This window comes from Staurois parvus, unplaced genomic scaffold (assembly GCF_062004578.1).
Source record: "Staurois parvus isolate SC_StPar_1 unplaced genomic scaffold, SC_StPar_1.0 ptg000308l, whole genome shotgun sequence".
Classification (NCBI taxonomy): domain Eukaryota; kingdom Metazoa; phylum Chordata; class Amphibia; order Anura; family Ranidae; genus Staurois; species Staurois parvus.
In genome coordinates, this window is record NW_028318104.1 from 1,330,344 (window position 1) to 1,401,256 (window position 70,913).

General features: G+C 45.9%; 1 protein-coding gene across 2 annotated transcripts; it reads left to right on the forward strand.

Moving 5' to 3' along the window:
- The first annotated feature begins 29,587 nt into the window (after positions 1–29,587).
- On the forward strand, positions 29,588–55,072 carry LOC149457653 (vomeronasal type-2 receptor 26-like). 2 transcript variants are annotated; one of them, XM_089683407.1, is made up of 3 exons: positions 29,588–29,632; positions 43,921–44,044; positions 53,674–55,072. In XM_089683407.1, exons 1-3 carry the CDS (start codon positions 29,603–29,605, stop codon positions 54,564–54,566), a joined length of 1,047 nt encoding a protein of 348 aa, XP_089539533.1. In that variant the 5' UTR covers positions 29,588–29,602; the 3' UTR covers positions 54,567–55,072. The 2 variants fall into 2 exon arrangements, with proteins under 2 accessions (XP_089539533.1, XP_089539532.1); XM_089683406.1 differs by lacking the exon at positions 29,588–29,632 and having other exon boundaries at positions 44,000–44,063.
- Positions 55,073–70,913: the final 15,841 nt, after the last annotated feature.

The following is a 70,913-nucleotide window of genomic DNA, read 5'->3' on the forward strand; positions in this document are numbered from 1 at the left end:
AGTATGGACCAGCGGGCTGACATTTGTATTACCCGGCAGGTTACCATCAGTATTAACCAGCGGGCTGACATTTGTATTACCCGGCAGGTTACCATCAGTATGGACCAGCGGGCTGACATTTGTATTACCCGGCAGGTTACCATCAGTATTAACCAGCGGGCTGACATTTGTATTACCCGGCAGGTTACCATCAGTATTAACCAGCGGGCTGACATTTGTATTACCCGGCAGGTTACCATCAGTATTAACCAGCGGGCTGACATTTGTATTACCCGGCAGGTTACCATCAGTATTAACCAGCGGGCTGACATTTGTATTACCCGGCAGGTTACCATCAGTATTAACCAGCGGGCTGACATTTGTATTACCCGGCAGGTTACCATCAGTATTAACCAGCGGGCTGACATTTGTATTACCCGGCAGGTTACCATCAGTATTAACCAGCGGGCTGACATTTGTATTACCCGGCAGGCTACCATCAGTATTAACCAGCGGGCTGACATTTGTATTACCTGGCAGGCTGCCATCAGTATTAACCAGCGGGCTGACATTTGTATTACCTGGCAGGCTGCCATCAGTATTAACCAGCGGGCTGACATTTGTATTACCCGGCAGGCTGCCATCAGTATTAACCAGCGGGCTGACATTTGTATTACCCGGCAGGCTGCCATCAGTATTAACCAGCGGGCTGACATTTGTATTACCTGGCAGGTTACCATCAGTATTAACCAGCGGGCTGACATTTGTATTACCTGGCAGGCTGCCATCATTATTAACCAGCGGGCTGACATTTGTATTACCTGGCAGACTACCATCAGTATTAACCAGCGGGCTGACATTTGTATTACCTGGCAGGATACCATCAGTATGGACCAGCGGGCTGACATTTGTATTACCTGGCAGGATACCATCAGTATTAACCAGCGGGCTGACATTTGTATTACCTGGCAGGATACCATCAGTATGGACCAGCGGGCTGACATTTGTATTACCTGGCAGGCTGCCATCAGTATTAACCAGCGGGCTGACATTTGTATTACCTGGCAGGATACCATCAGTATGGACCAGCAGGCTGAAATTTGTATTACCCGGCAGGTTACCATCAGTATTAACCAGCGGGCTGACATTTGTATTACCCGGCAGGCTACCATCAGTATTAACCAGCGGGCTGACATTTGTATTACCTGGCAGGTTACCATCAGTATGGACCAGCGGGCTGACATTTGTATTACCCGGCAGGATACCATCAGTATTAACCAGCGGGCTGACATTTGTATTACCTGGCAGGATACCATCAGTATTAACCAGCGGGCTGACATTTGTATTACCTGGCAGGTTACCATCAGTATGGACCAGCGGGCTGACATTTGTATTACCTGGCAGGATATCATCAGTATTAACCAGCGGGCTGACATTTGTATTACCCGGCAGGCTGCCATCAGTATTAACCAGCGGGCTGACATTTGTATTACCCGGCAGGCTGCCATCAGTATTAACCAGCGGGCTGACATTTGTATTACCTGGCAGGTTACCATCAGTATTAACCAGCGGGCTGACATTTGTATTACCTGGAAGACTACCATCAGTATTAACCAGCGGGCTGAAATTTGTATTACCCGGCAGGATACCATCAGTATTAACCAGCGGGCTGACATTTGTATTTCCTGGAAGACTACCATCAGTATTAACCAGCGGGCTGACATTTGTATTACCCGGCAGACTACCATCAGTATTAACCAGCGGGCTGACATTTGTATTACCTGGCAGGTTACCATCAGTATGGACCAGCGGGCTGACATTTTTATTACCCGGCAGGTTACCATCAGTATGGACCAGCGGGCTGACATTTGTATTACCTGGCAGGTTACCATCAGTATTAACCAGCGGGCTGACATTTGTATTACCTGGCAGGCTGCCATCAGTATTAACCAGCGGGCTGACATTTGTATTACCTGGCAGGTTACCATCAGTATGGACCAGCGGGCTGACATTTTTATTACCCGGCAGGTTACCATCAGTATGGACCAGCGGGCTGACATTTGTATTCCCTGGCAGGCTGCCATCAGTATTAACCAGCGGGCTGACATTTGTATTACCTGGCAGGATACCATCAGTATTAACCAGCGGGCTGACATCTGAATTAGCTGGTGGGCTGACATCTGCACACACCGGCAAACCATCCCTTCCCTACACACTCCGGCAAGCTATCACCTGCATTCACCAGCAAGCCGGCCCCTGCACTGACCGGCAGGCTAATGTCCGCACTCACAGGCAAGCCGGCACCTGCACTGACTGGCAGGCTAATGTCCGCACTCACAGGCAATCCGGCCCCTGCACTGACTGGCAGGCTAATGTCCGCACTCACAGGCAAGCCGGCTCCTGCACTGACTGGCAGGTTAATGTCCGCACTCACAGGCAAGCCGACACCTGCACTGACCGGCAGGCTAATGTCCACACTCACAGGCAAGCCGGCCCCTGCACTGACCGGCAGGCTAATGTCCGCACTCACAGGCAAGCCGGCCCCTGCACTGACCGGCAGGCTAATGTCTGCACTCACAGTCAAGCCGGCCCCTGCACTGACCGGAAGGCTAATGTCCGCACTCACAGGCAAGCCGGCCCCTGCACTGACCGGCAGGCTAATGTCCGCACTCACAGGCAAGCCAGCCCCTGCACTGACCGGCAGGCTAATGTCCGCACTCACAGGCAAGCCAGCCCCTGCACTGACCGGCAGGCTAATGTCCGCACTCACAGGCAAGCCGGCCCCTGCACTGACCGGCAGGCTAATGTCCGCACTCACAGGCAAGCCGGCCCCTGCACTGACCGGCAGGCTAATGTCCGCACTCACAGGCAAGCTGACACCTGCACCCACCGGCAGGCTAATGTCCGCACTCACAGGCAAGCCGGCCCCTGTACCCACCGGCAGCCTGACATCTGCAATTACTGGCAAGCTGACTCCTGCACTAACCTATATGCTGACATCTGCCCCCACCTGCACCGCACACTGATCAGGTACATTACTAACAGTCCCTGCATGTGACTCTCCTGCCGGATTCCTTGGGAATCAGCTTGGCAGGCTTTGGGCAGGTATCCTCATCCTCCCCGGACTCCTCAGAAGTGAACACAAACTGCCTTCCACTGAGCGGGGACTCCATTTCTGCAACGAATTGTAAGCTGCCCGCTACTTCATTGGGATCCTCCTGGGTCCCCCCCTCCGGCTGTTTCTTCTGCTGCTGCTGATGAGCAGGGATGGATCCCTGCAACTCCTCCACGCTCGCTGGTCTCCTCCCTCCGGTACACTCCACTGCAGGGGATGACACACCAGGCGGATCAGATTGATCCCCGGACGAGGTCTCTCCTCCAGGCTGTCCCCTGGCCGCGGCTAATGACCGCTCCCGAGCAAGCCTGAAGCAGTCCTCATTCACATACTTTTTGCGGAGGATCCCGCTTGCCTGCTTCAGCGATGTGACAAGGGAGCTCTGCTGGCGGACAACAAGCTCCAGCGAGTCTAGCTCGGGTCTTATTGCCTGTCGCTTGTTGCTCCACACACGGTCATAACTGGCCTTCATCTTCCGTATCTTCAGCTTCAACCTTGTCAGTCTGTCTTCCTCCCTCCCGATACGGGCCACATGAGCTGACACTCATGATAAGAGGTGTACAACTCACCTCCTTTTGGCACATTTCCCAAGTCCTCGATAGCATTAGGACTGGTACTCTGCCCTGGGGGGGTCCCCCACCTGGGTCACGGACCGGCTCGGTCATCCAGCCGAGGGCTTAAACAATAAATCTAGCTTGGTTTTAGGCCTAGAAAGCTGCAGAGCCTCACTCTCTGCTTCACAAGCCGTCTGTGCATCAGCCACACCCACTTCCTCCTAACAAAGCTGTAGGATAGCTGGAGATATTTTATTGAAATAAAATATTGCAACCAGCTTACATTTTATACAAACATACAAAAAGAATACATAAATACATACAGTATTCAATTATCTGGAAACAAGCAAAAACAAAAACAGAATACATCTCCCTAAATCAGATATATACTATTAAAAAAAGGAAACTTTAGCCTTTATGGCTTTACTATCTGGGCAGGTAAGAAAGCATTAATAGAGGCCTTTATGACCTCCAGCCCAACAATATTTGTATATAAGGTCTACTTGACCTTCCATCAGAAAAATCAAACTAAAAATACATTAAAGATTAAACATAAAAACCAAGGCTTCTGCAGCCTCATGCATCTTCATATTTTGGTTATGGCCTTTATGGCCTCCTCCAACCATCAAAAAAATTACATAAAGCAGAAAACAAAAAGTAAAAAACATCACCAAGACCTTTATGGCCCACTTATCAGGCATTACATTTATCCTCCCCTTGCAGGGGAAGCAACTTCCACTGAATAACAGCAGCCTTTATGGCTTTAAAAACACGACTTATCTACACAACCAAAGCTAAGGAACCTAGACCTTCAGGTACACAGAGCCTTTCTTCAAAAAGACTTCTAACCAAAATCTAGGGGATTGAATGAAGAGGAAAAACAGGAAAGCAACCTCACCAAGAGATCAAAAGATTGCAGCTACAGGCCTGATGTTCCTCCACACCTCTATCCAGGCCTTTCGCCGCAACCTGTCTTTCTTTAGACCCCGAATCTCCCCTACCTCACCAAGGATGTCACACACCACCACCTGAACAGGAAGGACCTTCTGCCGCAGGGAAACATGACACCGTGCATTCCATGTGTAGTAACGGGTCACTAGACAAACTAGAAAAAGAGTGTTCAAATCAAAACCAGTATGACTTTCCAATGCCCCATACACCCACTCTGCGTAAGACATGCAGTGCAGGAAGGGGATGTCTAGAGCCCTCCCCACCTCTTTATACATGAAGGGACACTGAAGCAAGAAGTGGTCCATAGATTCCACCTCGCCCCCACACTCCGTCCTCGGACAACCACGGTCATCCAGAGAACGGTACTTCAGATTTCCCCTCACATAGAGCCTGCCATGGAATGCAAGCCAGGCCTGGTCCCTAAACTTCAAGGGAATCCTTTCCATATTTAACAAACGTAGCCCCTCCCAAAAATATGGCCTGGGCAATCCTTCAAGGCCAATGTTGCATGAAACGCAGAGGCCACGACCCTCTCCCTCAGGAGTCTCCCAGGGAGCGATCTGACCTCTTCCGTAGTCACACACCACCACCTCGGTATCTTCAAGCACGGAGCGACATAAGCCGGGAGCTTACCATGCCTGACTCTCAAGCTTCTCACTGGCCCGCCTCTCTCCCAACAGTTCAGAAAAGGCTTAAACCAGACTTGGAAAAGGCCTACACATGCAGGCGGTCTCTCTTTGAACATGCTACCAAGATTATGTTTAATAAACATCAGAGAGAAGAAAAAAAGTTGGGATGACCATACCTAGGCCACCCTCCCGCCTGGATTGATAAGTCACATCGCGCTTCACACGGTTCAGTCTGTTCCCCAATAATAGCTGGAAGAAGCAGCTGTAAACCCTCGTGTAGAGAGACTCTGGCAAGAGGCAAATGAAACTGACATATAAGAAAACAGGGACCAAGTAAGTCTTGATTAGGTCAACCCTTTCCCTTAGGGACAGCCGCCACCCCTTCCAGCATCTCACTTTAACATCAGCATCTGCCAACCTGGACTCCCAATTTTGTTTTGTTGTAGTCATCAGGGCTCAAAATTCATCATCAAATTCGATGCCTAGCACTTTTACCTCTGGGAAGACGTCCGGAAGCTCGAAGCCTTCACCTTCCCTGCCCATCCAGAAAACTTCACACTTGTCATGATTAATCTTGGAGCCGGATGCCTCCGCATACTGCTCCATCACCGAGACCACCTCCTGCGCCTCAACGGTCCCAGAGATGAATACAGATATGTCATCGGCATAAGCCACGACCCTCAAAGGTGGCTCACCAACAGTGCCCACTGGCACCCCGCCCAACACCCCGCCATCTAGCCTTCTAATGAAGGGGTCAATGGCAAAGGCATAGACCAGAGGGTTCAGTGGACACCCCTGGTGCACCCTCGAGCCGACCTCAAAGGGCCGCCCAATCCAACCATTGATCAACATGAAGCTCTCAGCCCCTCTGTACAAAGCCTGAAGCCATCCAAAGAACCTCCCTCCAGGCCATACCTGTCAAGGAGATGCCAGAAGTACTTGTGGTTGACCCAATCAAAAGCCTTAGATTGATCCAACGCCAGCAAGTACTTCCCACAGCCATCAGCCCTGCATCACTCCAGAGCCTCCTGGACAGCTAACACAGCTGAAAAGGTGCTCCTGCCCTGAACCGAGCAGTGCTGCTGCCATGAAAGTAACCCGTCTGCCACTGATGACAAGCGCCAGAAAAGGATCTTGGCCAGGATCTTTCTATCAACATTGAGCACGCTAATGGGGTGCCAATTCTCAGTCATTGTAGGGTCCTTACCTTTTGACAGCAAGATCACAGCTGACTTCCTCATGGAGGGAGGGAGTAAACCATCATCCAGACAGCAGTTAAGCACCTCCGCTAGGTGAGGTGCCAAGCTAGATTTGAAAGTCTTAAAAAACTCCACTGTCAACCCATCTGGCCCTGGTGTATTTTTAATGGCCAGACTGTCTATCACTTTGGCAACCTCTTCAGCTGTGATCTCACTTGTCAAACTTGTGGATGGGGTGTTATTCTCCAAACCTGGTGTAGAGTCCAGGAAGCTTGACAACCCTGCCCGGTCAAGGTGCTTCTCTTTCAAAAGATCCTCAAAAAAATCCCTTGAGACCTCCAAGATCCCTGACCTGGATTTCATCAGGGATCCTGTACTATCCCTCAGATCGCTGATCGTCTTAATTGCTATGCTTCGTTTACAATTCTGGTAAGGGTCGGGTGAATGGTACTTCCCGTAGTCCCTCTCCAGAACCAAAGAGGCATGCCGATCATACTGATACTTCTTCAAGAGAAGCTTAACCTCTGAGATTGTCCCAGAATCTCCACCCTCTGAGACAAGGCGGTCAAGCTTTCTCCGTAACTGCTGATAGGCAGTGTATTTATCTTGTTGTTTCCTCTTACCTAGGGCCTTGAAAAACCTGCCAATCTGCACTTTGGTAAGCTCCCACCACTCCGACTTACTGCTGCAGAAATCCAGGATGGTCTCCTGAGCCTGAAGAAACTTCTCAAAGGATCGTCTCACCTCTTCGTCCTGCAGCAGAACAGAATTCATCCTCTAGACACCCATTCCCTTCAGCGGCGTATCTGAGGCATTCAAAATCACAGTTAACAAAAGGTGGTCGGAAAACTCCACCGCCCGACACTCAAGTGCTGAGAAGGCAGAGTCCCCGTTTAAAAAAAACAATCTATTCTATTCTCACTTCTACCTCGCCTAAAAGTGAATCCCGTGCTTTCCGGGCTGCGCTTAATTAAGGCATCCTCCAGACCTGCCTCCCTAACTATCGCATTTAAAAAACTGCTGTCATACTCCAGCCTGTCATTGGAGCCCTTCCTGTCCTTAAGCCTAGTGACAGTATTAAAGGCATTTCCTATCCCACGTAGACTGGGGACCGTAGATGTTAATGAGCCTTAGCTCTTGCCCCTTCACAAGGACGTCCAAGACCATACACCTTCCAATCTCTACCTCAATGACCCGCCAACACGTTACCATGCCGGAAAAAAGTACCAGGGCACCGCACCCTCCTCCTCTGCATCCATCCTGGCCGACTCCTCAGCAATACTAGATAACGAGCATTTCAAAACCTTGCAACTTGAGGCGAAGTGCCCCTTGTTGCCACACCAGTGGCAGACTTCCTTCTGCCCGGAGTAAAAGACTATTAGTCTATCCTTCCCAAGGAAGGTCGAAGGGGGAGTGCGCATGCGCGGCCGGCGGGACGGACATGTCCCGATAAGGCTCCGTCTCCCCGTCGGGTGACAGTGCCTTTTGAGCAGCGGGTCCCGGCCCACAATATATCCTGGGGGGGACCCGATCCCCGAGGCAATCCATCCAGGGTCTGATCCGCCCTGGTTCGCGGCGGATCACCTGCTGCAGAGCGAGGATCTCTGGCAGGGGACTCGTGTCCCCGTGGTGAGCCGCACACAGGCCCACCCACCGCTGCCTACACTGTGCCCAGGCAGAGGAGAGGGAGAACAGGGGGGCTGAAATCACTATAACAGCCCCCCCCACAAACTACACAATGGTTAAGGGGGCACCTTGGCACCAGGTCCCCCCTTCCACCAAAACAATCAAGGAGGCCCTGGCAAAGGCCTCCACAAAGATGGCCACCGCCCCAACACGTGGAAGCAAACAAGCAGCAGGGGCATATGCAGCCCTGCAGGATCCGCAGCCCAGCCATCCCTGCACGTCTGAGGGTGAGTCTGACACTGAAACTGATGTCCCTGCACAAGCCCTGACGCCTGACCTTACATCCCCTGACCTGTTATCACGCTTTGAAAAAATGCTACACAAAGCTTTGAAGCACACCTCGGACCGCATCACTGCCACGCTATCTAGGGAAATCGGTGAACTAGGACAGCGCACCGCGGACCTAGAACAGAGGGTAGATGGTCTTGACACCTCGCTTCAGACACTTACGGATGACCTGGATCTCCTGCGTGACGAAAACGCTACATTATTGATAAGATTGGAGGACTTTGAAAACCGGGCACGGCGCTCAAACCTGCGTATCCGTGGCCTTCCGGAAACAATCGTCGATGTCCAATCAACGGTTACAGCTCTGTTCCAAGAGCTTGCCCCAGCTATCCCAATCGAGAGATTAGAATTGGATAGAGTCCACAGGGCATTAGCGTCACGACGCACAGATGGTCCTCCACGCGACATTATAGCCAAGCTCCACTTCTTCCGCACCAAAGAGCAACTCCTACAAGCTGCCCGTAACGCAGAATCTCTACAGTTCCAGGGACATACCTACCAATTATTCCAAGATCTATGCCCCACAACTATCGCCAAGCGCAGGGCTATGAAACCTCACCTACTAGTGCTCCAACAACACGCTATTCAGTATAGGTGGAGCTTCCCCTTCGCAGTGCGGTTCCGATACCAATCCCGAGATTACACCTGCAAGACTCCAGAAGATCTCCTAGACACCTTGCGGATCCTGCAACTACACTCCCCAGCGATGCCTTCGGAGAGCGCCAAGCGGAGGTCTGCATCCTGCTCACCGCGGAAATCCCTCCCCGCGCGTGCTACTGAAGGCCCACTCAATCTCCACAAATGAGGACGTTTTTTGTCTCCGGGTCTGTCTTCACAAGATACCATGGACTGAACTATATCCCACGATTATTCTTCTTTTTCCCTCATTTTGTTTTGGCTACATACACCAAACGGTGTACCCTCTTGACTGTCGTTGTGGTTACCCCTCTTTCTCCCTCTACCTGGTAATTCTCCCCCCCGGGCTTCATTCTAGCTTAATTTATATTTGGGAGCCTGGGCTTCGACGGCATGTGATGCCACAGCCCTTCCCCCATGATATCTCACTAGTACAGCTACTGCCGTCTGAACCTAGGATACCATGATTTTCTTTAATAAGTTTTTTTTTTTTATGCACCTGTTCTACCGGGACCTCGCCATCATTTATCAATCTCGTTGCTGTCATCCTTACGGTCCGTGTACCTGCACACTCCAACCTAGCCCCTGTGTTATTGGTTATTTCATAGCACTTGGGCTACTATTGTTCCCTAGCCCGCCCTGACTCGGTGTGTCCTTGGGAACCCACCCTCTAGGCCTTAAATGGCCTCTTATACCCTTTTTTTCCTGTTGCCTCTCACATACCGTACCCCTCCTCCCCTTCTCCAGCGTGACTCCATGACTCTGCACAACACACTCCGCAGCGTTCTCATCTCCCACAGTAACCATCATGCTCCACCCCCGGAGGTAGTGACATGCTACTCTAACCACTATGCACTTTTCCCATGGGCTCGTTAAATATCCTTACCCTGAATGTACAGGGCCTCAATATTCCACAGAAGCGTAATAAGGCCTTCCGAACCTTTGCTACACTCAAAGCACACGTGGTCTGTCTACAGGAAACACACTTCACTCCCAACTCTACTCCTAAGTTTTTCGGCCCCCGATTTCCTCAGGTCTATACAGCCTCTGCCTCCACCAAACGTAGGGGGGGTACTGATTGCCTTTCATCGCACAACACCTTTCACTCTACGTACCGAAATCAAAGATCCGGAGGGTCGTTACCTCCTGTTAGTAGGGCAACTCCTGGACGTAGATGTCACCATTGTTGCATACTATGCCCCAAACCAAGACCCTTTACCATTCCTTTCCCACATACTCTCGGTTATAGACCACCATAAACGCGGAACTTTAATTGCTAGCGGAGATTCTAACAGTGTAATATATCCCTTTCTCGACAAATCCCCTCAACCATCTCCTATCCCTGCCTCTAAACAAACCTTCCAAGCCATACTACACCGTTATTCTTTGATAGATACATGGCGAGAACTCAACCCGGCTAAACGCCAATACACCTTTTATTCTCATCCCCACCAGTCATTCTCCAGGATAGATCATATTTCCATTACCACCGCCTCTACCTCCCGACTCCTGACTTCTGAAATAATTCCAATCCCCTGGTCTGACCGTACTCACGGCCATGACCTCGCTAGCTCCATCCCCTGCTGAACCCTCCTGGATCATCAATGATAACTTGCTTGCAAACCCAGCTCACTGTCTAGAAATTGAAGCAGGCCTTAAAGACTATTTTTCTCTTAACCAATCGCCTGATATTTCTCCTCTCCTGTTATGGGAAGCACATAAACCGGTATTGCGAGGGTTTTGCATTAGCAAAGCATCCTTCTTAAATAAAACCAAACGGCGACAACGTCTCTCCCTGGAACAGGCCTACGATTGCTCCCACCCAGCTTTCCAGGCGGCTCCCACGCCTGCCAACCGTGAGGCCCTGGAGCGATCTAGATTGGCTCTAGATCTCATTCTCACAGATCAAGCGGAACTCTCACTCCGCAGATCTAGGCACAAATATTACACTAGGGCAAATAAACCCAATACATTCCTGGCCCTCTCACTCCGCAGGCTTGACCAGCTTACTAAACCTATCCGACTACGCACCTCTTCTGGCAACCTCAATAGCAACCCAGAACCCATTCTACAGACTTTCCAAAAACACCTGGCACAGCTTTACTCCTCTTCCACACCTTTTGACCCCGCACAAGCAGAGGCCCTTTCAACTTCCATTTCCTTCCCAAAACTTTCGGAGTGCCAATTAGTGGCACTTGAGCGACCCATCTCCCCAGCCGTAAACGCCCAGGACCAGATGGCTTCTCAGCCACTTATTATAAAAAATGTGCCCATCTCCTTACACCTATCCTCACTAATGCTTTTAATGCCTTACTGTCTGGCCAAACCTTCAACCATGAAACAGTACAAACGAACATATCAATGATCCCAAAGCCGAATTCTGATGACCCGCAGTGGTCCAATTATAGGCCAAGCTCTCTTCTCAACATTGACATCAAACTGTTAGCCAAGATCCTCTCTTCCCGTCTTAACCTGTGTATTGGCTCTCTAATACATAACGACCAAGTGGGCTTTATCCCAACTAGGCAAGCGGGGGATAATATTAGGCGCGCATCTCTATTGGCTGACTTAGCCAGGTCCCGTAATATCCCAGCCTGTTTCCTGTCCCTGGATATCAGGAAAGCATTCGATACAGTCTCATGGCCTTACCTCAGATATATATTGCATCGTTGGGGTTTCGGCCCACATTTTTTAACCTGGGTCTTCTCGCTGTATCGAGAGCCTTCGGCCAGAATTAGGTATCTGGGACATAGTTCAGCTCAGTTCCCAATCTCCAGGGGCACGAGACAGGGCTGCCCTCTGTCCCCTTTGCTCTTTGCCCTGGCTATAGAGCTTCTCGCCCTCTTAATCAAAGCTAATCCGGATATCAGGGGACTGGAGATAGGAGGCATGCATCATAAACTATGTCTCTTCGCGGATGACGTCTTGCTTTCTTACATCTCCACTGACCTCCTCTCCATCCCTACTCCGGCTTCTCAAAGCGTTTGGTTCGCTGTCTGGACTAGTAATAAATCCCCATAAATCAACAGCACTCAACATCTCTCTCCCCCGGTAGAGTTGACGCATCTAAAGCAGATTTTACCATTTCCTTGGTCACAGTGTCATATCCCTTTTTTGGGAATCAAACTGACCCCTAAGTTTTCAGACCTTTTATGCAGCTAACTATCTTTCGATGCTAAACCATCTTTCGGCCCTGTTGACCAAATGGTCTTCCCTACCTCTCGCATGGCTAGGCAGAATAGCAGTTATCAAAATGTCAATCCTCCCAAAAATCCTATATCTACTTAGAGTCCTCCCAGTCCCAGTCCCCCCTCACTACATCCGCACACTGCAGTGTCGCATTTTTTCCTATGTATGGGGCAAAACTCGCCCTCGTATACCTCGCTCCATCCTATACCGTTCTAAGCTCAATGGTGGTCTAGGTTTACCCGACATCAGCAAATACTATCAAGCAGCGCATTTAGCCCAATTACCTAAATATCATGCAACCTTTGAAATCCCACAATGGGTGGCACTAGAGTCGATAGAATGTGACCCCTTATCTACGGCTAACTTACTCTGGTTGAGGCCAATAGACCGCCGCTCTATAACCAACCCCATCACTTCTCACTTTTTATCCATGTGGGACAAGCTGAAAACCCGATATCCCCTTCAATCACTACATAATCCCCTGCTTTCGTTCCTGCGAAACCCAGCTTTTCCCCCGGCCTGGCAGACACCCCTTTTATTCAAAGCCTGGTCCTCTGCTAATTTGCTCCGCACACATAATTTCCTACAGAGGAATAAGTTTAAATCCTTTGCCTTGCTGCGGGAAACGCATAGCCTCCCAGCTTCCGAGATATTCAGATACTTGCAGCTACAACACTTTTACGCCCCCTTAGCTACAACAACTAATCGGCCAGAGGCCATGACTCTCTTCGAACGAGCATGCTACAAAGACCCTCACAGACGTGGGCTTATCTCTTGCTTATATTCACTCTTCACAACTTCGATCACCATGTCCCCCCCTCTGTATACCCATAAGTGGGAAGTGGATTTAGGCAAGAAACTTGACCCATCTGATTGGGATCGCATTTTGGCCGACACAAAATCTTCATCACAGAACATTGTAGCATTGGAAACAAATTATAAAGTTTTAACCCGCTGGTACTTGGTCCCAGCGAGAATCGCAAAATGTACCCCTAATTACTCTCCCAACTGTTTTAGAGGCTGCACAGACCTAGGAACACACTACCATATGTGGTGGAACTGCCCAGTAGCCCAAGTCTTTTGGGATGAAATTTTCACCATGATATCATACACTTAGCACTATCACTCTACGACCCGACCCAACAACAGCCCTACTCAATAGGTGCCCCCCTGGAGTTTCCAATTCACAATTCAAGCTCCTTATGCAAGTTACGACGGCAGCTAAACAAGTTATAGCTAAATCCTGGAAATCCCCCACCCTAAGTGTTGCGGCCGTCAAAACCAGAATAACACAAGCCATGATACATGCAAAGGTGGAAGCCACAATTCTAGACAAGATTCCTAAATTTTTACGCATATGGAGCCCCTGGGTAGAGGATTTCCTCCCGCCTAACTTCGATGAATTACTCCTTCTCCCTTGATTGGTATACTGTGCGCCAAGGCTACTGTCAGTAGCCCTTCATAGGCAGCACCTGAGGTCTGCTGCAAACTTGCTGAATGCTCATGGAGTCACCGTTGCTGTTCCTCTTTCCCTCCCCTATTTTCCACCCCCGTCTGATCCCCCTCCAAACTTTGACCTATTTCTTTTTTGCACCTGGGAGACAATACTCTGATTGGCAGGGACAATGATGTTATCTGTAGTCGACTTTTATATACCTGTTTCCGCTAGAACTATATAGACATTTGTAATGCGATCCTCATTAATTTTTTCTATGTCCTACTGCCACCTCAATGTCCAATGTACCCTAACAAAGTCTCCCTGTTTGTAACATTTGTAACATTATGGTTTATTGTTAATAAAATGTTTGAACAAGGAAGGTCGAAGATGGGAGATGCATTACCATGTTATGCTCCACCCGCAACCTTACGGTCGCCAACCGTCCCCCAGTCCAGATCCCACCATCATCCAAGATTTTATTAAAGGGGGCTAACACTTCCCCAAACCGCTTTAGCCATACTATAATGTCTGCCGAGGGGATTGACTCATTCCTGACCAGAATTGTAATGGTTTTGACAAGGGGCTGCCTAGAAACAACTTTTGGGGTAAGGCCCTCCCACCTGGGGGTCCCCTTCCACTCATTCTCATATTTTTGCCAGAACAAGTCTAGGCACTCCGGCTTCACAAATTATACGTCATATTCCCCGGTCCCTACCGGGGCTATAAAAGCAAATCTGTCAACTGCTTTGAAGTCCATATCAAGAATTCTGTCAACAACCTCCCTTCTATTTGGGGGGGGGCTTCCTCCTTCCCATTTTAGCTGGACAACATTTCTTCTTTTGATGGTTGGTGGTGATCCCCCTGCCTGACCTTCCGGTGGTCTTGCTACCCCCTGTCTATTTTTTAAAGCTGCTGCATAGCTCAGGGCTCCCTTGGCAACCGGGGCTGGGACTGGGCCTGGAGTTGGGGCTGAGACTGGGCTTTGAGCTGGGGCTTGGGCTGGGACTGTGCCTGTAGCTGGGGCTGATACGGGGCCTGTAGCTGGGCCTGAGGCTGGGCCTGTACCTGGGGCTGAGGCTGGGCCTGTACCTGGGGCTGAGGCTGGGCCTGTAGCTGGGGCTGAGGCTAGGCCTGTAGCTGGGGCTGAGACTGGGCCTGTAGCTGGGGCTGAGGCTGGGCCTGTAGCTGGGGCTGAGGCTGGGCCTGTAGCTGGGGCTGAGGCTGGGCCTGTAGCTGGGGATGAGACTGGGCCTGGAGCTGGGGCTGAGACTGGGCCTGGAGCTGGGGCTGAGACAGGGCTTGGAGCTGGGGCTGAGACAGGGCCTGGAGCTGGGGCTCAGACTGGGCCTGGAGCTGGGGCTGAGACTGGGCCTGGAGGTGGGGCTGAGACTGGGCCCGGAGGTGGGGCTGAGACTGGGTCCGGAGGTGGGGCTGAGACTGGGCCTGGAGCTGGGACTGGGCCTGGAGCTGGGACTGAGACTGGGCCTGGAGCTGGGGCTGAGACTGGGCCTGGAACTGGGGCTGAGACTGGGCCTTGAGCTGGGGCTGAGACAGGGCCTGGAGCTGGGGCTGAGACTGGGCCTGGAGCTGGGGCTGAGACTGGGCCTGGAGCTGGGGCTGAGACTGGGCCTTGACTTGGGGCTGAGACTGGGCCTTGAGCTGGGGCTGAAACTGAGTCTTGAGCTGGGGCTGAGACTGGGCCTTGAGCTGGGGCTGAGACTGGGCCTGGAGCTGGGGCTGAGACTGGGCCTGGAGCTGGGACTGAGACTGGGCCCGGAGCTGGGGCTGAGACTGGGCCCGGAGGTGGGGCTGAGACTGGGCCCGGAGGTGGGGCTGAGACTGGGCCCGGAGGTGGGGCTGAGACTGGGTCCGGAGGTGGGGCTGAGACTGGGCCTGGAGCTGGGACTGGGCCTGGAGCTGGGACTGAGACTGGGCCTGGAGCTGGGACTGAGACTGGGCATGGAGCTGGGGATGGGGCAATGCTGGCCGCAGCAGATACTGCACCAACCAAAGTGGCATCACATGAAGAACCCATATTATTCACATTTGCATTTGCTGCAGATATGTCACAAACAACCAAACAAATGTCGGACACTTCTCTGCCTCATCACCGGTGTCATCAGATGAAAACACAAACTGCCGTCCATGCAGGGGGGACTCTAATGTGGTCACAAATTCCAGGGCACCAACCTCCTGCTCCACCTGGGATCCCCAATCTAGCTGCTGTTGCTGAAAGGGGGATGGGTTCCAACTCACCCTCCGCTATCAAACATTCTCCAGCACGCTGAGAAGTAACTTTGCTTCCTTCCCCGACCTCACATGGGGGCCTGACAGGTCCCCGGATGACACCGCCTCTCCAATTTGGCCCCTCGCGGCCGCTAACGATCTGTTACGGGCCTGCCTGAAACGCTCCTCGTTCATGTATTTCTCCTGCATGAACCCGCTGGATGCTTTCAGGGTCTCCACTAGATCACATTGCTGGCTCCATACACTCCAGCTCAGGCTTCATAGCGGGGATATGATCACCATGTATAATACATAAGGGGGGATATGATCTCCATGTATAATACATAAGGGGGGATATGATCTCCATGTATAATACATAAGGGGGATATGATCTCCATGTATAATACATAAGGGGGATATGATCTCCATGTATAATACATAAGGGGGGATATGATCTCCATGTATAATACATAAGGGGGGAATATGATCTCCATGTATAATACATAAGGGGGGATATGATCTCCATGTATAATACATAAGGGGGGGATATGATCTCCATGTATAATACATAAGGGGGATATGATCTCCATGTATAATACATAAGGGGGGGATATGATCTCCATGTATAATACATAAGGGGGATATGATCTCCATGTATAATACATAAGGGGGGATATGATCTCCATGTATAATACATAATGGGGGGATATGATCTCCATGTATAATACATAAGGGAGATATGATCTCCATTTATAATACATAAGGGGGGGATATTATCTCCATGTATAATACATAAGGGGGGATATGATCTCCATTTATAATACATAAGGGGGGGATATTATCTCCATGTATAATACATAAGGGGGATATGATCTCCATGTATAATACATAAGGGGGGATATGATCTCCATGTATAATACATAAGGGGGATATGATCTCCATGTATAATACATAAGGAGGGATATGATCTCCATGTATAATACATAAGGGGGGATATGATCTCCATGTATAATACATAAGGGGGATATGATCTCCATGTATAATACATAAGGGGGGATATGATCTCCATGTATAATACATAAGGGGGGATATGATCTCCATGTATAATACATAAGGGGGGGATATGATCTCCATGTATAATACATAAGGGGGGGATATGATCTCCATGTATAATACATAAGGGGGGATATGATCTCCATGTATAATCCATAAGGGGGGGATATGATCTCCATGTATAATCCATAAGGGGGGATATGATCTCCATGTACAATACATCAGTGGTTCATATAGTGACACTGTACTAGTAATGGGGGGATCAGTGACCTATAGTGTGCGGGTATTCTAACACTGGCTGACCCTGGCTGGGAGGGGCGATAACTGACCCTGATATCATCTGATGTCACTAGTGGCAGGAATACAGTGATCAGTGAAAAATTCTATATACTGACACTGTACTAATGTCAGTGGCTGGGTGACGGGGGGATCAAAGGGTTTATGTACTAATCTACCATGTGTGTGTAAATTGTAGCGCTTTTCCTCACAGTGCGGTGTTCTCTCTTGTTTCCCTTGTCTGACGGGGGGGACAGTGGGGGCGCAGATACACCCCAAAATAGAAAGTGACGTAAGGATATGTCGCTTTGCCCAGACCCACCACTGGCCCGCAGATTGTAGGCAGGCAGTTGGCAAGTTGTTAAAAAAAAAAAAAAAAAACATAAAAAAATGTTTAATTCTCAATACAGTATTTTTTATATTATTTTTTTTTCATTTTTAAATGCAGTTGGTAACATTGTACTTCTCTGGGGGGGTGATCAGTGATCTTTTATTTTACACTTTGCTTTGCAGGAGCAATAACAATTATTGGGTCCCTCTAATGCTCTGCATAGCCAGGCAACACGCATTTTCTTTCACACTCTGCACACTGGAGTCAGAAAACATTCTTTGATCTTGGTTTTGTAATTTTATTTAGGGGTTTAGAACTCGGAGGGGTTGAGGGGTGTATGGGATGCCCAAGGGAACTGTGAACTTGAGGACAAACTCCTTAGAAACTATGTACATATGGGGACAAAAATAGTTTCTCCTTTAAGAGCATTCCAGCTCTCTCTTCAGCTTTCGAAAAAGGTGTCATTTGGGGGGGGGGGGGTTTAGTACTGTCCTGGAATTTTAGGGCCTCACGAATTGAGACAGGCAGTCAACTGGACTGATCATTTTCAATGCTACGAAGTATAGCTGGTAGACTGTTTCATTCCGACTTCCTCCAGATCAACTGTGGGTGTAGGATTAAAACATTCTTTTTTTTTTTACTTCCATGGTTGAACTGGATGGACTTTTGTCTTTTTTCTGCCAGACTAACTATGTAACTATGTAGCCTTAGAATGAGCAGTTCTGTAGGTGAATTAAGGGCTGAATGTGAGGGTGTAGAAGGTAAGTAGGCATTGTGTGCCGTCATCTACTTAGATCTCTAGGATATAAATTCTGGCAAGTACTTCTTTTTATTAGAACAGAAAAAACAAATATAGTTACATAGTTAGTCTGGTTGAAAAAAGACAAAAGTCCATCCTAATATGATAGAGATCTTTGTGTGTCATTTATATATTTTCTTTGTTTGAATAATAATAATAATACCATCCCATGAAAATATCTCCCAACGTATCATCCAGCTTAGTTATCGAGTCACTCACCCTCCCCGGAGTGATGGAAGAATGTATCCAACTTTATTCCGTATGACACCGGACAGTCGGGCCTATTATACGGCTGTTATACATTTCTTGAAGCATTTTGGGTGGAACTGGGTTGGAATAGTAACATCAATGGATGGCAGTGGTGTCGATGAGGCCCAAGAACTGAGCAGGATGATGAGCCAACACGGGATCTGCAAAGATTATATCTTTCAAATCACTTCAAATGCTAAAGATAATTATCGACAATTAAAGGATATTAATGAATCAACAGCTAAAGTCGTGGTAGTTTGTGGAACTTCCACAACGTACTTTTCTTTTTTTGCTGCTGTTATGCCCTCTGCTATAGAAAATATCACATTTATTTTCCCGCCGTCGTGGAGTAAAGTCTTAGATACCGGCTATGGTGATTTTATACCAATCAGCTGCAGCTTCATATTTCAGTGGCCACAAATGAAAAGCGTGAACTTCAATCATCGTGGTGTTGGTGTCAGCTTCTCCAGCTGCTTAACTGACCCAATACTGGAAGATATTTGGATTTCTTTGCTTCTGTGTCTTTCCCCAAATCCGGACAAAAATAACCTTTTTCATTTATATACTCAGCTCTCTCTCAGACCTTGTACAAATGTAAATGATATTTCTGAAGTATTTTTTAATTATACATCTATACCTTCCTATGCATACAGGGCTGTGTATGTTCTGGCCCACGCTCTACACGGAATGTACACCAAGAAAATACAATCTGAACAAACTGGATTCTAGCACAGAGTGAGTTGGATAATAAGTGCTTATGTTACTCGGGGGGCATATTTACCACAAGGTAAACAAGACATTTGCCTAGGGTGGCATTTTTTAGGGGGGGGGGGCAGCACTGGCCCTCAGAGGAGGGATATGGGGACCAGGTGGGATCTGAGAGAGGCTGTGGGCTGCTTGATGGTGTATGCAGAGTCCCATTGTCATTCCTGGGGATAGCCAGACCTGTGAAGGTGAGTGTCTTTTTTTTCTGTCGGGGGGTGTTAGTGGAAGGCTCTCTCGGGTGGGGTTGGATCAGGAGTGTTGTTGGTCACCGTCAGGCTCTCTCCATGGGGGGGATGTCTAGAGCTGTGTAGGAGCAGTTAAACACAGCAGTTGAACTAAAGCAGGAGAACTTAAGCAGCAGGAAGACACAACAACAGCAAGAAACTCTACTGCATGCTGGACAGACTTCAAGGAAACATCTTTTACATACCTGAGTCCCACTCCATGTACCTTTTTATATAATACACCCCTCTTCTCTTCATATTACTATCCTCTGTTTCCAAATCTCATTTCTTTACCCTCTGCTCCACCCCAAAACTTGTACATCTACCCCTCAATGCTATCATCTCCCTACTATTGCTTTCATCACCTCCCCAAAATGCCTCTTCCACTACTCCTTCTCATCTTCCTCTCCTCTGTTCCCAAAATCCATTCACTATATCCCTCTGCTCCTCCCAAACATTTGTATATTGTGCCCTCACTGCTTCCCTCACCCCTCTATGGCACCCACCACCTCCTCCTATTACTCCACTCTCCCACTGACCCAAACACCTCCACTAGTAGTTTCTCACGCTCCTGCACATCCCGCTCCCATGCCACCTTTCTCACCCTTCTCCTCCTCATAACCGCGGGGGACATCTCCCCGAATCCTGGCCCTCCACCACCTCCCTCACCCGCACAAAACCCTCCCGCCTCCACGTCCTGCCGCAACCCCTGCAACTTAGTATCTGTCCCCCGGCTCCCTAAAATCTCCCCCCCGTTTTCATGTGCACTCCTGAACGCCCGATCGGTGTGCAACAAGCTTACCGCAATCCACGACCTCTTTGTTTCCCCGCTCCCTCAACCTCCTGGCGATTATGGAAACCTGGATCCAGGCCACTGACTCTACATCCCCTGCTGCACTCTCCTACGGAGGTCTCACTTGGACCCACTCACCCAGGCCCAACGGTCGTAAAGGTGGTGGGGTTGGCCTGCTCCTGTCACCGCTGAGCACCTTCCGAGTCCTCCCAAACCCCCCTAACTATCCTTCTCCTCCTTCGAGGCCCACTGCGTCCGACTATTCTCCCCAACCCCCCTGAAGATTGCTATGATATACCGGCCTCCTGGATCCATACCCCGCTTCCTGGAAGACTTCTCCTCCTGGCTACCCTTCTTCCTCTCCTCTGAGCTACCCACTATCATCCTTGGGGATTTCAACATCCCTGTCAACCTCGACAACCCGGACACAGCCCGTCTCCTCCACTTAACCTCCTCCTTTGCACTTGCACAGTGCATACAATCCACCACCCACTCCGACGGTAATATCCTTGATCTTGTCTTCTCCAACCGCTGCGCTCCCCACAACCTCACTAACACCCCCTTCCCTCTCTCTGACCACAACCTGATTACCTTCTCTATCTCCTCATCCTCCAACGCCTACCCCTCCAACTGTCACACTTCTACCAGCCGTAACCTCCGCAACCTTAACCCTGCCTCCCTCCACTCCGCAGCTGATCAACTCCACGACCGCATCCTCCCCCTGTCCTGCCCCGACTTGGCCATGACTGCCTACAACAATGCGCTGTCAACAGCCCTTGACTCACTAGCGCCTTTAACCACACGCAACATCAGACCCCGACCGCTCCAGCCCTGGCAGACTGATCACACCAAAACCCTCAAATGACACAGTCGTGCCCTGGAGCGACTATGGCGCAAAACCAAATCCCAACAAGCCTTCACCCGATACAAATCTACCTTCCACGCCTACACCTCCTCCCTCCATACTGCCAAACAAGCCTACTTCCTGACCCTCATCAAGGCCCTCTCCTCCAATCCTCGCCGACTCTTCTCCACCTTCAACTCTCTACTCTCGCCACCCCCACCTCCACCCAGCACCTCACTCACTGCCCTTGAGATTGCCAATCACTTCAAAAACAAGATTGACACAATTCGCAAGGACATTGCCGCAACTCACATGCCTTCTCAACCCGCCCCCTCTCACACAGCTACCCCCTCATCCCCCCTCCCCCTCGACATAACCCACAGGGACTTCGTCGCTGCTCAAACTCCCTCCAACCCCCTTCCCCCTCACTCAGCTACCCCCTCTTCACCCCTCTCCCACGGCCCCACCACTGCTCTGACCTCCTCTCCCACCCCACCCTACATTCCTCATACTGAAGCTCCCCCAACACTCCGCACCTTTGACCTTACTACCATCGAAGAAGTCTCCAAGATCCTCTCTGATGCCCGCCTCACCACCTGCCCCCTCGACCCTATCCCCTCACAACTCCTACAACCTCCCTCCCCCTCCATCCTACGCTCCCTCACCCACATCTTCAATCTCTCCCTCTCCTCCGGCACTTTCCCTTCCCCTCTGAAACATGCACACATCACCCCCATACTTAAAAAGCCCTCCCTGGACCCCAATGACCCGAACAACCTCAGACCCATCTCCCTGCTCCCATTTACATCTAAACTCCTCGAGCGCCTAGTCTACGTCCGCCTATGCTCTCACCTCAACGACAACAACCTCCTCGATCCCCTACAGTCCGGCTTCCGTCCCCTACACTCCACCGAAACTGCCTTACTCAAACTCTCCAACGACCTGCTAACCGCCAAAGCTAATGGTCACTATTCAGTGCTCCTACTCCTTGACCTCTCTGCGGCCTTTGACACAATCGACCACCCCCTCCTACTCAAAAAACTACACTCCCTCGGCCTCAGAGATTCTGCTCTCTCCTGGCTCTCATCCTACCTGTCACAACGCTCTTTCAGCGTTACCTATAATGCCACCACCTCCCTCTCACTCCCCCTCTCTGTTGGGGTCCCTCAAGGCTCTGTCCTCGGGCCCCTTCTCTTCTCCATCTACACCTCCTCCCTTGGCCAACTCATACACTCTCACGGCTTCAACTACCACCTCTATGCTGACGACACACAAATCTATCTCTCAACCCCCCACCTCACCCCCTCGGTCTCAGCCCGAATCACACACCTGCTGAGCGACATATCAGACTGGATGTCGCTCCACTTCCTTAAACTGAACCTCTCCAAAACCGAATTTCTTGTCTTCCCTCCAGCCCGGACACCACCCCCCATTGACTTCTCCATCATGTCCAACAACGGCACCATCAAACCCGCCCCGCAGGCCAGAATACTTGGTGTCATTTTGGACTCCAACCTATCCTTCCAGCCCCAAGTCCACTCTTTAACAAACTCGTGCAGACTCCACCTCCGCAACATCGCCAAAATCCGCACGTTCCTAACTCCAGAAACCACTAAACAGCTCATCCACTCCCTCATCATATCACGACTCGACTACTGCAACTCCCTCCTCACTGGCCTGCCTCGCCGCTGGCTATCCCCACTTCAGTCCATCCTGAATACGGCTGCCAGACTCATTCACCTTTCCAACCGCTCTGTCTCTGCCACCCCCCTCTGCCAATCCCTCCACTGGCTTCCGATTGCACAACAGATCAAATTCAAAATCCTAACGCTGACGTACAAAACTGTCCACCATACTGCCCCAAACTACATCACTGACCTAATATCCAAGTACCGCCCAGCACGCACACTCCGCTCCTCACAAGACCTCCTTCTCTCTAGTTCCCTGGTCTCCTCCTCCCATGCCCTCCTCCAGGACTTCTCCAGGGTGTCACCCATCCTCTGGAACTCCCTGCCCCAACCCATCAGATTATCACCTACTCTCCTCTCCTTTCGGTGCACCCTGAAAACCCATCTCTTCAGGGAAGCCTACCCCGCCCCCTGCTAACTTGCTGACCTCCTCCACTCTTCCTACCACTCCATCCCCCACAGCTATCTCCTCCTGTGCCACCATCCCCTCCCTCCTAGATTGTAAGCTCGAAAGAGCAGGGCCCTCGATCCCCTCATGTTTTGCATTGTATTGGTATTGTTCTGTCACATGTTCTGTCCCCCTCTGTAATGTACAGCGTTGAGCGAACTATCGGCGCTTTATAAATACTGTATAATAATAATAATAATAGGTAAGTGTCTTTTTTTCTGTTGGAGGGTGTTAGTGGTAGGCTCTCTCCGGTGGGGTGGAGAAGGGATGCTGTTTGTTCACCATCAGGCTCTCTCCATGGGGGGGGGATGTCCAGAGCTGTGAAGGTGTCTTTTTCTGTTGGGGGGGTGTTAGTGGAAGGCTCTCTCAGGTGGGAGTGGAGCAGGGGTGTTGTTGGTCACTGTCAGGCTCTCTCCATGGGGGGGATGTCTAGAGCTGTGAATGTGAGTGTCTTTTTTTCCATGGGGGGGGTGTTAGTGGAAGGCTCTCTCGGGTGTGGGTGAAGCAGGGGTTTTGTTGGTCACCGTCAGGCTCTCTCCGTGGGGGGGGATGTCCAGAGCTGTGAAGGTGAGTGTCTTTTTTTCTGTTGAGGGGGTGTTAGTGGAAGGCTCTCTCGGGTGAGGGTGGAGCAGGGGTGTTGTTGGTCACCATCAGGCTCTCTCCATGGGGGGGATGTCCAGAGCTATGTAGGTGAGTGTCTTTTTCTGGGGATGGGGCAGGGGTGTGGTTAGTCACTGTCAGGCTCTCTCCACGGGGGGGTGCCTGGAGTTGGTTGGTGGCAATCTCTCTCCGCGGGGGGGGGTCTGGTGTTGGTTGGTGGCAGGATCTCTGCACCGGGAGGGGGGTGTCCAATTTTTGTATTACCTAGGGCAGCACAATACCTAAGTACACCTCTGCTGTTACTACGATCCTATCATAGATTACATAGTAATTGTGTGACCAAAGTGAGATGGACCGCGATCTCCAACCTCCCTCTCACTGTCCGCAAAATTGCCGGCAATACAATGTTTGTTTCTCCTATACAGTTTTTAAATATAATTAAATAAATGGTTGGCTATTAAAAGGGGGGGATTTTTTTTTTATTAATTGTATATGCCATGTTATGAGACACATTCAAATAGTCCAGGTTCATATATAATTGATATACATTATATATATACAAAAAATATATGTGTTCAAAATAATAGCAGTGTGTTGAAAAAAGTGACTAAAGCTGAAAATCCTTCTAATAGCTTTTATTTCCATCCACACAAATGCATTGGGAACACGACACATTCTATTCCAAATCACAACATGAAGAAAAACACATCAAATTTGTGTTGTTCCTCTAAAATAATGGAATAAAAGTGAATATTAGACGGTTCAAAAAAATCGCAGTGTTTGTATTCTTCTTTACAAACTCAAACAATCACTATATAAACTGAGAAATGTTTGAAGATTTTGCTTTCCTTTGAATGACTTCATGAATATTTGGTTGTAGTCGCACTGTTTCTGAGAACTGCTGTACATCTGTGTTGCATGGAGTCACCCAACTTCTGGCCCCTGTGATCAGGTATTCCAGCCCAGGATGATTGGACCACATTCCACAGTTCTTCTCTATTTCTTGGTTTGGCCTCAGAAATGGCATTTTTGGTGTCACGATGTCACAAGTTTTCTATTGGACTAAGATCTGGGAATTGGGCTGGCCACTCCATAACGTCCATCTTGTTGGTCTGGAACCAAGATGTTGCACATTTACTGGTGTGTTTGGGGTTGTTGTCTTGTTGGAACACCCATTTCAAGGGCATTTCCTCTTCAGCATAAGCCAGCATGACCTCTTCAAGTATTCTGATGGATTCAAACTGATCCATGATCCCTGGTATGTGATAAATAGGCCCAACACCGTAGTATGAGAAACATCCCCATATCATGATGCTTGCACCACCATGCTTCACGGTCTTCACAGTGTACTGTGGCTTGAATTCAGTGTTTGGGGGTCGTCTGACAAACTGTCTCCGCCCACTAGACCCAAAAAGAACAATCTTACTTTCATCAGTCCACAAAATGTTGCACCATTTCTCTTTAGGCCAGTCAATGTGCTCTTTGGCAGATTGTAACCTCTTCAGCACGTCTTTTTTCCAACAGTGGGACTTTGCGGGGACTTCTTGCAGATAGCTTGGCTTCACATAGGCGTCTTCTAATTGTAACAGTCCTCACAGGGAACGTCACACCTTCTTTCATCTTCCTGGAGCTGATTGTTGGCTGAGTCCGCCCCATTTTGGCTATTTTTCTATCCATTCCAATGGTAGTTTTTCGCTTTCTTCCGCGTCTTTCAGGTTTTGGTTGCCATTTTAAAGCATTTGTGATCATTTTAGCTGAGCAGCCGATCATTTTCTGCACTTCTTTATATGTTTTCCCCTCTCCAATCAGCCTTTTAATCAAGGTACGCTGTTCTTCTGAACAATGTCTGGAATGACCCATTTTCCTCAGAATTTCAGAGAGAAATGCACTGTAACCAGCATGTCCAACATTTGCTGCCTTCCTTCCTTAAATAAGGGCAATAATTGCCACCTGTTTCTCAAAGAATGAATTACCTCACTAATAGAACTCCACACGGCTATTATTTTGAACACTCCCCTTTCAATGAGTGATTCAATGACACAGAATCAGCAGCATGCATGTCATGACTGTTGGGTCTGTTGGATTTCTATGACTCTACTACACCTGCTAGGAAATTATTTGCCATGTAGAAATATCATTTCCACCAAAAACAGCGACTGATCCGGTTAGTGATGTCTGACGGATATTATTTTGAACACAACTGTATCTGGAGTATATATATATATATATATATATATATATATATATATATATATATCGTATTTTACATTCCATAAGACACACCTAGGTTTTAGAGGAGAGAGACAAGAAAAAAATATTCTGAACCAATGGACTGCAGACACAGTACAGGGGATGACCAGAGACTGCGGACAGTACAGGAGATGACCAGAGACTGCAGACAAAGTACAAGAGATGACCAGAGACTGCGGACACAGTACAGGAGATGACCAGAGACTGCGGACAGTACAGGGGATAACCAGAGACTGCGGACACAGTACAGGAGATGAGCAGAGACTGCGGACACAGTACAGGAGATGACCAGAGACTGCGGACAGTACAGGGGATGACCAGAGACTGTGGATACAGTACAGGAGATGATCAGAGACTGCGGACACAGTACAGGAGATGAGCAGAGACTGCAGACACAGTACAGGAGATGACCAGAGACTGCAGACACAGTACAGGAGATGACCAGAGACTGCAGACACAGCACAGGAGATGACCAGAGACTGCGGACACAGTACAGGAGATGATCAGAGACTGCGGACACAGTACAGGAGATGAGAAGACACTGCGGACACAGTACAGGAGATGACCAGAGACTGCAGACACAGTACAGGAGATGAGCAGACACTGCGGACACAGTACAGGAGATGACCAGAGACTGCAGACACAGTACAGGAGATGAGCAGACACTGCGGACACAGTACAGGAGATGACCAGAGACTGCAGACACAGTACAGGAGATGACCAGAGACTGCAGACACAGTACAGGAGATGACCAGAGACTGCAGACACAGTACAGGAGATGACCAGAGACTGCGGACACAGTACAGGAGATGATCAGAGACTGCGGACACAGTACAGGAGATGACCAGAGACTGCGGACACAGTACAGGAGATGAGAAGACACTGCGGACACAGTACAGGAGATGACCAGAGATTGCGGACACGGTACAGGAGATGAGCAGAGACTGCAGACACAGTATAGGAGATGACCAGAGACTGCGGACCTTCGGGGAGCGGGTATCCAAATTTGACAGGTACCCACTCCCACTTCTGCTGCGATCGCCTCTCTCCCTGTAGTTTTCTAGGACACGTGACAGGTCCCAGAAGACTAGGGGGCCATTCACAAAGTGCAGCATTTCTCACGCATGCGCAGTGGGCTCCCAGCAGTGAAGCTGCAAGCTGTAACAGCCGGGTGCCCACACTGAAGATGATGAGGTGGTGAGGACACAGCTGGACCGAGGAGCAGGATCTGCTGCACAGAAGAGCCGAGCGGCCAATCCCTCTACTGGCCTCCATCCCTCTCTGCCAATCCCTCCACTGGTCTCCACTCAGTGTCCTCCATCCCTCTCTGCCAATCCCTCCACTGGCATCCATTCAGTGTCCTCCATCCCTCTCTGCCGGTCCCTCCACTGTCCTCCACTCAGTGTCCTCCACCCCTCTTTGCCAATCCCTCCACTGGCCTCCACTCAGTGTCCTCCACCCCTCTCTGCCAATCCTTCCACTGACCTCCACTCAGTGTCCTCCACCCCTCTCTGCCAATCCCTCCACTGACCTCCACTCAGTGTCCACCACCCCTCTCTGCCAATCCCTCCACTGACCTCCACTCAGTGTCCTCCATTCCTCTCTGCCAATCATTCCACTGACCTCCACTCAGTGTCCACCACCCCTCTCTGCCAATCCCTCCACTGACCTCCACTCAGTGTCCTCCACCCCTCTCTGCCAATCCCTCCACTGACCTCCACTCAGTGTCCTCCTCCCCTCTCTGCCAATCCCTCAACTGGCTTCCTGTTGCCCAATGGATAAAATTCAAAACATTAACAATAACATATAAAGCCATCTATAACTCCGCCCCCAAATTACATCACCAATCTTGTCTCCAAATCTTTCTCCAAAATCTTTTCTCCCATGCTCATCTCTAGGACTTCTCCAGAGCCTCCCCCATCCTCTGGAACTTTCTACCCCAATCTATCAGACTATCGCCTACTCTGCTCACTTTTAGGCGATCTCTGAAAACTGATCTCTTCAGGGAAGCCTATCCTGCCCTCAGCTAATAATAGAATCTTCTATTCCTCCTTCCAGTCCATCCCCCACAGTTATTACCTTTTATACCACTAGCCCCTCCCTCCTAGATTGTAAGCTCCCAGAATCAGGGCCCTCCTATCCCTCTTGTATTGATCTGTATTGTTGCTGTATTGTCTCTCGTTATATTGTAAAGTGCTGAGCAAATTGTTGGCGCCATAAATCCTGTATAATAATAATAATAATAACTGGAAAAGCCCCAATTTCTGGGGAAATTGTGTGAAGTGTTCTTGCCTCCACCAGTAGTCTATAACTCACACTCTAGCTTTTGTCACTCTGCTGGCTGCTCACACACCTGGGTTCCTATGGCAACTCACTCTACAGCAAGGGCAGAGAAGAGCGGTTAAAAAAAACTGCTCCAACTTGCTCACTTCACTGGCAGTTGCCATCTTCAAACGGTTGTAGTTTAACAATTATAAATCCTACAGCGAAGAGCTTTATATTGTGAGAATCACAAGACCCAGACCTACATTTTGATGCATAGCATAGTATGTCTCTGAAATATTAAAAATGAAGGTACAGTCGTAGTTTAGAATTTGCCCTTCAAATTTGAGGTGTCTAGAGTGGAGTTTTAATGAATGTCAATGGGCGGCGTGAGTTGCAAACAAATAGTCATATTGTGAAAACTATCAGGACTATGGCTTAGCTGTGGACATTTTTAGCGGCAGCAGGGATAGCTGAACGTTTGATATAAGATTTGTGTAGGTGGGATGGAAAATGAGGGAGTGATGGCAGTTTAGAAATCATGTCCTGATTTTTCAGCTCACACTCTAGTTTTGAACATTCCGCCATTCATTCCTATGGGACCAATTTCACCACAAAAACGCAGATATTTCTTGAACCATTCGGCGAAATGTTCCACAAAGTGATAGCACACCAATCGGGAACAATCCGCACGTTTCCGTATATCACTGTCTATGTAGTGTAAACACTGTAGGAGGAGTTAGGGTGGTGAATGTGGGAGGAGTTAGGGGGGTAAATTTGGCTATAATAATAAGAATATATATGTGAGATAACAGGAAGTGGTCGCCATGCAGGAACACTTAATATCTTGGATCTAACCACTTTGTATTTTTTAATTAGACTTTAATTTCAGAACCTTTATACCTGTATATAGTAATGTGAGTATTTCTGTCTTCCATGAAAAGCTGCACAAATATGTGAGAAATGTTCATTACACCGACCCAGACGGAGGCGAGATCTACTTCAATGAGAGAAGAGAAATCCCAACCGATCTTATTGTACAGAGCGGCCTTTATATAAACAATATATCTTTTCCTCAAAGCAAAATTTCCGTTATTCAAGGCCCGGATTTTGTACCCGAAACGTTTGATATGAGTAACATCTTCTGGAAACATGGCAATGTAAGAAATGACTTCAATGTTTTCTGTTCATATCATTTGCTGAGGAGGCTCATAATTAGGATTTATAGGAATTTGTATCCTTGTTTTAAGATATACCAACAAATACGTATTATCACGGTATAGGAGCCCGGCCAATTATCAATTCCTGCTTACTGATCCGGAGTGTCACGATATGAGTTCTCTGCCAGACCAGTTATTAATCCCCAGGTATTAATTCCTTGTTCCTAATCCCTCCTGGCCATAGGAAGAGCTTCCTCCAATTAGTATTCACTCCTGTGTGCCAAAAGCCTCTAGCTGTAATTAACTCGCCCCTCCACAAAAGGTCCCAAATTCAATGAGTGTATATATCCCTAATTAGTGCCTTACGTTTGTATTAATGTATTTCCCCCACTAATTATCCAGCCCAACCAGTCCTTTCTGTGTACAGCTACAAATTAAATTACTGTAGTTCCATTCTCTTCATTGTCACCTGCTAATGACCCCCCTCCACCTCTCTTCCTGCTCAGGGGGTTTAAGAGGCCAGTGCTGGTCTCTCTTGTTGTGCCATTCTGCTGGGCAACCACTTAGGGGTCAAGCTGGACTCTAGTAGCCCCCCGGCTCTGCCTGAGCTCCATTGGAGGAATGGGGATCCTAGAAGCTACATCAGCCCTGCCTGGAACGCTGTCAGCTCTGCCTGAGACTATCGCATCAGCTTTGCATGAGTGTATGCTCCCCTTGTGCTATCTGACTGCTTATGAACTGCCTCTTGGATTACAAATTGCTGTGGAGCCTTTAACTTTGCCCGCCGGGGCTGTTTTACAAGTGACTGTTGTCTGTTTTAATAAAGCTTTAAGTGTTTGCCGTCTGCCTTGTGTGTTCTGTCCCTCTTACCCTCCGTTACACGTATGTTCATGAATGTGGTCATTCTTGGAGTCGCTGAAGGCTTTTAACTGCCATAATTTTGTGCAAAGTTTCCTATAAGTGATCTATTTTCTATTTTGAGTATATATGTGTTATGAAATAAAGTTGGCATGGTGCGCATGCGTGGCCAGCGGGGACGGACATGTCTCTCTGAGGCTCCTCTGCACCGCAGGGAAGACAGCCACCCTGACCCATGATCCTGGCCCGGACCATCATATAAATGGCCCCAGCTGCCATAGCAACCCCCTGCCACACGCTAATATGGTCAGGGGAGCGTCCCAGCACCAGACTCTGCCACCCGGCAAACCAATCGAGAAGGCCCTTGCTCGTGCCTCCTCCAAGATGGCCGCTGCACCCTCTCACAGCAGCAAGCCAGCAGCATTGAAGTATACAGCCCTGCACACGGAGCAGCCAAGCCATCCCTGCACTTCTGAGGGTGAGTCTGATGCTGAGACTGAGACCCCCATACATGCTTCAACACCTGATCTTACTACTCCTCACCTCACACGTTTTGGAAAAATGCTACACAAAGCCCTGAACACAGACCTCTGACCGCACCACAGACAAGCTGTCCAGAGAAATCCGTGAACTAGGGCAATGCACTGCTGACCTGGAACAGAGGGTGGATGACCTGAACGCCTCATTTCAAACACAAACACACAAACTTGACCTTTTGCGTGACGAAAATGCTACATTACAAACACGCTTAGTGGACTTTAAGAATCGGGCTAGGCGCTCAAACGTGTGAATTCGTGGCCTTCCTGAGTCGATTATTGATGTCCAATCCACTGTCACAGTGTTATTTCAAGAGCTCTCCCCTGCTATTCCCATAGAATGCCTAGAAATGGATAGGGTTCACAGAGCACTGGATCCAAAACACCGGCGGCCCACCATGAGATATCATAGCCAAGCTCCACTTCTTTCTCACTAAAGAACAATTTCTACAAGCAGCCCATAGCGCAGAATCCAGGGTCACACTTACCAGCTATTCCAAGACCTCTGTCCCACTACCATCGCCAAACGAAGTGCCATGAAGCCACATTTACAAGCTCTTCAACAGCATGACATACTGTATAAATGGTGCTTCCCCTTCGCAGTACGTTTCCAGTACCAGGCCCTAGACCACATCTGCAAGACCCCTGATGAGCTTCAAGACACCCTGAGGAACCTCCAGCTGCATCCTCACACAACACCATCAGAAAGCTCCAGACGACAATCAGCAGAGGCGTAGCTAGGATATTTTGCGCCCGGGATGAACAGCCACCTCATGACACCCCCCCGCTTCATATGGTCCATGTAGACACCCCCCATCCCAATCACATTGCCCCCCCTTTATCCATGGCACTAAACACCCGGCTTGGCTCTCCCCTCGTCCCCTCCGGTACATGCCCGGCTCACTGCCCTCCTCTCCGCTCCTCTCCCGGCCGCTCACTGTAAATGGCAGACGTATCAGATGACATGTCTGCTGCAGCCGCTGCAGTGATCTTGTGACCTCATTTTGGCGCCACTTTACCTTGGTGTCCGGGTACATATGTACCCCCCTGCCCCCCGAGCTACACCTCTGACGATCAGCATCATGCTCACCGCAGAAATCTCACCCGACACACCTCACCAACAGTCAACTCAACACCCACAAACAAGGGCGTTTTTCATCACCTGCTCCATCTCCACAAGATTCCATGGACTAAATCTCATCAATCATCTCTCGCTTTACAGCCTACATTCAACGAAGTGGAACTCCGCCACCCTCGTAGTTGACACCCATGGTGTCTGTTCCTCTCATCCCTCACCTGAATGCAGATGCGAAGTATTCGTATCCTTATGTTAGCCCCCAGGACTCATACTGTCCTTCTGACTTCTTCTTCTGTTCTCCCCCCTTTTTTTCTTAAAACAATGTTATAACCTGTATTGAGGAAAATTTCTTGCTGCACCGTATATCAAGGGCCGTCCTACTCTCTCTCCTCTATCGTTAAGAGCTTGTTGTGCCTTATATATTACTCGTTGGTTTAATCTTCAATCGATTATGCCTGTATTTTATGTATAGGATCCTCAGTTCTGGCGGCATGGAAGATTTCACCCCCCATCTCTGCAGACCTACCTGGATGACCGATGCCACCCGACCCTAGGATCCCTTGACTCTCCTGTATGCCAATCCTGATGTTCTTTCTCCCCCCAGGATTACACTACTACATTCATGTTTATATGCTGTCTTCCCCACGACCAGCGTACCTGCACACTCACCACTAGCCCCTTTGGTATCGCATTTTTGATACTACTTGGGCTATTACCGCTCCCCAGACCACCCGAGTCCTGGGTGATCCCAGGGACCACTTCTTTGCCTAATTATGGCCCCCTATAACCCTCTCCTGATACCCTTCCCTAGCCCTATCCTCCTCCCCTCTCCCCTACATGACTCCACATCTTTGACTAACTCCTTCTCCCACACAACAATCTTACATCTAGACTGCCAGATTCTCTCTCAGCTGGTACCACTCTATTATCTGAATCACCACACGCTCTCCCCATGGGTTCCCTAAACATTCTCACCCTGAATGTTCAGGGTCTTAACATACTGCAGAAGCGCAACAAGGCATTCCCGCTCATTCGCATCATACAATGCCCTCCAGGAGACGCACTATACTCCTACCTCCACTCCAAAATTCTTTGGCCCCCGCTACCCACAGGTCTACACAGCCTCCGCCACTACCAAACGTAGAGGGGTACTCAATGCCTTCAACCGTGCGATGCCCTTCACATTGCATACTGAGATTAAAGACCCTGAAGGTCATTATCTCCTGCTCACCGGGCAACTTCTGGACTTTGAAGTCACCATCACCACGTATTACGCCCCAAACCAAGGTCACTTACCATTTCTTTCCCACCTATTATCAGTTATCGGCAATCACAAACGTGGCACGTTGTTAGTCTGTGGGGATTCAAATTGCACGATATACCCCTTCCTAGATAAGTCCCCTCAACCCCCTCCTCTGGTCACCTCTAAACAAACCTTCTAAACTATATTACAATGTTACTCAATGATAGATACATGGAGAGAACTCAATCCCATGAAACGCCAATATACCTTCTATTCCCACCCTCATAAGACATTCTCAAGAAGAGATCACATCTTTATGACTGCTAGCTCTTCCCCACCGAGTACTGGCCTCCGACATCCTCCCAATTCCCTGGTCGGATCACTGTGCTGTTGTCACGTACCTGATGGGAGACTGAATTGACGAGGTCGTCCTCACTTGTGCCACTAGCCCTGACCCGGGTGAGGTTGAAACAGAGGGAGTCTAGGGACCAGGGGACAAGAGCGCCAGTGGTTGTTGCTTGCAACTCTTGCAGATGATGACCTTGGTAGGCAGGCTATCCTCTGATTTGGGAACCGTAGAAATAAACCAGGCAGGTTCAGTGGATTTGCCAGATGCATAGCAGAGCAAGGTAGGTAGCAAGGACACAGGACTGGAGCGGAATCGTAGGATAGCCGCGGTCATAACATTCAGGCAGCACAGTACAGGATCAGAAGGAAAAGCCAAAGTCAGGATCAGAGCCCAAGTCAGGAACCAGGAACCAGGAGCAGGAGAGTAATCAGAGTCGGGTCATGAACAAGCCGAGTCAGCAACAAAGGAATCAAACAGGAGCAAGCAGGACACGTGGGGGAGCTGAAGACCAGTTAGCACTGAATCTGAGCAGAGGCTTAAAAAGCCCGTCTGGTGCCAATCTTCGCCGTGCATGTGCACTCGTGCGTGCATGTGCGTGATTGTGCATTTCTGCACGCCTGCGCACAGCCGGAAATTCTTCTGCAGGATCTCCTTTGCGCGTATGCGTTCCCGATCGTGATTCTTGCTGGAAATCCCTTACATTGCCCCCCCCTTAGGGGCAGCCTCCAGATGCCCACTAGGGCTCGTTTCTCAGGATGACGATGGAGGTAGGCTTGAACTATCTGTGAGGCATGGACATTAGTGGACGGTTCCCAGGAGTTATCCTCTGGTCCATAACCCTTCCATTTTATGAGGAACTGGGTCTGTCCGCCCCTCTTCCTACAAATCAAGATAGCCTCAACCTCGTACTCTTCATTTCCCTCAACTAGCAGTGGAGCAGGTGGCTCCGAATTCCGGTTGGGAAACCCACTTGGGATGTGTGGTTTTAATAAAGAGCAGTGGAATACCGGGTGAATCTTCAAGTTAGCCGGTAGTTGCAATTCAAATGCCACAGGGTTAACCCTTCTCTTGATGGTAAATGGTCCCAGGTATCTTGGACCAAGCTTCCTTGATGGACAACTTAATTTCAGATTAGTCGTGGACAGCCAGACTTTATCCCCTTGTTTCAGTTTCAAGTTGCCCGTTCTCTTTCTATCAAAAAATTTTTAGTTGCTCACCTGAGCTTCATTAATTGTTTTCTGTAACACTTTGCCGTTCCTCCTGAGGAACTCCATCCTTTCTTGTACCGCCGGAACAGCAGCCTCCACTGGTATTTCTGGAAGAAAGGAGGGATGGTATCCATAGTTAGAGTAAAAGGGGGATTGCTTGGTGGTGGAATGGCTGGAATTATTACACGCAAATTCCGCTAAAGGAAGGAGTGATGCCCAGTCATCCTGTGAATATGAGAAGAAGCATCGGAGATATTGCTCCAGAGGTTGATTTGTCCTTTCCGTTTGTCCATTTGTCTGCGGGTGATAAGCAGAAGAAAAGCGTAACTCGATCTCTAATGCCTCACACAGAGCTTTCCAAAATGTGGATGTGACCTGCACTCCTCGATCAGACACAATATTCAGGAAAACGCCATTGTTAGAAGCTTTCCTTAACCTAATATCTAATATTTGCTTATTAACAGTACTAACATATGTATGGATGAGTTGGATCTTAATAGAATAATTGAGTTATTATATTTCTATTTGTTCTAGATTGGGAAAAGTACGTTAAAAAGACTTTATATAGTCTGTGTATACATATATGAACATATATCTTGGTTTTCTCTACATTCAAGCAATGTGGTAGTAATTAGCCATTCCTCCCCCCATCCTCCCCCATGTAAGAGATTATGTTTCACTAACTAGAGAATTGTAAAAATCTATTTCATACATTTTAGGTTTACAAGATTTATACTGAAATATTTCTTGATTATGATATTTATACATGAGATAAATCTTAAGATTACTTTTAGGAGATTATATATATATATATGTATATATATATATATATATATATATATATATATGTGTGTGTGTGTGTGTTATATATCTAATTTATCCTAATTGATGGAATGTCAGTGGAGTTTTGTCTAGACCTTCTAAAGTTACATTCAGACTCCAAGGGGAGGAGAAGTAGACTGGAGGTTTTGTTCTAATACATCTGTTGGTGTAAATTATCTTTGTGGGACTACACGAGAATACCAACCCACTTTTAGGAGATGGTGGGGGCTAGAGCTCTTTATACAACAGAACAAAGACTTTTTAAACACAGTTTCATTTGGGAGCAAGGCGAAGGGAGCTTGCTCATACACACACAGTTTCATATTATACACACACAAATACATACAATTTTATTATTAAGAACTTAACTATACTTTTTGGACTTTATTTAAACATTCTGTATTCCAATATATTATTTCTAATTTTATGCAACATTATAATTAAATAATCTTTTTGAGTTTATATAAGAGTTGGAAGGACTTTTGAATTTGGACTTTTCTCATCAATACAAGTTAACAAAATATCGAGACAATACGATATTTTACAGCCATGTAGCCTTACGATCTCCTTAATGAAAGCGGAGGCAGTTTCTGTGGCGGAAGGAGTCCCTTTCAAGGGAATGAAGTAGTCCATCTTGGACAGGCGATCAACTACTACAAAAATAGTGGTGAATCCCTCAGATGGGGGAAGTTCAACAATAAAGTCCATGGAGATCATGCTCCAAAGTTTTTCTGGTACGGGCAAGGATTCCAACAGGCCCTAAGTCTTGGCTTTATCAGACTTACTCCTCAGGCAGACTGCAAGATCTCACATAGTCCTGGCAATCCTTAACTGTGTTTGGCCATCGGAAAGAGCGAGAGACTAAATCTGAAGTCTTGTGAATCCCAAAGTGACCTGCTAAGGGATGGTCGTGACATCTCTGGAGAATAAGAGTTTGAAGTTCTTTGGGCACAAAGATTTGTTCCTTGTGGAATATATATGCAGGTGCATATTTATGTGAGGTGGATGATTATCCACGGCTTCTTTTATCTGCATTACAAGGTCTGTCTGTAGAAGTAAGAAGTTCTTGGCTGGCAAAATTGTGTCTGGTTCGGACTGCACAATTGGGTCAGGAAACATACAGGACAGTGCATCGGGTTTACCATTTTTTTGATCCCGGTCGGTAAGTCAGATGGAAGACGAAGCGGGAGAAAAATAGTGCCCATCTTGCTTGTCGTGGCCTGAGGCGTTTTGCCGTTCTCGGGTACTGTAGGTTTTTGTGGTCAGTAAAAATAAGAATAGGATGGGCTGCTCCCTCCAGGAAGTAGTGCCATTCTTCCAATGCTGCCATGATGGCTAGTAACTCTGTTTCCCATGTCATAATTCCTTTCAGAAACACTTAATTTCCGGGAGAAGAAAGCGATTGGGTGCAGAGGAGATTTGAGTCCCTGTCTTTGTGACAATATGGCTCGTACCGCGCTTTCTGAAGCATCTACTTCAAGGACAAAGGCTAGAGCAGGGTCTGGATGGTTCAGGATGGGGGCGGTCGTGAACATGGTTTTTAGTTGCTCAAAGGCTTTTTGGGCCTCAGGAGTCCACTTGAAGGGAATATGCTGCCTGGTGAGCTGTGTCACTGGTGCGATGATTCCAGAGAAGTCCTTGATAAATTTCCTATAGAAGTTTGTGAACCCTATAAAGCACTGCACTGCTTTCCTATCTCCTGGAATGGGCCATTCTAAGACGACGGACACCTTTTGGGATGCCTTCAGAAGTGATCACAAGCCCAAGGAATTGGATTGATTGCTTCTTGAATTCTCATTTCTCGGCCTTTGCGTAGAGATGATGCTGGCGTAGTCTATCTAGAGTTTTTTTTACGTGATCTCAATGACTTTCTATGGAACAGGAAAAAAACAGGATCTCGTCCAGATAAACAATTAAAAATAGATCCAGATAGTCCTGAAATATATCATTTACCAGGTGTTGGAAGGTTGCTGGGGCATTACAGAAACCAAAAGGCATTACCAGATATTAAAAATTCCCAAATCTGGTTCAAAAGGCCGTCTTCCATTCATCACCTTCCCGAATTCTCACTAGGTTGTAAGCGCCCCTCAGGTCAAATTTTGAGAAAAACCATGTTCCTCGTAGCCTTTGAAAAAATTTGGGGATCAGAGGAAGGGGGTAACGGTTTTTGACCGTTATTTTGTTTAGATCCCGGTAGTCTATACAAGGTCTCAAAGTGCAATCCTTTTTCTCCACAAAGAAGATGCTGGCTCCTGCTGGTGATGTAGAAGGCCGAATAAACCCTTTTTCCAGGTTTTCGTCTATATACCCCCGGAGGACCTCTAATTCGACTTCGGGTAAGGGGTAAATTCTGTGGTCTCCAAAAGCTACTCCTAGCTGGGTTGGTGGGCGATTCTGATGAGACAACAATCGTAGAGGGCCCAACTTCAGAGCATATCAGAATTTTCCCATTAGTCTTCTCATTCAGTCTTTCCCGAATCCGACAGTCAATTATTATTATTATTATTATTATTATTATACAGTATTTATAAAGTGCCAATAGTTCGCTCAGCGCTGTACATTACAGAGGGGGACAGAACATGTGACAGAACAATACCAATATAATGCAAAACATGAGGGGATCGAGGGCCCTGCTCTTTCGAGCTTACAATCTAGGAGGGAGGGGATAGTGGCGCAGGAGGAGATAGCTGTGGGGGGTGGGGTGGTAGGAAGAGTGGAGGAGGTTGGCAAGTTAGCAGGGGGTGGGGTAGGCTTCCCTGAAGAGATGGGTTTTCAGGGTGCGCCTAAAGGAGAGGAGAGTAGGTGATAATCTGATGGGTTGGGGCAGGGAGTTCCAGAGGATGGGTGACACCCTGGAGGAGTCTTAGAGGCGGGCATGGGAGGAGGAGACCAGGGAACTAGAGAGAAGGAGGTCTTGTGAGGAGCAGAGTGTGCGTGCTGGGTGGTACTTGGATATTAGGTCATTGATGTAGTTCGGGGCAGTATGGTGGACGGCTTTGTACGTCAGTGTTAGGATTTTGAATTTGATCCGTTGCGCAATCGGAAGCCAGTGGAGGGATTGGCAGAGGGGGGTGGCGGAGATGGAGCGGTTGGAAAGGTGAATGAGTCAGACAGCCGTATTCAGGATCGACTGAAGCGGAGATAGCCAGCGGCGAGGCAGGCCAGTGAGGAGGGAGTTGCAGTAGTCGAGTCGTGATATGATGAGGGAGTGGATGAGCTGTTTAGTGGTTTCTGGGGTTAGGAACGTGCGGATTTTGGCGATGTTGCAGAGGAGGAGTCTGCACGAGCTTGTTAAAGATTGGACTTGGGGCTGGAAGGATAGGTTGGAGTCCAGAATGACACCAAGTACTCCGGCCTGCGGGGCGGGTTTGATGGTGCCGTTGTTGGATGTGATGGAGAAGTCAATGGAGGGTGGTGTCCGGGCTTGGGGGAAGACAAGAAACTTGGTTTTGGAGAGGTTCAGTTTAAGGAAGTGGAGCGACATCCAGTCTGATATGTCGCTCAGTAGGTGTGTGATTCGGGCAGAGACTATTCGTCGGCATAGAGATGGTAGTTGAAGCCTTGAGAGTGTATGAGTTGGCCAAGGGAGGAGGTGTAGATGGAGAACAGAAGGGGCCCAAGGACGGAACCTTGAGGGACCCCAACAGAGAGGGGAAGTGAGGGGGAGGTGGTGGCATTATAGGTAACGCTGAAAGAGCGTTGTGACAGGTAGGATGAGAGCCAGGAGAGAGCAGAATCTCTGAGGCCGAGGGAGTGTAGTTTTTTGAGGAGCAGGGGGTGGTCGACTGTGTTGAAGGCCGCAGAGAGGTCAAGGAGTAGGAGCACTGAATAGTGGCCATTAGCTTTGGCGGTTAGCAGGTCGTTGGAGAGTTTGAGTAAGGTAGTTTCGGTGGAGTGTAGGGGACGGAAGCCGGACTGTAGGGGATCGAGGAGGTTGTTGACATTGAGGTGAGAGCTTAGGCAGGTGTAGTCTAGGCGCTCGAGGAGTTTAGATGTAAATGGGAGCAGGGAGATGGGTCTGAGGTTGTTCGGGTCATTGGGGTCCAGGGAGGGCTTTTTAAGTATGAGGGTGATGTGTGCATGTTTCAGAGGGGAGGGGAAAGTCCCGGAGGAGAGGGAGAGATTAAAGATGTGGGTGAGGGAGCGTAGGATGGAGGGGGAGGGAGGTCGTAGGAGTTGTGAGGGGATAGGGTCGAGGGGGCAGGTGGTGAGGCGGGCATCAGAGGATCTTGGAGACTTCCTCGATAGTAGTAAGGTCAAAGGTGCGGAGTGTTGGGGAGGCTTCAGTATGAGGAATGTAGGGTGGGGTGGAAGAGGAGGTCAGAGGAGTGGTGGGGCCGTGGGAGAGGGGTGATGAGGGGATAGCTGAGTGAGGGGGAACGGGGTTGGAGGGAGTTTGAGCAGCGACGAAGTCCCTGCGGGTTATGTCAAGGTAGAGGGGGGATGAGGGGATAGCTGTGTGAGAGGGGACGGGTTGAGAGGACGTGTGAGCTGCGGCGATGTCCTTGCGAATTGCGTCAATCTTGTTTTTGAAGTGATTGGCAATCTCAAGGGCAGTGAGTGAGGTGCTGGGTGGAGGTGGGGGTGGCGAGAGTAGAGAGTTGAAGGTGGAGAAGAGTCGGCGAGGATTGGAGAAGAGGGTCTTGATGAGGGTCAGGAAGTAGGCTTGTTTGGCTGCGTGGAGGGAGGAGGTGTAGGTGTGGAAGGCAGATTTGTATCGGGTGAAGGCTTGTTGGGATTTGGTTTTGCACCATAGTCGCTCCAGGGCACGACTGTGTCGTTTGAGGGTTTTGGTGTGATCAGTCTGCCAGGGCTGGAGCGGTCGGGGTCTGATGTTGCGTGCGGTTAAAGGCGCTAGTGAGTCAAGGGCTGTTGACAGAGCGTTGTTGTAGGCAGTCATAGCCAAGTCAGGGCAGGACAGGGGGAGGATGCTGTCATGGAGTTGATCAGCTACAGAGTGAAGGGGGGCAGGGTTAAGGTTGCGGAGGTTACGGCTGGTAGTAGTGTGACATTTGGAGGGGTAGGCGTTGGAGGACGAGGAGATAGAGAAGGTAATCAGGTTGTGGTCAGAGAGAGGGAAGGGGGTGTTAGTGAGGTTGTGGGGAGCGCAGCGGTTGGAGAAGACAAGATCAAGGATATTACCGTTGGAGTGGGTGGTGGATTGTATGCACTGTGCAAGTGCAAAGGAGGAGGTTAAGTGGAGGAGATGGGATGTGTCCGGTTGTCGAGGTTGACAGGGATGTTGAAATCCCCAAGGATGATGGTGGGTAGCTCAGAGGAGAGGAAGAAGGGTAGCCAGGAGGAAAAGTCATCCAGGAAGCGGGGTATGGATCCAGGAGGCCGGTATATCACAGCAATCTTCAGGGGGGTTGGGGAGAATAGTCGGACGCAGTGGGCCTTGAAGGATAGGGAGGGGGGGTTTGGGAGGACTCGGAAGGTGCTCTGCGGTGACAGGAGCAGACCAACCCCACCACCTTTACGACCGTTAGGCCTGGGTGAGTGGGTCCAGGTGAGACCTCCGTAGGAGAGTGCAGCAGGGGAGATAGAGTCACTGGCCTGGATCCAGGTTTCCATAATCGCTAGGAGGTTGAGGGAGCGGAAAACAAAGAGGTAGTGGATGGCGGTAAGCTTGTTGCACACCGATCGGGCGTTCAGGAGTGCACATGAAAATGGGGGGGAAATTTTAGGGAGCAGGGGGACAGATACTAAGTTGCGGGGGTTGCGGTAGGACGTGGAGGCGGGAGGGTGCTGTGCGGGTGAGGGAGGTGGTGGAGGGCCAGGATTCGGGGAGATGTGCCCCGCAGTTAGGAGGAGGAGAAGGGTAAGAAAGGTGGCATGGGAGCAGGATGTGCAGGAGCGTGAGAAACTAATAGTGGAGGTGTTCGGGTCAGTGGGAGAGTGGAGTAATAGGAGGAGGTGGTGGGTGCCGTAGAGGGGTGAGGGGAGCAGTGAGGACACAATATACAATTATAATAAAATGCATATACTGATACAATGTATAATAGAATGTATATAATGATACAATGTATAATTGAACGTATATATTGATACAATGTATACTAGAATGTATATAATGATACAATGTATAATAGGATGTATATAATGATACAATGTATAATAGGATGTATATAATGACACAATGTATAATAGGATGTATATAATGATACAATGTATAATAGGATGTATATAATGATACAATGTATAAAAGAATGTATATAATGATACACTGTATAATAGAATGTATATAATGATACAATGCATAATTGAATGCATATAATGATACAACGTATACTAGAATGTATATAATGATACAATGTATAATGAAATGTATATAATGATATAATGTATAATGGAATGTATATAATGATACAATGTATAATAGAATGTATATAATGATACACTGTATAATAGAATGTGTATAATGATACAATGTATAATGGAATGTATATAATGATACAATGTATAATAGGATGTATATAATGATTCAATGTATAATAGGATGTATATAATGATACAATGTATAATGGAATGTATATAATGATACAATGTATAATAGGATGTATATAATGATACAATGTATAATAGGATGTATATAATGATACAATGTATAAAAGAATGTATATAATGATAACATGTATAATATAATGTATATAATGATACACTGTATAATAGAATGTATATAATGATACAATGTATAATCGAATGTATATAATGACACAACGTATACTAGAATGTATATAATGATACAATGTATAATGGAATGTATATAATGATACAATGTATAATAGGATGCATATAATGATACAATGTATAATAGAATGTATATAATGATGCACTGTATAATAGAATGCATATAATGATACAATGTATAATAGGATGTATATAATGATACAATGTATAATGGAATGTATATAATGATACAATGTATAATAAGATGCATATAATGATACAATGTATAATATAATGCATATAATGATGCACTGTATAATAGAATGCATATAATGATACAATGTATAATAGAATGTATATAATGATACAATGTATAATGGAATGTATATAATGATATAATGTATAATAGGATGTATATAATGATACACTGTATAATGAGATGTATATAATGATACAATGTATAATAGAATGTATATAATGATACAATGTATAATGGGATGTATATAATGATACAATGTATAATAGGATGTATATAATGATACAATGTATAATGGAATGTATATAATGATACAATGTATAATGGAATGTATATAATGATACAATGTATCTTTCTCCACCATTCATAGAGAAAGGAAAAAAACAAGGGGGACGAGCTGCACAGTGACTGATCACTGTGATAGCCAATCAGAAGCTATAACAGTGATCATGTGACCCGGAATCGGGAGTCCCGTATCCCGATTGATAGAATGGGACCCGGGGCTCTTGGTGACACCAAGGTCTTTGTGACTGGGAGCACGCCGTGCTGCGCGCTCCCAGCAAAAAGACAGGTACACAAATATGCGGCCCCATGGAAAACAGCCCAGTTCTGTGAAGCAACGTATTTGTGTGACATCGGAGTCAAGGGGTTAAAGGGAAGCTTTGCACTAAAAAAGCAGTTTAACCTAAAATAGAGTTCCCATCAGCATGCCATAAGTCCTCCTGCATACGGGGCGTTTTTACAGCGGCTGTTTTTGGCCTTTGACGTTTTTCTCTACAGCCAGTAACCCCCCCAGCATGTTATCCTATGTGTCCGTACACACAGACTGGAATCAGCATTGTTTGGCTGAAAAAAAAACAGGACTAGCGGGTTTCTAAATGAGTTTTTTAGCTGTAAAAACCCCGTAACACTGAAAAATGTGCCAAAATGCAGTAAAACATCGCAAACCGGTGTTTTTGATCCCCAACATTTTTTTGTAAGAAACGCAAATGCGGAAAAACGTTGCTAAACTCTAATGCAAAAATTCTAAAAAAAAGCTGAAAAACTCCAGTTTTTAACGTGACTGAATGCCCCAGATGAATGAAAACCCCGAAATACTGCCCCCCAAGAGGATCTCAGATATGCAGATTTTGACCCATATTAGAAGCAAACCTGAACTTCATTCCTATTTGTAACACTTAGATTGTAGAGTCTCTTGAGGGATGACGGACATTTACATTTAAAAATGATAATAATAATGATGATAATAATAATAATATCTGATTTCAGGTTCCGGTATCTCGATGCTCAGATCCCTGTTTACCCGGCAGCAGAAAAAAGTTTGGCTCTTCCATACATAAATGCTGCTATGAGTGTTCCCCGTGTCCAGAAGGAGAGATATCCAACATTTCCGGTACAGTTTGTATTTCTTAGTTATTGTTGGACTCGGCAGACTTTACCAATGTAATACTGCTACAGCTCGGAACGGGTGCGCAAAATCATGTGTGTGTATGTATGTGTGTATATATATATATATATATATATATATATATATATATATATGTATATGGGATTTTGCAGTTCCAGGTAGCGCCGCCATTCGCAGCCTCGGCTGTCAATCACCGAGTCCTGGCGGGTGATTACTTGCCGCCACCCGGTGATCGCTGAGTATCTCCGACAGGAGAGAGACCTGTGTATAAACAACACATATCTCTCCTCTGTCAGCTCCTGCACACTGCTTTGTATGGCTCTGCATAGCAGTGTGCTACAGTGAAACACACAGCACACAGTTAACCCTTCGATCGCCCCTCATGTTAACCCCTTCCTGCCCAGTGCCATTAGTCAGTGCTTTTTATTAGCATTGATCACTGTATTGGTGTCATTGGGGATGTCAGAGACACTAAGTCAATTCCCCCACAATATCAGAATGCCTGCTGCAGTCTATAAATCACTGATCACCGCCAAAGACACGGAGCAGAATACATTTTGGCTGAAATTTATGACAAAATTAGATTTTTAAAAATTTTTACTGTCTTTTTTCTCCAGTTTATCTGAGGATTGCAGTCATTTACCGGCCTCCTGGCCCTGTGTCACACTTTCTCAATGATCTGTCCACATGGCTACCCCACTTTCCTCTGAAGTACCCGCCATCATCCTTGGTGACTTTAGCAGTCCAATCAATGTTAACACCTCAGCCACTTCTCAACTACTCAGCTTAACCTCTACATTTAACCTAACACAATGAACACAAGCCACCACTTACTCCAATGGCAACACCCTCAACCTCGCATTCTCCCACTTATGCACTCCCTGTAACCTCTCCAACATCCCTTTCTCTCTCTCTGACCACAACCTTCTCAGTTTCACACTTTCCCTGTCTCCTACCTCCCATGCCTCCAACCATCAAACGGTTACCCGCAGGAAACTTGGCCACCTCAACCCTTCCCTTCTTCATCCTGCTACTGACTGCCTTTATGATAAAATTGCTCCCCTGTCCTTCCCAGACCTGGGCACTTCTGCCTACAACAACATTCTGTCATCTTTCCTGGACACACTTGCTCCTCTCACTACACGCAGAACCAGGCCTCACCTGTCACAACCCTGGCAAACAGATAACACCAGAAGTCTCAAGAGATGCAGCCCTGCTCTTGAGCAAGTATGGAGTAAAACTAAATCCCTGAAAGACTTTACCCTCTACAAATCCCTCCTTCTCAAATACAGCTCCTACCTCCATACTGCTAAACAAACCTACTACACAAGTCTCATCAAAACCCTCTCATCCAAATCCTGTCAACTCTTTTCTACCTTTAATTCCTTACTTCACCCCACACTGCTTCCAGACACCAACTAGCTTACTGCCCAGGATATTGACAATCATTTCAATAACAAAATCAACACAATTCGTCATGAGATAGCCAGCATCCAGCTTTCTCTCCCAATCAACACACCAAGTACTTCAACCCTGTTACCACTGAGGAAGTTGCCAAACTCCTTTCCTCTGTCCACCTCACCACCTTTCCCCTGGACCTGTCCTCTCTCAATTACTATGACCACCTTCCTGCTCCATCCTAAACTCTCAAACCCACATCTTCAACCTTTCCCTCTCTTCAAGTACATTTCCCTTCATGCTCAAACATGTACTGACCACCCCCATACTTAAAAAATCCTCACTGGACCCCACCTGTTTGAATAACCTAAGACCCATCTCCCTGCTCCCATTTGCCTCCAAGCTTTTTGAATTCCTTATCCACAGTGGTATGAGTTGCTACCTCCTTCACAACAACCTTCTCAATCCCCTACAGTTCTGCTTCCTCCCGCAATGTTCCACTGAAAATGCTCTATTAAAACTCACCAATGACCTGCTAACTGCTAAATCCTACGGCCATTACTCCATACTCATACTCTTAGACCTTTCTGCTGCCTTTGACACAGTTGACCACCCACTCGTCCTCACCAACTCCACTCAATTGGCCTCCATGACTCTGCTCTTTCCTGGTTATTCTGGTACCTATCTCAGTGCACTTTTAGTGTCACATACAATACCATCTACTCTGCTCCTCTTCCTCTTTCTGTTGGGTTCCCCCAAGGCTCCACCCTTGGGCTCCTCCTCTTCTCTCTCTAAATCTTTTCCATAGGCAAGTTGATAACCTCCAGTGGCTTTCAATGCCACCTCTATGCTGATGACACCCAGATCTATCTCTCAACTTCTCAGTTCACCCCCTCAATCCCCTTACAGATCACAAATTTACTAAGTGACATATCAGTATGGATGTCACACCACTACCTCAAACTCAGTCTTTCTAAAACTGAGCTTGTAATAGTTCCTCTTTCTGTATCCCTTCCCCATGACTTTACCATTGAGATCAACGGCACAACCAATGGTCCCTCCACACATGCCAGGTGTAATCTTAATGGTGCTAGGTGTAATCCTAGACTCTGACCTCTCCTTCATCCCCCACATCCATTATCTGGCTAAATTTTTCTGCCTCAAACACCGAAACATTTCTAGAATTTGCCCCTCCCTGACTAAAGACACCACACAACAGCTTATTCACTCCTTGATTATTTACCAACTTGACTGCAACTCCCTTCTCACTGGCCTACCCTTACACTGGCTATCCCCCCTTCTGCTATGAATGCTGCTGCCAGACTAATGCCTCTTACTATCCAAACCATGACTACTGCCCCTCTGCCTATCTCTTCACTGGCTTCAACTAACCCAACACATACATTCAAAATACTAACCACAACATGCAAGGCCATCCACAACATCGCCCCCAGCTACATCACCAACCTCATCTGCAAATATTGTCCTCTACTCCCAAGACCTCCTGCTCTCCAGTTACCTCCTCCCACACTCACCTCCAGAACTTCTCTAGACCCTCTCCCATCCTCTGGAAGATGGCCACCTAAAAGCAAAGGATTTGAGTCTCTGTAGCATGACCTCCGACAGGTTCAAGCTGAGTGCCTCAGACTTCTGATAATTTATTTGAAAATTAGATAATTCACCATAACGTCTAAATTCAGCCATCAAGTTGGGAATGGTGACATCCAGTTAACTGCTAAAAAAGAGCAAATCATCTGCATAGGTAGAGACCTTATGGCATTTATGCCCAGTCAAGATATTATGAATGTTCTGCTTACTCCTAACATAGTGTAGAAATGGTTCACACATTAAAAGGAAAATGAGGGGTGAAAAGGCACAACCGTGTCTTGTACCATTTGTAACAGGGAAAGGAGACAAGAGCAATCCATTAGCACCTGTGCTGTGACTCAGTCCACGTTCTCATAGTCGGACTAAGGCCTGTGTCTTCCAGTGTGACCCTGATGAAGGACAAATTCACCCTGTCAAAGGCCTTTTCACATCAGTAGAACGAAGGAGAGTTGGAGTAGTCTCTGGCAGGACAGAATGTATAACATTAAGTCTTCGGATCATACCATCACATGGCTCTCTGTCTGGCATAAAGCCCACCCGGTCATAATGGATAATGTTCTTAAGATAAGGAATCAGATGGGTAGCTAAGATTTTAGTGAATAGTTTCGGATCAAGCTTGAGCAGAGAAATAGGCCTTTAGTTGGCGCATCGAGTGGGATCTTTCCTTTCTTTGGTGATCACTGAGATATGGGCTGTTAATGTTTCTGGGTGTACAGTGTGTTCATGAGAACACAATGGACATTCACTCTGATGGTAATACGCTTGGCCTTGTATAACCCCATCTCTGCACTCCTGGCAACTTCACCAACACCCCCAGTCCTTTCTCTGATCACAACCTCATCAGTTTCACAGTATACTTGTTTTCAACCACCTATCCCCCCAAGCAGCAAATGTTTACTTGTAAAAACCTTCACCCTTCTCTTTTCTATTCTGCTACTGAGCACCTCTATGACAAAATCTCTCCCATTTCCTGTCCTAACCTGGCCTCCTCTGTCTACAACAGTTCACCGGTTCTTTCTCTGAAGATGTGCTTGGCACGTAATGCGTAAGGAGGAGCCTGCGCACGCCTTGACGTCACGCCGTCGGAGCATTGTGGAGCTCCGGCGGCCACTACATCTGACAGGACGGTTAGTCCTGTTTGTTTTTGCCGCTAGCTTTCATACTTTGCTAGCCGTGTGTTATTTCATCGTACTGCCTTTTATTGGATGCATCCTGTTTTATCCTATTAAACCAGTTTTAACTGTACTTCACTATGGGCATTTTTTCTTGATCCCTTGTGGGGAGTATCTCCTCCTAGATACCGTTGATGTGCAGTGGAGGAGTGGTGGCTTTCTCCGGTGGAGCTGTGATTTTCTTCCTTGCTGTTTAGTGGATCCTTTTGCTGCTTGTTTGAGGATCTTCACTTATCAAGGGATTACATCTATCCTTTTCCCGTGATGACTACATCCTGAACTCCATCTTTTGCCACATTACATGCACCTCTGGTCAGTGTGCACTGCCGTCTGAAGTCACCTTTACTGGGACTTTCTTTATTGGGAGCCATATATATGAATATGAGTTACAATCCTTTTTTATATATTCATATTGTTACTTTATGTCACATTTATAACCTTTTAGCGCTGCACTTTTTATTGTATATTCATGTGAGGATTTTTTTGGTTGTCCTATGTGTTTCAGCTGCTTGTCCACCTAAAAGCGCTCACTTTTTTGCTCTCTGTTTCTTACAACAGTTCACTCTCATCCTCAGTGGATGCACTTGATCCTCTAACTAATGAAATGACTAATGAAACCACCAAGCTACTCATTCACTCCCTTATTATATCTTGCCTTGACTTTTGCAACTCCCTTCTCATATACCGATCTCTCCATAGGCTATTCCCTCTCCAGTCTATCATGAATGCTGCTGCCAGGATCAACTACCTTACCAACTGCTCACTGTTTGCCACCCCTCTCTGCCAATCCCTCCACTGTCTTCCAATTGCCCAATGAATGAAATTCAAAATGCTAACAACAACATACAAAGCTATTCACAACTCTACCCCCAGCTACATCACCAGTCTTGTATACAGATATCTCCCAAACCATCCTCTCCGCTCCTCTCATGATCTCCTGCTCTCAAGATCCCTTGCCTCCTCCTCTCCCATCCTCTAGAATTCTTGACCTCAATCTGTCTGGCTATCCCCTACTCTAGATGCCTTTAGGTGATCCCTGAAAACTCATCTGTTCAGGGAGGCAAAAAATTGCAGAACAAACCTCCAAAAAAATTTCAAATATATTAATAGTAAAAAGGTCCGGTCCGAGCATGTAGGCCCTTTACAGAATCATCTAGAGGGGGTGACTGGGGACAAAGAGAAGGCCAATGTATGAAATCCCTTCTTCAGCTCTGTGTATACAAAGGAACATGGGGGGGCTCCTGTTCATAATGGGGGGTGGTACTGACACAGCTCCAGATGATTCACATTGGCTCACAATTTAAATGATCCAAAAATATTTAGACAGAATAAAGGTGAATAAAGCCCCTGGACCGGATGGCATACACCCACGGGGCCTTACAGAATTGATCTCTGTCATTTCACAGCCATTGTTTCTCATTTTTAGAGACTCTTTAATGACTGGCATAGTACCACTGGATTGGCGTAAGGCCAATGTGGGGCCAATATTTAAAAAGGGCTCAAAATCTTTCCCAAGTAATTATAGACCTGTTAGTGTAACTTCTATAGTTGGGAAGATACCGGAGAGTTTAATAAAATACCACATAGAGGAGTTCTTGCTGGAAACAAATATTGTAAGCAACAGACAGGATGGATTCATGAAAGGCAGAAGTTGTCAAACAAATCTGATTTCTTTTTATGAGGAGGTGAGCAAAACCTTGGACAGAGGGGTGACGGTGGACGTGGTATACTTGGACCTTGGACAGAGGGGTGGCGGTGGACGTGGTATACTCAGACAGAGGGGTGGCGGTGGACGTGGTATACTTGGACAGAGGGGTGGCAGGGGAAGTGGTATACTTGAACACAGTTCCCCACACACGGCTAATGTGTAAGGTAAAGTCTACGGGCTGGAAAAATCAGAATGTAAACGGATAGAAAACTGTCTAAAAGATCGTATTCACAGAGTAGTGGTTAATGATTCATAATCTGAATGGTCTAGGGGTGTCAGTGGTGTACCCCAAGGTTCACTGTTATTAGTGGGGTACCCCGAGGTTCAGTGTTATTAGTGGGGTCCCCCAAGGTTCAGTGTTATTAGTGGGGTACCCCAAGGTTCAGTGTTATTAGTGGGGTACCCCAGGGTTCAGTGTTGGGACCCTTACTTTTTAATATATTTATAAACTATATAGGATTTGGGATTATAAATCCCATTTCAGTGTTTGCAGATGACACCAAGCTGTGCCGGGGAATAACGTCCTTACAGGATGTCTCCAATTTACAAGCCGACCTCAATGCTCTGTGTAATTGGGGGACTATGGGGCCAATGAGGTTTAATGTTTATAAATGTAAGGTTCTGCACTTGGGGGCTAAGAATATGCATGCATCATACATACTAGGGAGGTACAACTGGGGGGGTCAATGGTGGAGAAGGATCTGGGGGGGTCAATGATGGAGAAAGATCTGGGGGGGTCAATGATGGAAAAGGATTTAGGGGTTCTGGTAGATCACAAGCTTAATAATGGCATGCAAGCTGCGAGTTCTAAAGCGAGCAAAATCCTCTCTTGTATTATTATCAATATTAACACCTCAACTAGAATATGCAGTTCATTTTTGGGCACCAATTCACAAAAAGAACATTGGGGAACTGGAGGAAAAAAAAGTGAATGGAAACCAAACTGATACGAGACATGGAGGAGCTCAGCTACGAGGAAAGATTAGACGAATTGAATGTATCCTCTTCTTAAAAGAGGAGATTAAGGGGGGATATGATCTCCATGTATAACACATAAGGGGGGATATGATCTCCATGTATAATACATAAGGGGGGATATGATCTCCATGTATAATACATAAGGGGGGATATGATCTCCATGTATAATACATAAGGGGGGATATGATCTCCATGTATAATACATAAGGGGGGATATGATCTCCATGTATAACACATAAGGGGGGATATGATCTCCATGTATAATACATAAGGGGGGATATGATCTCCATGTATAATACATAAGGGGGGATATGATCTCCATGTATAATACATAAGGGGGGATATGATCACCATGTATAATACATAAGGAGGGATATGATCTCCATGTATAATACATAAGGGGGGGATATGATCACCATGTATAATACATAAGGAGGGATATGATCTCCATATATAATACATAAGGAGGGATATGATCTCCATGTATAATACATAAGGGGGGATATGATCTCCATATATAATACATAAGGAGGATATGATCTCCATGTATAATACATAAGGGGGATATGATCTCCATGTATAATACATAAGGGGGGATATGATCTCCATGTATAATACATAAGGGGGGATATGATCTCCATCTATAATACATAAGGGGAGATATGATCTCCATGTATAATACATAAGGGGAGATATGATCTCCATGTATAATACATAAGGGGGGATATGATCTCTGTGTATAATACATAAGGGGGGATATAATCTCCATGTATAATTCATAAGGGGGGATATGATCTCCATGTATAATACATAAGGGGGGATATGATCTCCATGTATAATACATAAGGGGGGATATGATCTCCATGTATAATACATAAGGGGGATATGATCTCCATGTATAATACATAAGGGGGGATATGATCTCCATGTATAATACATAAGGGGATATGATCTCCATGTATAATACATAAGGGGATATGATCTCCATGTATAATACATAAGGGGGGATATGATCTCCATGTATAATACATAAGGGGGGATATGATCTCCATGTATAATACATAAGGGGGATATGATCTCCATGTATAATACATAAGGGGGGATATGATCTCCATGTATAATAAATAAGGGGGGATATGATCTCCATGTATAATACATAAGGGGGATATGATCTCCATATATAATACATAAGGGGGATATGATCTCCATGTATAATACATAAGGGGGGATATGATCTCCATGTATAATACATAAGGGGGGATATGATCACCATGTATAATACATAAGGGGGATATGATCTCCATGTATAATACATAAGGGGGGATATGATCTCCATGTATAATACATAAGGGGGGATATGATCTCCATGTATAATACATAAGGGGGGGATATGATCTCCATGTATAATACATAAGGGGGGATATGATCTCCATGTATAATACATAAGGGGGGATATGATCTCCATGTATAATACATAAGGGGGGATATGATCTCCATGTATAATACATAAGGGGGGATATGATCTCCATGTATAAATACATCAGTGGTTCATATAGTGAACTCGGTGTAGTTATTCACCCTGAGGTCATCACAGAGGACAAGGGGGCGCTCTTTACATCTGGAGGAAAAGAAATGTCATCTCCAAACACGGAAAGGTTTCTTCACAGTGAGAGCTGTGAGAATGTGGAATAGACTCCTTCCATAGTTGGTTGTGGCCAGCTCAGTGGATTGCTGTAGGAAAGTCCTGGATCCTTTCTTGGATACACAAAATATAACTGGATAGAACATTTATAGGGAAAGTTGATCCAGGGAATATCCGATTGGCTCTTGGGGGGGTCAGGAAGGAATTTTTTCCCTGCAGGAGCAAATTGGATCGTGCTTTGCTGGATTTTTTTTTTGTCTTCCTCTGGATCAACTGTAGGTGTAGGATTATAACTTTTTCTTTTGTTTTTTTCTATGGTTGAATTGGATGGACTTTTGTCTTTTTTCAGCCAGACTAATTATGTAACTATACGACTCCAATCACACATTTATCACTTCCATTAGCTCTACCCCCACAGTTATAACCCTTTGTACCACTTGCCCGACCCTATTAGATTGTGAGCTCTTATGTGCCGGGCCCTCTTAATACTCTAGTTTGTATTGCATTGTAACTGTATTGTCTCCCTTTATATTGTAAAGATCTGTGCAATCTGTTGGCTCTATATAAATCCTGTATAATAATAACAGGACAGCTCTGAATTTCTGACATAATCAACAGGTATTATTTTTTTATTTGCATTCATTATTAAAACAAAATGTTTACAATGGTATATTTAACAGGCCAAACGGTAGGAAAAAAGAGATGTTCATTTTCAGGGTTTTCAGACAATTAAATTGAAATTCCCCATTGTCACTTTTTGCCTATTTATTTTACATATCTTTTTTTTTTCTTTTTGTGTTTTTTTAAGCACATACCAATGTACATAATGTGCAGCCTCTACACATAGGAGTTCAACTGTGTGATATCTATCTATCTATCTATCTATCTATCTATCTATCTATCTATTATCTATCTATCTATCTATCTATCTATCTATTATCTATCTATCTATCTATCTATCTATCTATCTATCTATCTATCTATCTATCTTTCTCCCACAATTAACTGATGGAGATCCCATTGCTAGCTGGGAGACAACACAAGACAGTTCATTTCCTCAGAAGCTCTGACTCCGATGCTCATTGTGTTTGTATTGTTCTTCCTGCAGACAGTGAAAACTGCATGAAATGTCCTGATGATGAATGGCCAAATGAGAAGAAGGATCGGTGTGTTCCAAGAGTGGTGGAATTTCTCTCCTACACTGATGACACCATTGTTGCAGTATTTTCAGCTGTCTCCATCCTCTGTTGTCTTCTGACTGGTTTAATATTGGGGATATTTATACATTACCAGGACACCCCCATTGTTAAAGCCAATAACCGGAACCTGAGCTATCTTCTCCTGGTCTCCATCATGCTGAGCTTCCTCTGTGTCTTCTTGTTCCTCGGCCATCCAGTAGATGTAACCTGCATGCTGCGTGTCACCTCTTTTGGTGTCATCTTCTCAGTTGCCGTCTCTTCTCTACTTGCCAAAAGTATCATGGTGTGTATTGCCTTTAAAGCCACCAAACCTGGGAGTCCCTGGAGGAAATGGATGGGAACCAAACTGCCCAATTGTATCATTTGTGTCTTCTCACTGGTCCAAGTCATAATCTGTGTCACTTGGTTGTCTATTTCTCCCCCCTTCCAGGATCAGGACACTCACTCTTATCAGGGGAAGATCATCATTCAGTGTAATGAGGGTTCAGTTATCGGCTTCTACTCTGTCCTGGGATATATGGGGCTTCTGGCAGCTGTGAGCTTCATTATAGCTTTTATAGGCAGGACATTACCGGACAGTTTTAATGAGGCCAAGTACATCACCTTCAGCATGCTGGTGTTCTGCAGTGTCTGGATTGCCATGATCCCGGCCTATCTGAGCACCAGAGGGAAATACATGGTGGCTGTGGAGGTTTTTGCTATAATGGCCTCAAGTTCTGGACTTCTTGGCTGTATATTCTTCCCAAAATGTTACATAATTCTGTTCAGACCTGACCTGAATACAAAGACAGTTATCCGCTAATATGTGAGGAGCAACACTGGGTTACCTGTAGTTATAGAATTATCTCTATTATTGTTCATTTTAGTATTTTCTAGTGTAATGAGAATGAACATTGTATAGAAAACATTTAATACTTACTGTACTGCTCTGGTGGATGGTCCATTTAATTTTTGCTCTGCACACCGTTGGTATCAGACACTTTGGATTTGTTGGAAACCATGTCCCCTGCTGGGTGTAGTGGTTCCTCCCACTGGACATTACATCACTACAGAACAACTAAGTCAATTCGTGAGGAGGAACCACAGTGAACAGAGGGGGACAAAGTATCTAATACTTCGTAAAGTGTCAGATACCAGAGCCACCCATTACTCTTCAAGAGAGGGAAGATTTCACTCACCACCTTCCTGGAAGCTAAATATTATACATGTTCTTTTATAACCTGATTGTAATATGATATACATAGTGTCAGGGTCACTTTAATTATATTGTATATGAATGTATCCTGCTATATTAATAAATACAATTTGCTTTGGGAAATTTAAAATCATTTTTAATATTAGGTGAAGTTGATAGGAGCTCAGTAAGTTCACATTTTAGGCTGGCTGTATTTCCTAGCAGACAGTGCAACAGTAGAGCTTCTTTTGCCAAGCTTCAGCCTGTAGGTAGCCCCCCTCTGCTGGGGCCCCCTCCCAGGCTCCATACTCCAGAACCTTCCTTCACTCTGTCTTCCACCCGACTCCCCTGTTGTTCTGGCTCTTTCACATTTAAGGGCTGTCCTAATCACCAAGCCAGGTCTCCTGCCTTGGCATTTTCCAGATTCCCTCAAACATGCAATTCCAAGCCTCCTCCCCTTCTCCACCCCTCTTCTAGAAATTTCCATCATTTTCTAGAAGGGTAGGAGGGCTCCAGAAGCCCTGACCAGTAGAGCCTGCCAACCTGCCCTGAGGTAACCTCACTGCCTCATTCTCAGGCTGGCGCATCCTAGGCATCTTGCAAGACCCTGACTAGCACACAAACAAATCCTAACTATAAGGCTCTACAAAGGTAATAGGAGTGCTGAACAAACTGCACTAGTGCGATCCATAGAAGAAGACAAACTAGCCTTGGCTGTACTTCTCTTTTAAGTGAGGTCCCATCAACACAAAATAATAAACAATATACTAGAAAAGAAATGCAAACAAAAAAATACCCCCCTCCTGAATCAAAAGCCAGAAGAAAAGAAAGGAATGCAATAAAAAATATTGATACTTGCCTGGCAGAGGTGATGGCTACAAGGAATGCCACCTAGGTGAGAGGGGTGTCTGTGATGGGTTACAAAGACCATTTCTGAAGGCCAGAAAGAACCAGATTTCCATGGATGAACTGAATAGTGGACTCTCTGTGCTGTCTTCACATTGGAGAGGGTGTGAGCCTTTAAAAGGACTGAGGAACAGAGTCTATAGTACATAGACCAGATCTTCACCAGAGACCCCACAAATGGCAGAAACTTCGCCTTCAATAGTAGTGAGAGCCAAACCCTGGTACTGTTTCTGCAATTTTACCATCTCACTTATTCTCTTGCTGATAAATATAATACGTGAATACCACCTTTTGCCTATACTGGACTCCAGTTTTCCAGTATCTCTTACAATAGGATTATTAAAACAAATATTAAATGATTAAAACTGTTTTCAAATCTGACAGACAGTACAGGGAAACTTCTCACCATACTGTCGGGGGAGGCGGTGGGCGTGGCTTACACCCTACAAATGGGTGGAAAATGTAACATGTTCCAAAGGTGAACCTATCCTTTAATCCTTTGGACAAGCCACTATATGTTGGCCATAGAACAAGCAGATTGCATCAGGTGAGTTGCCCTCTGAAACACCAGTCCCCCAAAAGTGTTCAAAAGACTATGCAATGGCTTTAGGCAAAATGCCACCATGCAGTGCCACAGCTGGTATGTCTAGGCAACAGGAACCACACTTGGCAGGGGCAGGCCCTGAGGTGGACAAGTCATGTATGACAACAGCACCAACCTGCTATCTGCCACACACGTGACTTGTCTTGCACACATCCTCAACCTGGTGGTACAACTATTCATATGTAGGTACCCTGACTTACAGGATCCTTTGAATCTGGCTAGAATAGTTTGTAGCCATATGATGCCATCCTGCATCCTTTTGCTGTATCCTATTCATTGCCAGCAGAGTTACCCAGTGGGTGATGAATAATATATAACAACTCTTCCATTACTTGCTGGACCAGGGGCGGACTGACCATTTGGGTACTCGGGCACTGCCCGAGGGCTCGGAGTCAGTAGGGGGCCCATGAGATGCCCTTGGTACCTTTCATAGGCTTTTTTGGGTGTGGTTTGAGCGTGGGCAAGGACACAGGGGCCCCATCATCCCCTATTGCCCGGGGGCCCCATAAGTTATCCTGTGCTGGACCATGTGTCTGTGGTCAGGTGGACCTTCCTGCTTACCACATGATCAAGTGACTTGGAAATATTACCTGCCACATGATGGTGGAGGGCAGGGGTGGTCTTATGGGATAGAGAAAAAAAAGGTAGATACAAAGAAATCTACCAAAAGGACCATATAACTGAGTCTCCGGGGCATAAATTGGCAGATGAATCAATATCTCATTGATTTAGTAATTTTCATGAATTTTTACTTTTTTACACCCGGAGATCCTGTTATGCTTCCTGTTACCGTATTTTTCGCCATATAAGACGCACCTGACCATAAGACGCACCTAGGTTTTAGAGGCAGAAAACAGAAAAAAAAAATTCTGAACTAATGGACTGCAGACACAGTACAGGTGATGACCAGAGACTGCGGACAGCACAGGGATGACCAGAGACTGCAGACAGCACAGGGATGACCAGAGACTGTGGACAGCACAGGGATGACCAGAGACTGCGGACAGCACAGGGATGATCAGAGACTGCGGACAGCACAGGGATGACCAGAGACTGCGGACAGCACAGGGATGACCAGAGACTGCGGACAGCACAGGGATGACCAGAGACTGCGGACAGCACAGGGATGACCAGAGACTGCGGACAGCACAGGGATGACCAGAAACTGCGGACAGTACAGATGACTGCTGACCTTTGGGGAGGTGGGGAGCGGGTACCTGAATTTGACAGGTACCCGCTCTTACTTCCGCAGTTTTTGTTTGATCTTACCTGTTCCTCTATCCAGCCGCGCGCTGTCTTCCCGGCTTCTGTAATGGCGCTCGGCATGACAGCCGGGTGCCCAGTGCGCATGAGCGAGAAGCACTTGCGCTTTGTGATTGGTCCGGCGGCTTCTGGGATCTGTCATGTGTCCCAGGTACCGCCTTACCATTCACAAAAAGCACCGCTTCTTGCGCATGCACACTTGGCACCCGGCTGTCATGCCCAGTGCCCACACTACAGAAGCCGGGAAGACAGCACGCCGCTGGATAGAGGAACAGGTAAGGTCCCGCTGCAGGGCTGAGCGGCCGGCCCGGTATTCTGACACGGCCACGGTGGAAATACCGGACCGGCCGCTCCATATTTGCCCCATAAGACGCACTGACATTTCCCCCCCAGTTTTGGGGAAGAAAAAGTGCGTCTTATACGGTGAAAAATACGGTAATCTTGAATGAGTTGTGTTGCGTTTTGGTTGCCCAGAGCTATTGCAGCATTGTGATTATTCACCTCTGGCTCATTTAATTGATATGGGTCACCATGATCCTACAGTCCCACCGATAGGACCCCCTCAGGTGGAGGATACATACAGTCCCACTGATAGGACCCCCTTAGGTGGAGGACACATACAGTCTCACTGACAGGTCACCCTCAGGTGGAGGATACATACAGTCTCACTGACAGGTCACCCTCAGGTGGAGGATACATACAGTCCCACTGATAGGACCCCCTTAGGTGGAGGATACATACAGTCTCACCGATAGGACACCCTCAGGTGGAGGATACATACAGTCCCACGAATAGGACACCCTCAGGTGGAGGATACATACAGTCCCACTGATAGGACCCCCTTAGGTGGAGGATACATACAGTCTCACCGATAGGACACCCTCAGGTGGAGGATACATACAGTCCCACGAATAGGACACCCTCAGGTGGAGGATACATACAGCCCCACCGATAGGACACCCTCAGGTGGAGGATACATACAGTCTCACCGATAGGACACCCTCAGGTGGAGGATACATACAGTCTCACCGATAGGACACCCTCAGGTGGAGGATACATACAGTCCCACCGATAGGACACCCTCAGGTGGAGGATACATACAGTCTCACCGATAGGACACCCTCAGGTGGAGGATACATACAGTCTCACCGATAGGACACCCTCAGGTGGAGGATACATACAGTCCCACCGATAGGACCCCCTCTGTTGGAGGATACATACAGTCCCACTAATAGGACCCCCTCAGGTGAAGGATACATACAGTCCCACCGATAGGACACCCTCAGGTGGAGGATACATACAGTCTCACCGATAGGACACCCTCAGGTGGAGGATACATACAGTCCCACTAATAGGACACCCTCAGGTGGAGGACACATACAGGGCACACATTTGGTGCTCAGTTTATGAAGTTCCCTTCTTTTTTAATTTTTGATGTGGTCTTATGGGAGAAGAATAGGGATGAGCCAACATTTTGGTCCGAATTTAGATTTGGACCCAACTGTGGCTGTTTGGACAATCACCCTAATGTCTGAACTTTTGCCCATTCAGCCCCCAATCAGCAGGAGCCAAACATCATATGCAAGCGGTATTTGTACCACTATAATACTTTTATCCTGGAGTTGGGCTTTAAGTTCAGATACTTTTTTGTCTCTGGATTACATAAAAAAATCATTTTTGCAAGGCAATATAAACAAAAAAGTGTTTCTGTTCTAAGAAAAGTGATATATATATATATACAGTTATGTTCAAAATAATATCCGTCAGACATCACTAACCGGATCAATCACTGTTTTTGGTAGAAATGATATATCTACATGGCAAATAATTTCCTAGCAGGTGTAGTAGAGTCATAGAAATCCAACAGACCCAACAGTCATGACATGCATGCTGCTGATTCTGTGTCATTGAATCACTCATTGAAAGGGGCGTGTTCAAAATAATAGCAGTGTGGAGTTCTATTAGTGAGGTCATTCATTCTTTGATAAACAGGTGGCAATTATTGCCCTTATTTAAGGAAGGAAGGCAGCAAATGTTGTACATGCTGGTTACAGTGCATTTCTCTCTGAAATTCTGAGGAAAATGGGTCGTTCCAGACATTGTTCAGAAGAACAGCGTACCTTGATTAAAAAGTTGATTGGAAAGGGGAAAACATATAAGGAAGTGCAGAAAATGATCGGCTGCTCAGCTAAAATGATGGCAAATGCTTTAAAATGGCAACAAAACCTGAAAGACTTGGAAGAAAGCGAAAAACTACCATTGGAATGGATAGAAGAATAGCCAACATGGCGCGGACTCAGCCAACAACCAGCTCCAGGAAGATGAAAGAAGGTGTGACGTTCCCTGTGAGGACTGTTACAATTAGAAGACGCCTATGTGAAGCCAAGCTATCTGCAAGAAGCCCCCGCAAAGTCCCACTGTTGGGAAAAAGACGTGTGCTGAAGAGGTTACAATCTGCCAAAGAGCACATTGACCGGCCTAAAGAGAAATGGCGCAACATTTTGTGGACTGATGAAAGTAAGATTGTTCTTTTTGGGTCTAGTGGGCGGAGACAGTTTGTCAGACGACCCCCAAACACTGAATTCAAGCCACAGTACACTGTGAAGACAGTGAAGCATGGTGGTGCAAGCATCATGATATGGGAATGTTTCTCATACTACGGTGTTGGGCCTATTTATCGCATACCAGGGATCATGGATCAGTTTGAATACATCAGAATACTTGAAGAGGTCATGCTACCTTATGCTGAAGAGGAAATGCCCTTGAAATGGGTGTTCCAACAAGACAACGACTCCAAACACACCAATAAACGTGCAACATCTTGGTTCCAGACCAACAAGATGGACGTTATGGAGTGGCCAGCCCAATCCCCGGATCTTCATCCAATAGAAAACTTGTGGGGTGACATCAAAAATGCCGTTTCTGAGGCCAAACCAAGAAATAGAGAAGAACTGTGGAATGTGGTCCAATCACCCTGGGCTGGAATACCTGATCACAGGGGCCAGAAGTTGGGTGACTCCATGCAACACAGATGTACAGCAGTTCTCAGAAACAGTGCGACTACAACCAAATATTCATGAAGTCATTCAAAGGAAAGCAAAATCTTCAAACATTTCTCAGTTTATATAGTGAATGTTTGAGTTTGTAAAGAAGAATACAAACACTGAGAATGACAGCAGCAGCAGCGGAGGAGGCTGGAGGAAAGGGGGGGAGAGGGACCTGTTCGCGATCTACCAGTCACCTGCCTGTGGTCGACAGACCGCAATTGATGGGTTGCCGACCCCCTCTGTAGTTGCATTTCATGAACAAACCATCCATATACAGTATATTATTTGGTCCTGTAGATTATTATTATTATTATACAGGATTTATATAGCGCCAACAGTTTGTGCAGCACTTTACAATATAAGGGCAGACATTACAGTTACAATACAAATCAATACAAGTGGGATCAGAGGTCCCGGCTCGTTAGAGCTTACAATCTAAAAGGGGAGGGTCAAGTAATACAACAGGTAATAACTGTGGGGGGGGAGGGAACTGATGGTGGAGGCAGGATAGGCTTCTCTGAAGAGAAACGTTTTCAGGGATTGCCTAAAAGTGGACAGAGTAGGAGATAGACACATTGAGGTAGGGAATTCCATTGGATCGGAGAAGCTTGTCAGAAGTCCTGTAGGTAAGCATGGGAGGAGGTGACAAGGGTACTAGAAAGCAAAAAGGTCTTGGGAAGAGAGGTTTGGTTGGGATTTTGAGACTAGGTTAGTGACGTAGCTGGGGGCTGAGTTGTGGATGGTTGAATTTAATTTGTTGGTGAGTTGAGTGGCAGTCAGTGGAGGAATTGGCAGAAAGAGGTAGCAAACACTGAATGGTTGGTAAGATGGATGAGCCTGGCTCATGGAGGGGGGAAAGCCTATGTAAAGGTAAGCCAATGAGGAGGGAGGTACAGTATTCAAGGCGAGAGATAACCTGGGGGTGAATTAGGAGCTTTGTGGTGTCATTGGTAAGGAAGCAGCATATTTTGGAGATGTTGTGGAGGTTGAGGCGGCAAGCTTTGGACAGTGATTGGATGTGAGGCCAAAAGGAGAGATCAGAGTCCAGGATTACACCTAGCACCCTGGAATCCGAAGACGGGTTGATGGTTCTGCCATTGAACTTGACAGAGAAGTCAGGGAAGGGGCACGTGGGGGAGGAAATATTAGCAGCTCGGTTTTGGATAGATTGAGTTTGAGGAAGTGCTGTGACATCCAGACTGATATGTCGGTCAGTAAGTTAGTGATGCGTATGGATGTTGTGAGCTGAGGGGTAGAGAGATAGATTTGGGTGTCGTCAGCATAGAAATGGTATTGAAAGCCATGGGAGGCGATCAGGTGACCCAGGGAGGAGGTATGGATTGAGAATAGGAGAGTTCCAAGAACAGAACCTTGGGGGACCCCAATGGAAAAAGGAAGAGGAGAGGAGGAAGGAGAATTGTAAGTGACACTGAAGGTGTGGTGGGATAGGTAGGACTAGAACCAATGAAGCAGCAGTAACGTAAATGCAGGTTGACCTGTGAATGGAGAGAAGAAATGTCCAGATGAGCAAGAATGGAAGTGCAACTTAATTAACGAACCCCACTTTATTAGAAGAACCCCAACATGCATCAACCTGGTGTGTGCACCTCAGCATGATGCATTGAAAAACATCTGTATATACAATGTTACATATTCTTTCTTTACAAATCATAAGTCCATTGTTTATAGTATTTCTTATAATCATTATTATTATTATTGATATTTCATTGAACAGAACATTTTATCTTTAATTTTAATATACATGTTCTTACTATTTTACATTCTAATATCAATTACATTATTAAGATACTTGCATATGAATTTTATATACAATATATACTGAATATACAGCAAACAACACTATTAAATGTTATAACTTTCACTTCTCAGCATCGCTCGTACTGGAAAGCAGTTCCTTAGTAAAGTATTATTAGACATCTTCTTCAGGGAACAGCCGAAGTTTGTTCTATTGGATGGAAGTTTAGAGACACATTTAGACTTTTGCATTTCTTGTGTCTTATACAGTAAAATCTTTCATCTCCCTGTTGTGTTGGATTCCCCTGATAGGTCCTATTCTGGAGGCCGGTGACCAGATGATGACAATATTTCACACATGGCAGCAGATTGTAGAGAATAGTAAAGCCGGTGACATCATTCTTCATTATTAGAGGGATTGTAAACCTTCTGTGTGCCGTTCTCCCGGGACTACCGACACCTGAGCTGAGCGGGCTCTGGAGACCCCACAAGACCCACACATGATTACAGTGGTGGGACCGCGCCATTCACAATACAACAACAGAGTCGCCAAACAACAAACCTGATAGTTTATTGGATGAAAGTTTCTGCCGGATTCCCCCAGGAAACAGATGCTGAATTTACTGATCGCCATCTGCTTTCCAATACAGACTGTCATCATCCACGTCTTACTATGTCTCCTTCACTTTAACTATTCATTCACCCATCTAGCTTAGGTGAATAGTAATAAAATATAAATAATAAAATAATAATGATAATAATAATATAAAAAATGAATACATTAATTTAAATTAAAAACATGAATAAATAAAATAACAGTAGCAACAATATTATTATACATTTTTTTTTCAATAACTAGCACTATGCAAATAATTGATACAATTGCACGGTGAAGTTTAATGGGTGCATTGCAGCGCTAGTTTACTATTGGTGTTGAACATCTGATTATTGATGCTTTGGGACATTTTGCTTTTATAAGTTGCAGTACAAAATGCAGATTGACACTTTACATAAGATGAATTTATTAAATAAATGAATGAATGAATGTGACGGGTTATCTGTGCAGTAAATTGTACTAAGCTAAATGATAGGTCAGAACCAATCTTGCACACTACGCTGTCATATATAAAAATACAATAAATATATGAATGTTTATCAAACACCGGCTATTGTATAGCACAAATATACATGCATGATCTGTATGATACGCTTCACATTTGATTTATTAGAACAATATAAGTGCAGAGACTGTCAAATAGGATTCAAGATGTGCAAAAAAACTATTATGTACTGTATATAACAATATCTGCATAAAGCAGATAAAAGAATATAATGGTGAAAATAAATAATGATCATAAATAAATACAATCCCAATGCAAGATATTGGATAGCGTTCACTGGTGCCTGGAAAAGCTTCCACCTTAATTCAAATCACCCCACCGCTTGTGATAAAGTGCTAGTGCCATAGTCATCAGCTCCTATACTGCCAAGACTGAGCAGCAAACAGCGCTTGAGTGACAAAAGACAATCATCCGGCTCCTTCAGTACTCCATAGGTGCCTGGTGATCCGCTACTGAAAGGCATCAAGCTGTCTGTAAGGAAAGTGCCCACCACATGGAGCCGTGTGATCCTAGATCTGTCCTAGAAGGGCTTCCGTAGAATCTGCATCAGTTTAGGGGCCTCAAGCCTAGCACCATGTGACACTGGGACTCTGCTGTGACTGTGGAGGTGATGCTGCCAACCAACTCTGGGCAATCACTCTGCCAACAGCAAGCTGAGATGGGTGATCTGCTTGTAGGTATGTAACCCATGGAAGATACTCCACACCTTCTGTACTGAGCTGCCTACTAAACTCTCACAAACAGACAGGTCTCTCCTCTCAGCTTCAACCTGTGGTCCCAAGAGAAAGCACTTCCTCCAGGGTCTGGTTTATATATCCTCTCCCAGCATTCTACATCCTTTTCCAGCCAGGTGGAACTTGTTGTTCAAAACAGCATTGGTCCCTCTGCAAGTCCACCCATCTGAACTACATCTCCCACAATCCTCAACTCTTTTTGTTGGGCTCTCCTCTCTCTCTGTGCCTCTGAACAATATTTCACTAACTCAGCAGCACTGGACTATATGAGTATATATATTTATTTTTATATATATATATATATATATATATATATATATATATATTTACATAGTTAGTCTGGCTGAAAAAAGACAAAAGTCCATCCAGTTCAACCATTAACCACTTCCCAGCCCATGTACATAAACGGCCGGATGGGAGCAGTGCAGGTTGCATTCATAAACGGCGCCCAAATTTACAGCTTGTGCGCACTCCCAGGGAGTGCGTCACACTGCGATCCTGTGCCCGCTGTGTCCAGAGGACACAACGGAACACCTATCACTGTAGGGGACCTCTGCTTGAGGTTCCAATCATGGATCACTGATTGGCCAATCAATGATCACATGAACAGTAGTAAACAAGATGTCACTTCCTGACATCATTGCTTACTACTTGTGAAATCTGTGAAAGATCACAGAGGTCACATGGTACAGGGCTACTCACAACAGTCTTGTACCATGTGACAAGCTGTGACCAATCACAGCTCTCACAGAATTCTCAATGGCTGCTAGAATGTAGTCAGAGAGAAGGAGAAATTATTGCTTTTACAGCCTTTATGGGTGTAAAAACATTCAGTCTAAAAAAAAAAAAAAATCTTCATCACCCCCCACAAGTAGCAATGTGTCACTATGGTGACACTGTACTGCTAGGGTGACAGTATGTTACAAAATAATAATAATAACATAAAAGAATAAATTAAAAATATCAAATTTGTTTTGAAAAATTATAATTTTTGGTTACAAAATAATTTGGGTTATTTTTTTTTTTGCTAAAAAGATAACTGGTTTGGCCAATATTTATGAAGAATTTTTGGACTTTTTCATTTATATAGCAAAAAAAATCTCAGTGGTGAATAAATACCACCAAAATAAAGTTTTATGTCTCAAAAAAATGCTAACAAATTCATATGGGTACAGTGTTGCATGACCGCGCAATTGTCAAAGTTTGATAGCATTGAAAGCTGAAAATTGGCCCGGGCAGGAAAGGGGTGAAAGCGTCTGGACTGGAAGTGGTACTGGAAAAAAAAGTTATAATCCTACACCCACAGTTGATCCAGAGGAAGGCAAAAAAGCCAGCAAATCATGATCCAATTTGCTCCTGCTGAGAAACAAATTCCTTCCTGATCCCCCGAGAGGAAATCGGATATTCCCTGGATCAACTTTACCTATAAATGTTATATCCAGTTATATTCTGTGTATCCAAGAAAGAATCCAGGACTTTCCTACAGCAATCCACTGAGCTGGCCACAACCAACTCTGGAGGGAGTCTATTCCACATTCTCACAACTCTCACTGTGAAGAAACCTTTCCGTGTTTGGAGATTACATTTCTTTTCCTCCAGACATAAAGAGCGCCCCCTTGTCCTCTGTGATGACCTCAGGGGGGATAACTACACCGAGTTCACTATATGAGCCACTGATGTATTTATACATGGAGATCATATCCCCCCCTTATGTATTATACATGGAGATCATATCCCCCCTTATGTATTATACATGGAGATCATATCCCCCCTTATGTATTATACATGGAGATCATATCCCCCCTTATGTATTATACATGGCGATCATATCCCCCCCTTATGTATTATACATGGAGATCATATCCCCCCTTATGTATTATACATGGAGATCATATCCCCCCCTTATGTATTATACATGGAGATCATACCCCCCCTTATGTATTATACATGGAGATCATACCCCCCCATTATGTATAATACATGGAGAACATATCCCCCCCTTATGTATTATACATGGTGATCATATCCCCCTTATGTATTATACATGGAGATCATATCCCCCTTATGTATTATACATGGAGATCATATCCCCCCTTATGTATTATACATGGAGATCATATCCCCCTTATGTATTATACATGGAGATCATATCCCCCCTTATGTATTATACATGGAGATCATATCCCCCCTTATGTATTATACATGGTGATCATATCCCCCCTTATGTATTATACATGGAGATCATATCCCCCCTTATGTATTATACATGGACATCATATCCCCCCTTATGTATTATACATGGAGATCATATCCCCCCTTATGTATTATACATGGAGATCATATCCCCCTTATATATTATACATGGAGATCATATCCCCCCCCCTTATGTATTATACATGGAGATCATATCCCCCCCCTTATGTATTATACATGGTGATCATATCCCCCCCCCCTTATGTATTATACATGGAGATAATATCCCCCCCCTTATGTATTATACATGGTGATCATATCCCCCCTTATGTATTATACATGGAGATCATATCCCCCCTTATGTATTATACATGTAGATCATATCCCCCCTTATGTATTATACATGGAGATCATATCCCCCTTATGTATTATACATGGAGATCATATCCCCCTTATGTATTATACATGGAGATCATATCCCCCCTTATGTATTATACATGGAGATCAGATCCCCCCTTATGTATTATACATGGAGATCATATCCCCCCTTATGTATTATGCATGGAGATCATATCCCCCCCTTATGTATTATACATGGTGATCATATCCCCCCCTTATGTATTATACATGGAGATCATATCCCCCTTATGTATTATACATGGAGATCATATCCCCCCTTATGTATTATACATGGAGATCATATCCCCCTTATGTATTACACATGGAGATCATATCCCCCCTTATGTATTATACATGGAGATCATATCCCCCTTATGTATTATACATGGTGATCATATCCCCCTTATGTATTACACATGGAGATCATATCCCCCCTTATGTATTATACATGGAGATCATATCCCCCCTTATGTATTATACATGGAGATCATATCCCCCCTTATGTATTATACATGGAGATCATATCCCCCCTTATGTATTATACATGGAGATCATATCCCTCTTATGTATTATACATGGAGATCATATCCCCCCTTATGTATTATACATGGAGATCATATCCCCCCTTATGTATTATACATGGAGATCATATCCCCCTTATGTATTATACATGGTGATCATATCCCCCCTTATGTATTATACATGGAGATCATATCCCCCCTTATGTATTATACATGGAGATCATATCCCCCTTATGTATTATACATGGAGATCATATCCCCCCTTATGTATTATACATGGAGATCATATCCCCCTTTATGCATTATACATGAAGATCATATCCCCCTTATGTATTATACATGGGGATCATATCCCTCCTTATGTATTATACATGGAGATCATATCCCCCTTATGTATTATACATGGAGATCATATCCCCCCTTATGTATTATACATGGAGATCATATCCCCCTTTATGCATTATACATGAAGATCATACCCCCCCCTTATGTATTATACATGGAGATCATATCCCCCCTTCTGTATTATACATGGAGATCATATCCCCTTTATGTATTATACATGGAGATCATATCCCCCCTTATGTATTATACATGGAGATCATATCCCCTTTATGTATTATACATGGAGATCATATCCCCCCTTATGTATTATACATGGAGATCATATCCCCCTTATGTATTATACATGGAGATCATGTCCCCCCTTATGTATTATACATGGAGATCATATCCCCCCTTATGTATTATACATGGAGATCATATCCCCCCTTCTGTATTATACAAAGAGATCATATCCCCCCTTATGTATTATACATGGAGATCATATCCCCCCTTATGTATTATACATGGAGATCATATCCCCCCTTATGTATTATACATGGAGATCATATCCCCCTTATGTATTATACATGGAGATCATATCCCCCCTTATGTATTATACATGGAGATCATATCCCCCTTATGTATTATACATGGAGATCATATCCCCCCTTATGTATTATACATGGAGATCATATCCCCCTTATGTATTATACATGGAGATCATATCCCCCCCTTATGTATTATACATGGTGATCATATCCCCCCTTATGTATTATACATGGAGATCATATCCCCCCCTTATGTATTATACATGGTGATCATATCCCTCCTTATGTATTATACATGGAGATCATATCCCTCCTTAAGTATTATACATGGAGATCATATCCCCCCTTATGTATTATACATGGAGATCATATCCCCCCCTTATGTATTATACATGGTGATCATATCCCCCTTATGTATTATACATGGAGATCATATCCCCCCTTATGTATTATACATGGAGATCATATCCCCCTTTATGCATTATACATGAAGATCATACCCCCCCCTTATGTATTATACATGGAGATCATATCCCCCTTTATGCATTATACATGAAGATCATACCCCCCCCTTATGTATTATACATGGAGATCATATCCCCCCTTCTGTATTATACATGGAGATCATATCCCCTTTATGTATTATACATGGAGATCATATCCCCCCTTATGTATTATACATGGAGATCATATCCCCTTTATGTATTATACATGGAGATCATGTCCCCCCTTATGTATTATACATGGAGATCATATCCCCCTTTATGCATTATACATGAAGATCATACCCCCCCCTTATGTATTATACATGGAGATCATATCCCCCCTTCTGTATTATACATGGAGATCATATCCCCTTTATGTATTATACATGGAGATCATATCCCCCCTTATGTATTATACATGGAGATCATATCCCCCTTATGTATTATACATGGAGATCATGTCCCCCCTTATGTATTATACATGGAGATCATATCCCCCCTTATGTATTATACATGGAGATCATATCCCCCCTTCTGTATTATACAAAGAGATCATATCCCCCCTTATGTATTATACATGGAGATCATATCCCCCCTTATGTATTATACATGGAGATCATATCCCCCTTATGTATTATACATGGAGATCATATCCCCCTTATGTATTATACATGGAGATCATATCCCCCCTTATGTATTATACATGGAGATCATATCCCCCCTTATGTATTATACATGGAGATCATATCCCCCTTATGTATTATACATGGAGATCATATCCCCCCTTATGTATTATACATGGAGATCATATCCCCCCCTTATGTATTATACATGGAGATCATATCCCCCTTATGTATTATACATGGAGATCATATCCCCCCCTTATGTATTATACGTGGAGATCATATCCCCCCCCTTATGTATTATACATGGAGATCATATCCCCCCCTTATGTATTATACATGGTGATCATATCCCTCCTTATGTATTATACATGGAGATCATATCCCTCCTTATGTATTATACATGGAGATCATATCCCCCCTTATGTATTATACATGGAGATCATATCCCCCCCTTATGTATTATACATGGTGATCATATCCCCCTTATGTATTATACATGGAGATCATATCCCCCCTTATGTATTATACATGGTGATCATATCCCCCCCTTAATCTCCTCTTCTCAGTAGAGAATACATTCAGTTCCTCTAATCTTTCCTCATAGCTGATCTCCTCCATGCCTCTTATCAGTTTGGTTTCCCTTCTCTGTACTTTCTCCAGTTCCCCAATGTTCTTTTTGTGATTTGGTGCCAAAAACTGAACTGCGCATTCCAGATGAGGTCTTGTCAATGATCTGTATCAGGGTGTGGGGGGGGGGGGATTATATCTCTCTCTCTGGAGTCTATACCTCTCCTAATACAAGAGGATTTTGCTCACTTTAGAACCCGCAGCTTGGCATTGCTGCCATTATTAAGCTTGTGATCTACCAGAACCCCCAGATATACATATACATTATATATAATTTATTTATTTCAGGTACTTATATATTTCTGTCAATTTACACAGCACTTTACATATATATTGTACATTCACATCAGTCCCTAACCCTCAAGGGGTGTACAATCTAAGGTCCCTAACTCACATCCATACATACACATACTAGGGACAATTTAGACAGGAGCCTATTCACCTACCAGCATGTCTTTGGAGTGTGGGAGGAAACTGGAGGACCTGGAGGAAACCCACGCAGGCACAGGGAGTACATGCAAACTCCAGGCAGGTGGTGCCATGGCTGGGATTTGAGCCAACGACCCGAGTACTGCCCTTGTGGAAGTGCTAACCATTTAGCCGCTGTGCTGCCCGATATATATTACCAATTTATCAGTATTTAATTTATTTTTAAAGCCGCCCTCCCCCAAATATTTTCCCACCATAAACTACATACATTTAACATGAATAAATACATATAGATATGAAAATATGTATATATGCTCTACTCAAACAACATAATATTCCACCCCAAATATGATCATTACTATATCAGAATGCAGCGATTGTCACTGATGTTGA

Bases quoted from the DNA above. Each gene is read 5' to 3' on its own strand.
- LOC149457653 (XM_089683407.1), top strand. From the start codon at position 29,603: ATGAGTAACATCTTCTGGAAACATGGCAAT. The intron at 29,633-43,920 runs GTAAGAAATGAC...ATCTGATTTCAG, and splicing joins TCTTCTGGAAACATGGCAAT to GTTCCGGTATCTCGATGCTC. The intron at 44,045-53,673 runs GTACAGTTTGTA...TTCTTCCTGCAG, and splicing joins AGAGATATCCAACATTTCCG to ACAGTGAAAACTGCATGAAA.